This window comes from Misgurnus anguillicaudatus, chromosome 24 (genome assembly GCF_027580225.2).
Source record: "Misgurnus anguillicaudatus chromosome 24, ASM2758022v2, whole genome shotgun sequence".
Lineage (NCBI taxonomy): Eukaryota > Metazoa > Chordata > Actinopteri > Cypriniformes > Cobitidae > Misgurnus > Misgurnus anguillicaudatus.
This window is the reverse complement of record NC_073360.2, coordinates 27,603,591-27,671,620: the sequence shown is the minus strand read 5'-3', so window position 1 is coordinate 27,671,620 and position 68,030 is coordinate 27,603,591. Positions and strand designations below refer to the sequence as shown.

General features: G+C 38.1%; 1 protein-coding gene and 2 long non-coding RNA genes across 3 annotated transcripts; all 3 read right to left on the bottom strand.

The window, feature by feature from the left end:
• Positions 1-1,241: 1,241 nt before the first annotated feature.
• On the bottom strand, positions 1,242-3,749 carry LOC141361586 (uncharacterized). Its single transcript, XR_012367729.1, has 2 exons — positions 2,325-3,749; positions 1,242-1,989 (listed from the first exon to the last, which is right to left on the bottom strand). It is a non-coding gene; the product is annotated as an uncharacterized lncRNA (long non-coding RNA).
• Positions 3,750-24,126: 20,377 nt separating this feature from the next.
• LOC129438874 (NXPE family member 3-like) lies at positions 24,127-50,219 on the bottom strand. Its single transcript, XM_073863121.1, has 8 exons — positions 50,175-50,219; positions 49,714-49,781; positions 39,189-39,620; positions 38,668-39,083; positions 38,465-38,541; positions 25,289-25,492; positions 24,779-25,116; positions 24,127-24,680 (listed from the first exon to the last, which is right to left on the bottom strand). The coding sequence occupies exons 1-8, from the start codon at positions 50,200-50,202 to the stop codon at positions 24,486-24,488; spliced, it is 1,758 nt and encodes a 585-aa protein (XP_073719222.1). The 5' UTR covers positions 50,203-50,219; the 3' UTR covers positions 24,127-24,485.
• Positions 44,633-48,455, bottom strand: LOC129438252 (uncharacterized). The gene is made up of 5 exons (XR_008642488.2): positions 48,417-48,455; positions 47,972-48,055; positions 45,974-46,048; positions 45,558-45,707; positions 44,633-45,038 (listed from the first exon to the last, which is right to left on the bottom strand). It is a non-coding gene; the product is annotated as an uncharacterized lncRNA (long non-coding RNA).
• Positions 50,220-68,030: the final 17,811 nt, after the last annotated feature.

Below are 68,030 nucleotides of genomic sequence, written 5' to 3'. Positions count from 1 at the left end.
ATTAAAACTCTTTCACAAAATATAAGGTAATGGGTGATCCGATGTGTGTACTTTTAACAAATCTTTTACAAGCACTTTCTCTGTTAACAATTTTCCTGCCAAATGTATTGTATTTTGTGATTTGGCTAAAGATTTATGTTCTCATTTTAACCAATATACTCGTTTTATAGAGGTTGGGTGGGTAGAACAAGGAACCACCATTTTGGTTGTGCCCAAAAATGTTAATACTCCTGCAAATTGGTAAGTGTTGCCTATAAATATAATGATGCAATAATTAGGTATGTAGTTATTACAAAAAGAGGTCAACAATACTGATGTACAAATATATGCATAGTGCCAAAATGTCACATTATTTACAATTAGTTTTTTTAATCAAACATTTATTTTTGTGAATGAACTGCAGTTTGCAATAACAATCAGAGACATGACAGTAAAATCAAATAAAACAGGATTCAGAAATGTTGGTTCACTCCAGAAAAGTCACAATGACTGTAGTGCAACTGAACGATAGTGCAAATCAACATTTAGAAATTAGACATTTTCAAATGTATTTCTTAAATGTATAAACACTTAAAATACATAAGTAAAATGGTATATAATAAACATTAATTTGTGTGAACAAGAACTGGCAGAGCTGTAGAGCAAATAAGTCACAATGATAGAAGTCTAAGTGAACTGTAGTGCAAATAAACATATCTATGAAATGTACATGTTCAACTGTATTTCTTGAATGTATAAACATTAAAAAATAGCTAAATATAATGGTATAATAAACATCTATAGGTGTGACCCAAAACTGGCAGAGCGCTACTTCTGTGCTCTTCTTTCTCTCTTCTGTGCTTCGCTTTCAATTTTTTCCTTTTAGCATCTTTTGATAAGAGGTACATCTCCAGAGGTTCGTCTCGGACTGTTTTCTTTTGTTTAGATTGGACCTTGTCACGGCTGGTACTGGATGATCCTGAAGACGTGCTTGCTGGGGCCTCCTCACTTTTGCTCACATCATTTTAGCAGAAATATTGCTGTGAACACTGTAAAGATAAATTTAGTTTTCATCAGAAACAATCTTTCACACTGAGGGCCATGCCACGATATCCATGAGGTCAATATTTGATTACAAATGTAATTTAGATTTGTCACAAGCCAGGGGCTGGCTGCTACTTGTTAAGCCACGCCCCTTCTCAACTTCCACCTCGAGGAGGTCCCCAAAACCAACCCAATGACCAGACAACAACAAAGACAGATAAGTATAAAAATATTCTTTATTTATTTAAATATTTAAAATGTACTGGGACTTGGGGAAAGGGAAATTAAAATTAATGTCAGGCTCTGCCCTCCAGGGGGCCACGGCCGAATGAGTGACAGAGGGTGGGGGGTCACGTCGAGGAACAGGCTCCCGCCTCTGGTTCCTTCTACCCGTGGCGCACTCCTCTTCCTTCCTGGAGGCAGAACAAATTACAATCAATGTTGGTATTGGCTTTTTCCTGTCCGTATACCTGTATGTTGCTCACGGCGCTTCACCGCTTATCTCACACAGCTCCTTGTTTGTCGACTCACTCTCCTGTTCTCTCTCTCTCTCCACAGACCGCAGCTGGGACACAAGGACACAGTGGATCGATCTCAAAGGGTTCTCTCACCTCTTCGCCGACTGCAGCTTTTTGGTAAGTATGGGTTTCCTTCACAACTCGTTTCCTTAGCGCTCACACTCGTTCTCTCTCTTCCTCCACAGACGACAGCTGGGACACAAAGGCACAGTGAATCGATTTCCAATGGTTCCTCACCTCGTCGCTGACTACAGCTTCTGGTACGTATGGCTTTCCTTCACAGCTCGCTTCCTTAGTGCTCACGCTTGTTCTCTCTCTTGCGAGAACGTCACGCCGTCGCACCGGGTCGAGCGCTGCCCTTTCCTCGATACCCGTTGGGCGATCGAAACTGGACCGGGGCGCCCCTTCGTAGAGACCTCGGGGCGGCGGATCTCCTTCGCCTCTAGCTCTGCGACGATGAAAATTACACAGGTAAGGTAGCAATATTATTTGTAATACTCACACACCGCCAATTGCACAGTTCTTCACCGCCACTCCCAAACACAAGTCCGCCAAGCGTTCGGCTGTGAAAACACTCCAGGATGCCACTCCGTTATTCAAGACTGAAACACACTCACAGCATAATCATGTACAGGTTTGCTCTAGAACCGCTTTCCTCTTCGTCGTCCGGGGACGAGTGAATGGAGGCGGGGGTACGTCTGACAAGACACAGCAATCTCACTGCAATACACGGTATTACACAGCACCACTTCAAAGTGAAAATTTCTATATCCAAAGACTCACCCACCACGCTCAGTGCACACAACAGACGCCCGTCTTCCTTCACTTCGCTCTGGGCGAGAATACGGTGATGGTAACACGGCCTAGTGCTTGTTTTCGTCACTGTAGCTGTTTCATACAAGGACCCTTCGGCTCACCCACCACACTGACTCAGGGGTAGGGCCACCCGCTCTCTCTTGGAGACACTCAAAAAGATATACAGGTCAAATACATGCAATTTATTTCCATAAATGGGTTTTGTTACTCACGACTGCTGCACTATCTTCGTCTCACGTTCCTCTATGTTAATTTCACACTGCAATTACTCCAGATACATAGACAGGGCGGTTTCCAGTCGCCAACACCACTTTTCCACAGGTGTATACTCACACTGGTACGTTTCTTCTTACTTTGTTTCTCTCCTCCGAATGTCAATATCCGTTTGCTCTTCAACCTATAAGGTCTTCGGTATCTCCATCAACATAATCCACGACACGAGACGAGAGAGAGAGCAAGTACAGCGATCAATAAGCGTATTAGGCGAGCCCAACTCAGCGCTTCAATACACACCGGCAACACCAACAACAATGAACGATTTCCGGGGTGCTCCTTTTAAAAGATCCACGGCTTGCCTTCCTTTCGCCTCCTGTGGCTCTGTCCTCTTTCCGCTCGCTTCAGCGATCCCCGGATCAACAGAGCCTTCGGGCTCTTCAAAAGGTGCGTGTCTTTGTTTTGCCTTTGGCAAAGGAGCTCCCCCGTGTCAATCGCCTCTCGTGTACATCGTTTCTCTTACTTCTTCTTCTTCTTCTTCTATTGACTTTTTATGGCGGATGGCAAACCAACTTATGGTGCATTTACCGCCACCAACTGGACTGGAGTGTGAAGCACTGGTAAGCATATGACATTCGCATTAAAGTATAAAGAAAAAAAAGAGGTTAAATTCTATCAAATACTCCTATGTCTTTAATATATTTTATTATAGAACCATATATAATACTTTGTTTTTCTTGTTCTTTCAATATATTTATCAAATTGAATGCTTCAACCCCCATATTTTTAACTTCATTAATGAGTTTTAACCTTTCATTCTCATATCTCTTACACTCTATTAATACATGTTCTATTGTTTCTGGCTGACTACAATAATTACATTGACCTGATTCATGTTTTCCTATTTTAAACAAAGAATGATTCAATCTAGTATGACCCATTCGGATGCGTGAAATTGCTGTATCTTCTTTTCTGTTCCTGACAACATATCTTCCATTTCCTACTTGCTGTTGAATGTTATACATAAACCTACCCTTGCTGTCACAATTCCATGCCTCTTGCCATTTGTTTTTTATAAATTCTTTAATTTTCCCTTTAACTTCATTTTTGCTCAAAGTAATTTGGAAATCTATTTCTGAATGTTTTAGAGCTTCCTTAGCTAGCTTATCAACCACTTCATTCCCCTCCACTCCCACATGAGCAGGAACCCACAAAAATGTTATCAAGCTTACATTACTAACTCTTAACAAACTAGCAAGTATCTCCTTGCCTTGATGATTTTAGTCCACTAGTAAGACTCATTAATGCTGCGTAAGAATCAGAACAAATTGTTACTAAGCTTGGTTTTACATCCTCTACCCACTGAAGGGCTACCACCATAGCAATTAATTCTGTTGCGTACACAGATACATGATCTGATATTTTTTTTAATACTAGTTTTAAATTGCGGGATATATACTGCAGCAGCAGTTCTACCAGAGATAGGGTCTTTCGAACCATCAGTGTATATATGTAGCCATGAAGAATAATTCTGCTCTACATATTGTTGTGCAATTATGTTCTTAGTGATATCTTCCTCCTTTTTCATTTTTGTATGAATTTGAAAATCTACAATAGGCATAGGAAAAAACCAAGGTGGAATTCTAGATACGACCACAGTTGGAGTAACATTACAGTCAGCAATACCCGCTACTTCTGCTTCCCCATTAGCAATCCATCCAAAACTTTTAATGTTTTTATTTCCATGCTCCCAACACTCTACATTTACCCCCTTTACTGGATGAGACTCTTTATGTCCTCTTAAATTAACCCAATAGTTCATTCTCAATTTATACCTACGAAGGTGTAAAGGAGCTTCCCCTACCTCTACCTGTAAAGCTGCAATGGGAGATGTTTTAAACGCCCCACAACATGTCCTTAAAGCTTGATTTTGTATTGTTTCAATCTTTTTCATAGTAGTTTCAGATGCAAATCCAAATACAATACTTCCGTAATCTAAACTAGGTCTTATCAAAGTACAATAAATTATTTTCAAAGACAATCTACAAGCTCCCCATTCTATTCCAGATAAACATCTTAAAATATTTACTCCTGTTTTACATTTATTAATCACCTTTTTAGCATGAATTGCAAATGTCAATCTAGAATCCATCCATACACCAAGATATTTAACCACCGGGACTTGTTCCAGCTCCTGATTGTACAACTTTAACTTAACTTCAGGTACTTTCTTCCCTTTAGTAAAACATATAACCTGAGTTTTAGCCACAGATAATCTAAAACTCCAATAATTTGCCCACATCTCCACTTTATCTACAGATTTTTGTAACTTTTGGGACACACATGCAATATTATGCCCTCTTTTCCATATTGCCCCATCATCTGCAAATAATGCCCTTCCAATGTCATTCTCAATGTTACTAAAAATATCATTAATCATTATATTAAAAAATACTGGGCTACATACACTCCCTTGCGGAGTTCCATTATCAATCTTGTAAGTCTCTAAATACTCTATTCCTATCCTAACTTGTATAGTTCTTTCTAGAAGGAAATCCATAATCCAATTGTACATCTTTCCTCCAATTCCCATGCATTTAAGTTTAATTAAAAGTCCTTCTTTCCAAAGCATATCATATGCTTTCTCAATATCAAATAAAACCCCTATCAACACTTCTTTATTTGCCTGAGCTTTCCTTACATCTGCTTCTAAACTCAAAACAGCGTCCATAGTATTCCTTCCTGCCCTAAATCCACTCTGATATGGTGATAACAGACCTTTTATTTCCAATATATAATTTAGCCTACGTATGATCATTTTTTCCATCAACTTGCATAAATTAGAGGTTAAAGCAATTGGCCTATAATTAATAGGATTAGACTTATCCTTTCCAGGTTTGCCAACAGGTACAACTATTCCATGCTTCCAGGAGGAAGGAATCTTTCCTGCATTCCATACCTTATTAAAAAGATTAAGAATAATCTTTAAAGACCTATCTGATAGATGTTGAATCATAACATAACATATATCATCTTTTCCAGGTGATGAATGTTTAACTCCCCCTAGTGCCTTCTTTAGTTCATACATAGAAAAATCTACATCCAATGCTTCATCAGAAGGACATCTTTTCATCATTAAATCAGGATATTTATTTATTTTTTGAATTCTACTCTTTTTGATATGCTCTGATACATTATTATCACTATGGACTTTAACAAAATCTTCAGCCAACATTTCAGCTTTTTCATTATCTGTCACAGCTATATTTCCTTCCTTATTTTTTAAAACAGGTAACTTTTGACTTCTATATATTCCTCCCATTTTCCTAATTGATCCCCATACTTCACTTACATCAATATCCTCTCCTATAGTTGTACACCAATCTCTCCAATACTTCTTTTTAGCTCCACGTACTATTCTCCTTACTTCAGCTTGTGCTTTCTTATATTTAATAAAATCTTCAAATAATTTAGACTTTTTAATTTTCCTAAAAGCTTTATTCCTATTATGAATAGCATTACTACACTGATCTGTCCACCAAGGGACAGCCTTCCTTTTCTTGCCTGTTCCCCTTTTTTCCTATAATATTATCAGTTACATCAAACAATACTCTACATATTTCTCCATTACATTCATCTATGTCTTCCATCTTATCTATTTCTAATGTTGATAATTCTACTTCACTTAGATATTTATATGCTTCCCAATTTGCTTTACTGAATCTCCATCTAGGAACAAAACTCACATTATGCTCTATTACACTCATCCCTACCTTACATACAATAATATAATGATCACTACCCATACTATTATCTTCCCAAACATCCCATACACATTTACTAGCTATTCCTTCTGAAACCATCTACCACGTACCAAATCTATTATTGTGTTCCTGCCATCATTAAGACATACTAACCCATTACTATCTATTATTTCTTCAACAACCTCCCCATTATGATTATCTTTACTATTTCCCCATAAAGTGCTGTGTGCATTAAAATCTCCACACCAATTTATTTTATGATTCCCAGACCCTACAACCTTTTCTAAATCTTTACTTAATCTATTACAAGGATTATAATAATTTATTATTCTAATGTTATGTTTCTCTGCAAATACTTCTATAACTACCAATTCAAATTCTATGGTTTCATTAAAGGAGAATTTCACCCATAGAAACATTAATCTTTATTGAAAGTGTGTCATATTTGTAGTGGAAATGTAACATACATTTCGAATTTGGTGCCTATTTGACCGAGAAAAGGGGTGTTTGTAGTCTCACTCCCTCAACAAAGATATAGCACTTCCTTCTTTCAATGATGCAAAATGATGATTTTTACATCATTGAAAGAAGGAAGTGCAACACTGAAATCTGTATTTCTCCTGCATCTGTGCCAACTGAGGAAATTATGCATGACCATTCAAAAACATGACTGGGGTTCTAACTATACAAAGATTAATGCAAATGGGTGAAGTGTCCCTTTAATAACTCTAAATTCCAATTCATTTTTTATAAAAGCTGCCACTCCACATCCATGCCTTCCTATCTTTCCTTACAATATTATACCCTTGCAGAATAAAATTTAATTGAAGTTTTAACCATGTTTCTTGTAGACAGATTATATTTGGTTTCTCATCCAATTGGTCTATAAACTTTTTAAATTCTGGTCCATTAGTAATAATACTTCTGGCATTCCATTGAAGAATCGTTAAAACCATAACAATTGTTATGTACTTCCACATGCTGTTTGAGAACTTATTTGAGTCTTAAGCATATAATTTATTATTTCCAATGTAACTCCTGCTACTTCCAAGTATCTCTCTGCTGCCCTTATTATGATTTTAATTCTCTCCGTTCTGCTTTCTGTTTGAGCAGAACAATTTATCACTTCAGCCATAAATGAGACAAATTCCAATTTCCCAAACACCAACCTATCCTCATTTGCCTTACTTTGCGCGAGAGAATTTTCAGTCCGTTCTTGTGCTTTTACCTCTCTCGGTGACTGCTCCTTTTGCTTTGTTCTTTGTGCTGCTTCAGCGTATGTTAACCCCTCAGATATTTGCACATTCTGAATTTTCACAGACTGTTTGTGAACAACACATCCCCCAAATCCAGCACTATGCTCACCTCCGCAATTGCAGCATTTTGCCTTAACACCTTCGCCACATTTACCATATTCATGGTCTCCCCCACATCTCGCACAACGTTGATTTCCTCTACAAACTGCACTAACATGTCCATACTTCTGGCACTTGAAGCATCTAAGCGGAGGGGGCACGTATGGTCTTACTGGATAACTTACATATCCTATTTTTACCCTTTCTGGCATTTTTTCCTCATCAAACTGAAGCATTACTGATAAACTATCCATCCTTTCTTTATTTTTCACGAATTGAAGCCGTTTGGCTCCAACTACCTTTCCCCCTTTGATGCAACTTTTAATTTTATCAGCATTAACATCAGTAGGAATTCCAGTAATCACTCCTCTAACCCAAGTTTTGGTCTTCATCAATGTGCAAGACACCAAGTGTCCAAGCATCGAGGTTATACTTAGAGCCTTCTTTTGTTGGTTTCCATCCTTACACATAATAATCAAATTACCTCATCTCTTAATGTTTTTGCACCATGAATCACTCCTAACGCTTTATTAAGAGATTTTGTCAGTTTAATTGGGTTAATTGTCATACCTGATTCTGCAAATTTCATCATCACTTTATATTCTTCTATGTTTTCCTTACGTTATCCTCCTTTCCACTATCCGTCATTGATCCTCGACTATTTGTTTTCTTCCTTTTCCGATTCACAATTTTCCACCATTCATTCCCTACACTCCCGCCACAAGATTCATCTTCCATTTCCGGATCACTACCTGAGCTACCATCATTTCCTGCCATCAGTGCTCCAGTCACAGTCCAGTGTTGCCACCTCTCGACCATTTCTCTTACTTGTGTTCCTGTAGAGCTATTTATGTTTCTCATCAACCCCCAGCCTCCAATCACAGTTTGCTTCATTGATGCTTCACACCTGTGGCTCGTAAAGCCCTGATAACGTTGCCTTGGAAGCCAGGAAGTAAACTGGTGCATTAAAAAAAATGTCCGGGCGGAACCTCTCCTCTCCATTTTTGGTTCCGCCCGAAGTCACCCTGTGACAGATTCATGGTATTTTATCTGGCTGAACAAATACAGCAGATGTTACCTAAACACAGAACACAAATTAACCTCCTAAAACCCCACCTTTGGTTTGGCTTGCATTTTAGATTTCTCCAAGCTATTTGGGGTTAGGAAAAAGCAATGAATATAATAACCAAATATTTTTCTTTGAACATGAAGCAGTGTAATTGTCCACTTTTGTGTACAACAGGTTCCAGTTACACACAATGAAATACTATAGTGCAAACAACAAAACATGTGATATCACTCCGACACCTTCATTAACCTCCACAGCCTCGATGCATCTTCTTTGTGTGTTTACCTGTTCCACGTGCTCCGCAAGACCATTTTGTGCATGAGCGCCACCAAGTCGTGTTTTATTGGAACTTCAGCACCGCCAGTCACGTGAACAAAAGCGCCAATCTCATTGGTCGGCCAACTTTTAACGCGCCGCGTCAAACCAAAAAAACGCGTCCGAGGCGTTTTTCTGAAAATGACGCTTTTGCGCGTCGCGATTTTCGCGCGGGTGTGCCGTGTGCGCACTCACATTGGCGCTCGTTCTTGAGTCACGAGACGTTAAACGTCGACGATAAACGCGCACGAAAAACGTCCCGGTGTGTAAAGACCTTGACAGTGTGAACCAGGTTTAATACACCTCTTCCTGCATCAGCTGCCTGTGAGAGGCTTGATAGAGCTTGAATTTTGAAAATTAGCTTCTGCCTAAGTTAATTTCAAGGTTTTACAACTTTGAGTAGCATGTTGCATACTGAAATTAGGTAGTCTTAGTTTGATAAGTAAGGAATAATTGATGACGCGCAGCTGAATTATAAGAAAATAATGCACACCCTAGGTGGCACAACGCAAAGCGGAGTTGTAACAGCAATCAGATAATTAAAAGGACCGGAGTCATTTATTCCGCTTATACGACGGTTACCACAAACATTGCTCTTAGGTATACGGTTATTAAAAAATAATAAACACCCATGGAACATTTCTCAGCCAATCAGAATCAAGCATTCAACAAACCTGTGGTATGTATAAATACAATTAAATACAAACAGTTGTAAAGCAGGATAAAACCTTTTATGTGTTTCATTCACTTCATGTTTTTAAAGATTAAATGCTTAAACATGAATCTCTAGTTTTCATTCTTCCTGATACTTTTACTTTTTTTAATACTCAATACAATTTTAATGTTGTACTTTTTACTTTTACTCAAGTATGATTCTGGCCAGATACTTTTACTTTTAATTGAGTAAAATTTAGACTCAGGACTTGTACTTTCACTTGAGCAACATTTTTGAGTACTTTTTACACCTCTGCCAACGATATATAGTTTGTAGTGATAGATTAAAATTTACATCAACAATATTAATGCAAACTTAGGTGTCCCGTATTCGGGATGGCGACGCTTAACAGTTTAAACCTTTTTTTCTGACAGTGTAGCCATGCATGCTACAGTAAGATTTAACTGGAAAGTAGGCTAAATAAATGTGATTTATATAACGAGAAGTACAGTTTGTTCTCTTTCATAAAAATTGTAAAGTAAACTTTGACTAGTATATGTAAACTTTGACTATGCATATATAAAATTCAAGATACACGATAATAAATGAAATTAATAACGTTTATACCTTTGTGGCTGTTTGAGAGTTTTGGGCACCATTACTACAGTTGTGTAAATTGTTTTTTTTTTACCAAACAATGCTCGTGTTTTACTAAATCTGCATGAAAGAAGATATTTTGATAATTATGGTAAGCACACACACAGGGGCGTCGCACCCGTGGGGGATACACCCACACTTTTCCCAGTGAGAAGGTTCAACACCCACACTTTTGATGCAGTTCTGCAAGAACGCCTTATTAAAGTCTCTCCTCCGTTTCTCTGGCCGCTCTCTGTCTGCTGTGCTGCATTCTCTCCCCCTCCCCTCTCAAACATGACGCCGGCTTTGAGTGTTACCGGCTGATGATTGGCTGTTCTGCTTTAAGTCCCGCCTCTCTTGGTGGGTTAGATTGATCGGTCAGCTCGCGCTGAGGAGGCGGGAACTTATGTTTATTTACATCTCCCTTTTTCAGGTAGGCTACTTTGAATGAGTGTTTAAAAAACTTTATTAAACACTTTAATCAACTTTATGCTTTTGAGGTTTTTGAATAAGCTTGATATGTGTTTGGGACTAATGCTAATAGGGCTTGGGCGCCGCGTTGCATTCTGGGACGTGGCGGCCATGTTGGTGGCCTCGTGAATGTAAATGTACAGCAAGTTGAACGAGGAGAAGCGGCAGAGTTGGGAGAATTAAAAGAAAGAAAAAAGATGTTAAAATCCGGAAAAGGATGTGGAATTTACTGGAATATGTTAAACAGGGAAGAAGGGACCGGTATGTGGACAAAATTGGAACTATTAACGGTTCTGATTCATATGAATAAAGAGCCTTTTTAAGCGTGGTTGTTGTGAGAGCACGATTTCACGACAATCTGTAAACAAAGTCACGTACGACCTAGCTTCACAACTTGCTTAGTTAATGCAGCAGTTTTTGCTGTCAGCAGAGGGATAGCAACAGAAAGATGAATGTTGAAATTTTCCCATGTTTTGGGCGAGTAAACCGGGACATTTCCCTTATGTTCAATGTTGACATAAGCTATATAAATTAATATTCAGATGTTATACTTCACTGTCGTATATATAAATGTAATTTATATGTCATGTATACTAGGGGTGGAACAATACATGTATTTGTTTCGAACCGAATCGGTACGGGTGTCACGGTTCGGTGCATGAATTTAAACGGAGAATACACGGTATGAAAATAAAAAAACTTGCGTGCAAAATAATTAATGTAATGCGGAACTACTGTTAGATACGCGGGTTCTTTATGGACAGCTAATCTGTTGCCCCACTTTAGCTCTGAAGCTCTGATTGGCGCCGATGCAGCCGAGCTCCGCCTATGTATGCGCTCTATCAGGGCCCGTCTACATTCTCTGGCACTCTGCATTTTTTTGTCACGTCGACCCCGGTCCAGTCAGTGAATGAGCAGCCCACAGCGAGTATGGCAAGTGGTGGTGTTCCACAAGAGTTAGACGTTCCGCCAGCCTCTTTAAGATCGCAAGTTTGGCAAAGCTTCAGTTTTCCAGTCAGTTACAATAGTACAGGCGAGAGAGTGGTGGAAAAGACGGCGTTGTTCAGCAGTTGTTAGGTATGTGAGTGGAAATAGATCTAATCAGGGCTCTCAAGTCTCACGCATTCACCTTGACAAATACGCATTTCAGTTCAAACGCCACACTTTGTATTTCTCACGCTGAGAAGTAGGAGATAAATTGTCCTGCTATATACAACAGGCATACGCAGGGCAGTTCTGTCGAGTTCAGCTGCTTTCAGTTTTTTAAGCGTGCTCAACTTTATGCAGCGCCATCAGCGTCAGAGTACAGCGAGAAATCTTGCGGAGGAGGCTGATTTCAAATCGCTCTCGCGTTACTCTGACGTCATCCACTTGTCGTTTCTTGCAGCCCCTCGTGAAGTCGTACACACCTATTAATTCATCCTACAAGCCTATTTTTTGTTCTTTAGTACATTAATATGAAATAAGGCCAAAATGTAATTTTAAAATGTATTTAGGTAACACTTGTAATACATTTGAACCCATATTTGTATGAAAGATGAGTACAAGATTACTTAAAGAGGTATACATCTGAAAATAACACTGATAAGGACACCTATGTTTTTAAGATTAGCTTAAGTACTAAAAGAAATGCCTTCATTTTTGTTTTGCTTTTCCCTCCATTGTACCGAAAGTGAATCGAACCGTGGCGCCTGAACCGAGGTACGAACCGAACCGGGACTGCTGTGTACCATTCCACCCCTAATGTATAAACATTACCGAGGGGTTGAGGTTAATGTTTGGTTTCCGATATTGAATAAAACATAATGAAGTTTTGTCCTTATCTGTCATTTTTTATGTAAATTACTTTAAATGTGTTACTTTATTATTAATACAGCAACGGTTTACCATGGTTGAAAAAATAACGACAAATTAATCAAATTAAGACACACGATTGAGAGAAAGTATGTTTATAAACAGAGCTCAGCATGGAGCGCAGCAGTAAAGGAGGCTATCAACATGGCCGCCACGACAAGTAATGACGTCACGACGCCCAAGCCCTATTGGGTTATTGTTCAGCAGCTGGCTAAATTCGGTCATGTAGTAGACTATGTGGCATGCAATGTATAACCTGTGATGAAGAAGGCAGGGAATTGACGAGAATGAGGGACAAATTGCAATCGATTTGATATTTTGAGCATTGTTTGTTGATTAGCTGAATACTTTGTTAATACTACCTGTTGTGTATGATTGTACTTGTTGAGGAGAAAGAAAATGAGAAATGATGACATAGTTCTTCAACAGGTATGCAAACAATGAAAGAAAAGTGTAGCCTATATTATTTTAATGTAAAAACGGTAAATTGTTACATCATTTTAGACCACCAGAGAAAAAGTTTTCAGGGCACAAGTAGCAAAATTTAGCAGTCACAGTCCTGTCAGACCCATGTCACTATCAAGCTTACCATTATCAATAATATACAGAAAAGAAAGAAGCAGGAGAAGATTGACACCTTTTTCAAGAGAAATCCTGTAAGTGAAGTTGAAAGCTGGACGTTGATAAATGTTGACATTAAACAACAGTAGCCTATTACCATTATATATTTTTGCATTAATTTAATATATTACTTTTCAAGTTTCAATAAGGTTTGCTAGTACCACAGCCTTATTCCTTTATCACCTTGTTTAGGAGATGAGGTTGCTGGAGGCATCAGTTTAAAGAGAGAGAGAGGCACAGAAAGTTTCACAGGTGAGCAATGAAAAATGAATGTTACAGTTTGTAAAAGAGGTCTATGAAGAAAGAGAGGGTGTGTTTGTGTCATGGGCGGTGCTTAATTCCATCCCAGGTGCACATACGCGTGTTTCTGGTGTGTTTATATCAAATTTAAAATGTTATCCAGCCCCCACACTTTTAAAAAGCTTGCTACGCCCCTGCACACACAGTTGATCGACAATCATTGACTTTCATAGTTGGTTTCTGTAGCTTAAACATGTTTTATTTGTAGTAAAACCGTGGTCATAGTAACAAAATCTTGTCTTTACATTCAAGTACTTTAGACTTTAATATGGAGTTGTTCCCCCCTTTGCAGCTATTATATACAGTACTATATATGTTTCCTCAATAAAGCTGAGAATCCACAGAGAAGCGCTCCAGCCTCTTTGTTTCTCCTGGTAAAGTGTTCATCAACCACAGATCAAACCGACATAAACGGTAGGTATAGACTCATTTATTTGTAACATTGAGAAGGTTTTTCTTTATAAAGGGGCAGATGGATACATTCCAAAAACCCTGACAATTCTGAGTTTTGCCGCTTTTAACTGATTCACCATTACTTTGTTGAAAAGGTTTACAATCATTGCGAGTATGGCCATTGTTTAGTCAATAAAGGTTTTAACAGACATGAAAAGAGGTGAAAAGTGTCTACAAGTACAACTCATAGGGACATATTTTTATACATACAGGTCTGACTGGTTTGAAAGACAAGCATCAGAACATTAAACAATGTATTTCAAAGATGCTTTAAATGTAAAGCAACTATGCACATGCGAGTCCATGTTCCTAATCTGCAGTAGAAATGTACTGTAAGAGAATTACTCATGTCAAATGTGTTTTGTTATTGTCATACATTCACACAAGAATTAAAATGTTTTACTTTTTGGCAAAAAAGAAATAAACTTTTGTTGTGAATTTACTGGATTTTAAGTATTTATGCTTAGTTTACATAGCTTCCATTGTAAATACACTTATTGTGTAATAATGTATGATTATGTAAATTTAGATAAAATGTTTTGTAAATAATTATTCTGAAAATAAAAAAAAAAGAGTTCTGCCACACCTTGATGTCACGGCCGGGGGGCGGACCCAACTATGCTAAGGGTCACACCACTCTCAACTCTTCCACCTCGAGGAGTTTCCCAAGACCACCCCAATGACCAGACAGACGAGTAAACTACAGTTAAAATAAACTTTATTAAATATTTAAAAGGAAAGGGGGAAGGGGCAATTTAAAACTAATGGGTCTTTTCTTTGCCTCCAGGGCCACTTGGAATGAGAACTGGGGACAGGGGCTCCTTTGGGGCTCTGACCCAACAATCCGTGGCGCGCTCCGCTTCTCCTGGAGGCAGAATCAAATAAAAGTCAGACAGAGCTAAAGTACTTGTAAAACGCTGTTCGTTCACACGGGACCTTCGGCAGAACAGGTAAGTGATGGTTGTAACACAGGTCAAGTTCACACCACAGGTTACGTTACTCACGGTGCTGAAGGATCTACGTTCACACAGAACTCCACTTGCACAGGTAAGTACTTGCTACCACCACAGAACGGTTTCGCTCCACAGGTTATGTTACTCACAGCACTGGGGATCTTCGTTCACACAGAGCTTCACTTGCATAGGTAGGTAATTGCTATAAGCACAAAACAGTATCACTTCACAGGTTATGTTACTCACAGCACTGGGGATCTTCGTTCACACAGAGCTTCACTTGCACAGGTAGGTAACTGCTATAAGCACAGAACGGTTTCACTTCACAGGTTATGTTACTCACAGCACTGGGGATCTTCGTTCACACAGAGCTTCACTTGCATAGGTAGGTAATTGCTATAAGCACAAAACAGTATCACTTCACAGGTTATGTTACTCACAGCACTGGGGATCTTCATGCACACAGAGCTTCACTTGCACAGGTAGATAATTGCTATAAGCACGGAACGGTTTCACTTCACAGGTTATGTTACTCACAATACTGGGGATCTTCGTTCACACAGAGCTTCACTTGCACAGGTAGGTAATTGCTATAAGCACAGGACAGTGGATTTTCGCTACAGTGTTGGTGCACCGTATTCCTTCGCCCATCCGCTCAAGCTGTCCGGGCGTCGTAGGGACTAGTGGGTCTGATGGCACGGAGCCGAACGCTTCCCAAACCCCCCCTCCTTCTTCCACGACCGGGGTCACGAGTTGGGGCGAACTTTCGTTGAGGCTCCGCTCACCACGAGCTTCTGTTGGAGAGGTTAGTACACACACCGCCACGACCCACAGTCCGCACGGTACACTCTTGGTAATACTCACTGGGTTTCACCACTGTCCGTCCTATGAACGAACGAAGCTCTCGTTGACACACCCCGGGCACAGGGCTCAATTTTCTCGCTCTCCTTAGGACCCAGGCCACAACGGATGTTGACTCACCCACAGCACTCTTATACAACTTCACGTGGTTTTTAGATCGCCCTTGCCACCTGGCTACGACGACCTCGAGAGGATAGTTGGGCGATCGCTGGACCGCCAATGAGAGTGAGATGTGTGTTATTCACAGGCCCGGCGTGTTGATTATCACTCCTCTGGCTCACCTGCGCTTCCTTTTTCCCACAGGGCCACTGTTCTACTGGTGAACGGTGCTTCCTACCAAGTGCTTCGTCCGTGCTTCCGGTCAACCCGCGGCTCGCCCACGCTTTCCTCTCCAGTGGGGCAAGGGACCTCAAAAACACAAAGGAACACACCAAACAACTCTTCGTACAAGTATTGCACAGATAAGTACCACAGCTGTTACTCACACTTAGTTGTCAACAACTGCTATTAACTGCACTCTTGATGGCTCTGTGTCCGCTCTTTCTCTAATGAAACTCCTCAATATTCCTTCATCAGCTGACTGCCCCTTTCTCTCTTCCTCAGGAGACCGATCCAGCCAGCGTGGTCCGTCTGCAAAGCAGCAACACAGCGTATACAAAGTACACCACAAGCACACAGTTTGATGTCTTCAAAGGTCTTTTTATACACTGACTCTTCTCCTCGTCAGCCTATCAGCAACCACTGTGTAAATTACTCCCACCTGAACGTGATCAGGCTTAATTTTGGTTTCGGGGAAACCCCGGAAATTCCGGTGTTCTAAGTGAAGCGTCCGGGCGGAACCATCGACGGGCGGAACCCGTCTTCCACACTTTTGGTTCCGCCCTCACAAAACGTCACCTGTGACATCGATGTATCAGAATTATAAGCAGTCAGTGATTTGTGTTTTGTTAGTCTGTTTAGTTATATTTTTAACCTGCTATTATCAAGCTAAGAATTTGAGCCTTTTAATTGAATTTCTTTTTGGTTACAGTAAATATTACAGAGTCGCCTATGTCATGTCAGGGCTCAACGTAAAGGACTGCCCGATGACCCGGGGCAAGCGTAAGAGATGTTCGGGCCATTATACATTGGGACAATTATACATTTTTGTATAATTATCATTTTTTCTGACATTATTGTATTGGGGCCAGTGAAAATATTGACAGGGCAAGTGAAAAATGATTTGCGTTGAGCCCTGCATGTTGAGGTGTGTCAACTGACACCTTGACTTACATGCATTCCATTTACCTATACTGGTAATCCTCAGCTTGCAAAATTATTCAGTGTAGAAAAGTCAAACAAAAAAGTTTTGCTTGTATTGGCACTCCCTCCTGTCAATCGTTATGTGATGACAATAAAAAAGCTTAGCTTAGAGGTACCTAACCCTGCTTGGAGAAGCTACACTGTAAGGATGGTGGTATAGCACTCCTTTGCAAAACATGTTTTAAATTAGTTTTACAAAGAATACAAAGATAACAAGCCATGTAATACTATAGTAAGCCATGTATATATATAGGTGACTACAGTGAGGGGAGGAGTGAAAAAAGTTCAGACAAGCCAGACGTTTCCTGAATCTCGCTGTGTTGTGGACTGCAAACGTCAGCAATGGAAAAGATCACGTTCTCGTATTTTATCGCGGATTAAATAGATGCAACTGAAATACCAACAATGCATTTACATTAAGATGTTCATAAGGAGAATCAACAAAGGTGAACTGCTCATTACTGGAAAAGGCTAATTAGTAAATGTTGGGATGTAACTTAAAGGAACAGTATGTAAGAAATTTATATCAATGAATCATAAAATGGCCCTGATATGTCACTAAACATTAAGAAATCATTTTCATTTCAAATACTTATAACACTGACAACAGTGGCCTGGCTAGGATATTGTCATTTAAAAAAGGAAGTTGCAGCCCTCAACTGATGTTTATGTTGTCATTTTGTGTATTGGCCACCAGTTGTGTGATTGCAGTACCAGTTTTAGGGTGTTTTCACATATGTTGGTGCGCACCAAAATACATTGTATCATTTTTCAGTAAGTGTGGTCCGTGTTCACATATTATTTTTTTACTGTACTCGAAATGCCGCACCTTACACCACGTGACAACGGTCAGCGCTGTCATTGGTCTCTGACAGCTCTTACCGTCTCATGACCACCCCCACGTTTCCACGACAACCAGCCTGACAGGGAGAGCGCAGCTATCAAGATGTGGAGATAAACGATGCACGTCTTTGCAAGTTTCTTTGCTTTTAACGCGAAATTGCGTAGCTGTTCTATTAAAGCCTTTCTCGCGGAGCCATTTGCTAAAAGCCTGTAATGTCACTATTTGTGTGTGGAGGACAGCTATGCATTTATAAAATCATCAGCTCAAATGTAGAGGAGACAGCGAATCTCTGCAATGGACCGACCAGGATTGGCTTGTTTGTTGTTAACCCACAATATAAGACCCGGCTCACGTCACAACGGAAGCCCAGTGGCTCAAATATGTGGAGAACTTCCTGTATTTGGTTCGGCCCGAGGTCCAGCAGTGTTCACACCACAGGTGGGTCCCTCCAGAGTTCGGCGACAGCCGCTCCGAGACCACCTGTTTCAAGCGGTCTTGGAGCGGCCATTTAGTGCGCACCTGAGTGCGGCTGTTGTGTTCACACTGACCCAAACTAACCGTACTCGGAGCGACACGTCATTTGGGCCGACCTAAACAGTGTGTCACCAATTTACCTTGATAAATTATTATTATTATTATTGTTTGTTCTTTGCTCTGGAGCGTGCTGTGTTGATCAAGTCAATAGTGGATTTGAAATTTTAAAAGCTGGATCAAACAACTATGAGTAAGTAAACTGTTAAAATATTTGTCTTTAAAACACATAGGGCCCTATTTTAACGATCTGAAACGCAAGTCCGAAGCGCAAAGCGCAAGTGAGTTTGTGGGCGGATCTTGGGCGCTGTTGCTATTTTGCAAGACTTATTTCTAATACGAAATGATACATGCGTCACTGACAAAGTCAATTGCGCTGGGTGCAAGATAGGGCCCATAAAGTTAAGGTTCCTGATTAGCAAGTTTTTAGCATTTCCTCACAATTAGAGAACATCCTTTGTGTTAAACACAGTGTTTTCTGGAAAAACTGCATTTATAAGCAATTGACATCTCAACTGGTTTTATCATTGCTTTCGTTTTTCATGGTTAGTCAGGATTTGACACAATGTTCAGATGCAAACTTTGCAATTTGCCTTTTCGGTTTTTATGCACATAAAAAGACAACAACATTTTCCGTTTGCATGTGGAATGCAGCAGTGCAATTGTACATTTTAGAAATTTTCCTTATTACGGTCACAAAATCACAGACAGTCACAAACACAGGATACACATAGGCATCCACAGGCTAACCTTCACTGTGAGGCTCCTGAATGTGTATTTGTGGCTAATACTTTTTCAAAGCTGTGCGTCCACATGCGTATTCATATCAGAGATGGCAAAATTTGCTGTGCAGTCAAAGGCTGCTTGAAATATTTTAGAGTAAGAACATCATTCACCACTCATTTGTCACGGAAGCATAAGCAGCCTAGTCCAGTAGAGCTGACTTGTCTTCACAGACAGTGTGAGATTTAAGATTTAAGTCTTGAGAATAAACTAACTTCTACAGATCAGTGTCTAAGTGAGGTACCATCAACATTGATTGAAAGTCCTAGGGGCTTTTTACACCTGGTCACTTCATGCGTTTTCTCTGATCGGATAGCTATCTGATCGTAAAAAGACAAGGTGTACATGCCCTCTGAAACGATTTCGAGACGGATTTAAATCCGATCGTTCAAACCACTTCAGGAGGTGGTCTGGGACGCATTTCAGAGAAGTGTAAATGCATCTGGTTGATGAAACCACATACGTCGCGCTTTACTCCTCCCAAACGTAAACACGTCACTCGCAAGTAAGCTGGAAGAGCGCCAAACAAACAAAGATGACACGCCTATTGCTTTATGGAGTGATGACAGCGGGTAAAAAAGCTTCCTAGAATCAATATAAGAGTCTAATGACAAACTGTAATGATATTAAACAAAGAAATAAAACTTTAAGAGAGTTTTGTGAATGCTTTTCCCGTCATGGACCTGCATTAAATCACCGCGCTGTCACTCTCCTGCTGCGCTGTACTGCGAGCTTCAGCTCATGCCGAGCAAGGAGAAACGCGCGTCCCCTGCCCAACATACAGTACAACATACAGTAAGTGCTGCATATTGTTGCATAAACGTCATCTTAAGTTTTTTAAGGCGGAGTAATAAATAGTGTATTTGCATTTTGGGCGGGAGTAAACGATCGGATTCATATCTGTTTTGCCAAGACGCATTTATGTGGCCAAATGTAAATGGAACAGTTTTAACAAATCAGATAGCTATCCGATCAGAGAAAACACATGAAGTGACCAGGTGTAAAAAGGCCCATAGAAATGCCATAAATGAAGAGTCTTTTTACATAACTTGGCTTGTTAAGATGCAGGTCAAACTGTTGTTGCCTGCCAATTCAATTCAGTGTATGTTGATGGAATTCAGGACATGCCTAACTTGACTAAAGAAAAAGTTGTTTGTTATCAACGAACATACCCTCATGTGACGTAGACACTTCTGGATGAACTAGTGTCTCAAGATTTGTTAACTTTGTACAATAAAGGTCAGTAAGGGCTGACAAAACCAGGAAGAACTTCTTCAAACAAAAGTTTTTACTTTGTTGAGCCAAAACAGATTTATCTACACTGTAAAAAAATCCGTAGAAATTACAATGGTATTGCAGCTGGGTTGCCGGTAACTTACCGTAGATTTAAATTTATGTTATTTACTGGCAAGAGTTTGTTCAAAGTTGAATACATTTTAAATATTAACAAGTCTTTATCTTTACAGATTAAAACTGTACAAATAACAGCTTCATGCAAAGCATTCTGGGAACCACAAATCATCATCAACCTTTTTCTATTTTTTGCTTCAGATTTTGTTTCCCAGAATGTTTTGCTTGATGCTGTTTTTCTAGTTTTATTCTGTAAAGACAAAGACTTGTAAATTTTTAATGTTCATTTAACTTTGAACAAAATGTTGCCATTAATAACATACATTTAAATCTACGGTAAGTTACCGGCAACTTAGCTGCAAATTTCTACGGAATTTTTTTACAGTGTAGGCACTGACACAGCTGGTAAAGAAACGCTTTTGTCAATATGACCAGGAGAAAAGAGGAGGTTGGTAACCGAGGATACATTGGAAAGAGGTGAGCCCCGTGGTGGTTTGTGGCAGGGAATTCTGGGCATACTCGGCCCAGGGGAGATAGCGGCTCCATCTGTCTTGGTACTGGTGGCAGTAGGTACGGAGGTCTCTTGGATCTTTCGCTCAGTCTGACCGTTGGTTTGTGGGTGGTATCTAGAAGATACGCAGATAGTGACCCCCAGGAGTTTGAAGAATGCTCGCCATACTTTTGAGAAGATATCTTATGGACTCCCGGAGTTGCGGAACACGTGGTTGAAGAGGGCCTTTGCAGTCTCAAAGGCAGTAGAGAGTTTGGGCAGTGGAATAAGTTTGCACCCTTAGAAGATCTGTAAATCAAACGACTGAAATGACTGAAAAGTCATTTCAGAATTATTCAGCGATCGTGGCACCATGATCAAAATAAACCAGTACTTGTGAGGACTCTGCCATAGTCTTGTTTGGTAATTATATCTAGTTGTGTATGGCAGGGTCCTGACAGTACAATGTTTTGTGTGGGAGAACGTGGTTTTGGTATTGTCATATTAGACCACGTTTTTCCCGTGTCTTGTGACTTTTTCCCCGCTCCCTTGTATTCTCTTGTCATTGTGTGTTGTCATTTTTCCCTGCTCCCTTGCTTTCTCTAGTCTTATAAATATATATATATATATTTGTTTATACATGTATATAACTATATTTATGGTTTGTCTTGTTAGTGCTGTGGTTGTCTTGTGTTTGTGTTTGTTTTGCAGGTTCACGTGTGATTCCCTCAGGTGTTCCTGCTCTGTGTGATTGCCTCCTCATGTCTTCCTCACCTGTTGCTTGTTATCCCGTCATCTTGTCTGTGTATTTAATCCCTGTGTGTTTAGTGTGTCGGGGCAAGTTCGTTTGTCAAAGTTTGTCTATATACTTGTCTGTCACGGCGTATGTTCTCGCCATTTCTAGCTACGCTAGTTTCTAGTCGTGTTTTGTGTCTGATTCTAGTTTGTGGATTTATTGTTCCCACCCCAGTCTGAGCTCACTGCTACCCGAGAGTTTTCCTGTGGACTCTGATTACTCGACGGCTCTCTGGACTGTTTCTCTGCTGCCTGTTACGGACTGTCTTCTACCTCTGTTGGATTTATAGACTGGTCTATCACTTTACGGCGGAGACTCATCGCGGCATTGTCGCTGTCCACTGGAGAGGCCCTTAATCACTGGAGTTGTCCAGCTTCTCTCGTCAGCATCACTAACGCTCTCTCTCTCCCTCTGCAGGATTTTCCCCTGTCCCTTTGGCTCTCGTGACGCGGCACTCACGGGAGCGGTCTACGCATCCTGTCCCATATCGGGGTTCCCTAGATTCTCTCCCACCGTTCGCTGTCTGGCCGGAGCCCGAATGTGTGTGGTTTCCCTCTCTGGTGTTTGTGTGTTTTCCCTGTCTCAGCCGTCTGCCCTGGTGTGGCTTTATGCCCAGACGTGCCATTGTCTGTTTGCTGTCATTATTGTTTAAATAAAACATTTTCTGTTAACTGCATTGGGATCTCTTCTGTTTTTGAGCCTGACAGAACTTGTCTACAAGTACAGGTCTGACTGTTTTATGTTTGAATTACAAGCATCAAAACATTTAACATCAATGCATTTCGAAGATGCTTTAAATGTAAAGCAACTGGGCACATGTGAGTCCATGATTCTAATCTGAAGAAGAAATGTACTATAAGAGAATTACTCATGTCAAATGTGTTTTGTTATTGTCATACATTCACACAAGAATGAAAATTGTTTAATTTCTGGAAAAAAGTAAAACTTTTGTTACAAATGTACTGGATTTATTTAAATAATTGTGCTCATTAGTTTACATGGCTTCCTTTTTAAATTTCACTTATTGGGTGGTTTCCCAGACAGGGATTATCTTAAACCAGGATTAGGCCTTAGTTTAATTAGGAAAATAACTAGTTTTAACAAACATGCCTTACTAAAAACAGTACTTGTGTGCATTTTGAGGCAAAACAAAGGGCACTGATGTATTTTAAGATATGTCTGTGCAAGTTACAGAATAAACAGAATAAAACAATAGACGGTTTCATCGGACGCACGTGATACACGTCTGGATCCGAACCTTACTTCCGGTTTTGTTTTTTTAATGGTCTGACTAGTTGCTAAACTGATCTCTTGAACAAATGCCTCGTCAAAATAACAAAAGTTTTGGTTTCCTATATAATCTATGTGTTGTTGTTTTGCTTGTTAGTACTTTAAACGTAGTTTATTTATATTTCTTGTTATTTATTATTAGCGGAGTTTACCGGAAGTTACTGCGGACCGCGACAGCCGCTTGTTTATGTTGTTACTGCTGAAACCGTCTATACAATAACAGCCTCATGCAAAGCATTCTGGGGACCAGAAATAAACATCAACCTTTTTCTGTTTTTTGCTTCAGATTTTGTTTCCGCGAATGCTTTGCTTGATGCTGTTTTTTTAGTTTTACTCTGTAAAGACAAACACTTGTAAAGGTTTAACGTTTATTTAACGTTGAAGAAAATGTTGCCAGTAAATAAAATACATTTAAATTTATCCACCTCTCGCACCGCACGCAGCCTCTCCAATGTCTTGCGAGACTTTCGAACATAAAAAATGTTTACATAAAAAGCATATTAAAGATAGAAAAAATTCAGAGTACACCCGTGTCACTGATGGGTCTCTATAGAGATTAAATTATAATATAAGCTGTCCCGAAGTTTCAAGTTTTAAAGCGTTTATTGTCATATTGTATGCACTCCGAAAATGAAATTTTCTCTTTGCTGACCACACTAGAATGGCAAGTCAGAAAATTATATAAAGAAAAATAATAAGAGAATAAACAAGTAATAAAGTATATGATAAACAAGTAATACATTATAAAAGACAAATACACTGTAAAAAAATGCAGCATGAAACTAAAACAACTTGTTTTGCAAGTAAATTCAACCTTCTATTTTGAGATTTGACTCAATAAAAGTTGACTTTAACTTATAAAAACAAGTTGAAATTGTTTAACTTAATTTGTTAAGTTAAAGTAACATAAAAATATATGTTGATTTGACAAAAATGCAGCATTTTTTTACTGTGTAGTAAGGGTTGTTATGTGATGTACATATTGAGTTATATAAATTAACCTGTAAAGTAACAGCAATGAGCAAGTGTGCAACTAATGAAAAGAAACGCTTTTTTAGTTCCTTTGTGTCAGATTTTGTTCTACAGTACATAATTTATTTGCCAACCCTCAGCAGTTTCTGCCATGATTTCTTATATTGTAAAAAAACCCTATAGTATATTACCATGTTTTACAAATTGAATCTAAATGAAAAAAATATGTTGCTTTTACCTCCTGACAAAATCATTCAGGGCAAATAAAAGAAAGAAATATGTCTATTTCATTTTTTATGATGACAGGAGCTGGATGAATGTTCTCTTTGTTGTAGTGACAGGCTGTCATTTGCCAAACATCCAAAATATAAACACTGACATCCTGAAAAGCCCACCGTAGGATTCTGTCTAACTGCAAAGAAAACCAGTCACTGCCGAACACATCCTATTAGAAAGACAGAAATACACCTTAGGTACAATATACATAATCATGTATGCACGTTTCTCTGTAAATGTGTTGGTTTAATATTATTAACTTTTTACCTTATAGCCGGTGTTTACGGTCTTGATTATAACGGTAGTGTCTGGTGCCCGTTGTAACAAATCTAGCACTGCTTTGCGGATCCTCAACACTCTGTGGGTGAAGAAATCCAGAGGAAATGTTGTGAAGTGTGGTCCCAGATTAAAGACAATAACTGTGTGAGATCCTCCAGTCAGTTCATCAATCTCATTACTGACGTAGTGCAGATTAGAAACTTCAGTTTTCCGAGAGCGCAGAGGAAGCCCATGAGACCTCCAGTGTAAGTCAATGTTGTTATCCACATCCACTGCTATAAGAGGCCCTGCATGATATTCAACATGCAGGTTCATCTGCTTCAAGGCTGCAGTGAGAAAAGCCAACAATGATGATCCCCAAATTTTGGTATGTATAGATGTCATTTGGTATCGACATATAAACTATGACTAAGTCTAATTATCTGATTAAGGTAAAATCTTACTGAACCAGTTAACATTCAATGCTTTTAATTCATATGGAGAAACTATCCATCTCACTTGGTACCCTTTTCAGCAAGAACTCAAACCACTGTCTCATGGTCGAGTCTCCCATCATGTAGATGTGTTTGTCTTTTAAACACTGTGTTGTTGTTTGGGTAGTAAAAGGACGGGTGCTACACACAAAAGACGTCCAAACATCATTCAGGTAAAACCCAGCTGGAACTGGTGTGTGCAAACCAGGACGACATTTCTGTGTTACATCTGCAAGAAAAAGTGAAATAGTGACTCCAAGTTAAAAGTGTAATTGTAATAGGTGCAGCGTTTTCATGATAATAAAATCTTAAAAATGCAGTATAAAGGAATAAAAAATGTCTATCCTGGGAGAGTCAAATTAATTACATCTAGAAATTGCTCTTTGTGAGTGTCATACAGTGGCATGCAAAAGCTTGGGGACCCCTGGTCAAAATGTATGTTAATGTGAACAGTTAAGCAAGTGGAAGATGAAATGATCTCCAAAAGGCAAGTTACAGAAATGCCAAGGAGGTGGCCTCTCGCAATACAAATTCAATGGAAATGGTTGGATTGGTCCCCCCCCCTCGGTGGGCGTTTTTCAAATTTGCAAAACAGCGCTCTGTCTCTATAGTTAGCACCTAGTAGCACCTTGCATAACAGTGCTCTGTCTCTATAGTTAGCACCTAGTAGCACCTGATGACCGTGCCGGTCCTAGATGCTGAGGGGCCCTAAGCAAACCTTTGTGAGGGGCCCCCTGTCAGTGCATTCATAAAACACATTTAATGTTGCTGCTTACTTAGTTGTAACTAACTGCATATTGTATTATCTTACAGCTGTATATTATTCCCATATGGACATTACTTTGACACTCACCTCTGACTGATAAATGAATACTTGCTGATTATAACATGAAACATGCATTTGCTGTAAAGCTGTTTTGATTTAAAATATGTTGTAAGAAGTACTAAAAATAGCAATGCTGACATCGCGGGCACGCGCGTCGAATTTCTGGGTCGAAGAATCAATCTGTTTCAGCCCACGCAGTACTTTTAAATGTGTATCATGCAATATCCACTTTTCGCCGCACGGTTGTAGTATGTTTTAACTAAATACGACAATAAATAGGTCAAGTCCGACCACCGGAAGCGTTTGATATTTTTAACTTTCAACTCGGAGGTGTTTTTAATTCACAGCAGCTGTTTAAACATTTGTGTCAGTTTCAACCGGGCGGTGTGCTTCCACTAAGCTCTGGTCTCTAATGAAAGGTAGATGGACCCAAATAAATATCTTTAATCTTGGTCCTGAAACATTGTAGTCTGAGTCTATGGTGGAGAAGGTATTTAAATAATCCGCGGAAATTTGGTAGTCACGTATCTATTAATAGACTTACAGTGAACGCTCTGTCAGAACGTCCACTGCAGGAATCGTTCTAAAAATCATGGTTACCATGGGTCTGATGCACATTCCAACTAAAGTTTGATGCCCATTCCAACTAAAACAGTAAATGTTTATATTTTATTTTGAAAGCACTAACAAAATTCTACCTTCTGTTAAAATTTCATGCAAATATCCGATAAAATGAGAAAGTTACAAGTAAAAACTTGTGAATAAGCAGCATTTCGGTCACACACATTCCATAGACATCCATATATAACTTTTTCCCCTGATTTCTAATATTAAAAATATCATAACTTTCTCAATACTCAACAGATTTTTACAATCCTTGTTTCTTTGCAAATGGGAATGTCTGCTCTGTCTAGTCATGTGATAAATTTAGAGTTTTGGGGTTTTTGAAAATTTTGTCATCATACCTACTAAAAATAAACCAGATCTGTTAGTCTCGCAGATCTCGCTCCCGGAAAGAGGACCTTGTAACACTGCTGTAAGAAACTTGGCAAGCTTTTTAAAATGAGGGATTTACATAAAGATTAACATTCACCACAATGTAACGTCCATACCGCCGCGCCACCAGAGGGAGCCCTCTCCGGAGTACTGACATGGCGCCGCCCTCTGCTTCTTTGATCATTTCCTGTTTTGCCTTACTTAAGCTTCAAGCTGGCCTAGGCCTAGCGCGAGGTATTGCCAGTTTTCCCTGCATACCAAGCGTTTATTCTGAGTTTTATTCTGATTGCCTGTTTATGACCTTTTCTCTGTTTCTCTGTTTATTGCCTTTGGATTACCCCTTGTATATTATTTGCCTGGATTGGACTGCCTTTTGATATTGACCTGTCTGCTAGTGATGCAAAGTCCGATTCATTTCCGCGAACCGGCTCTTTTCGGACAGTTCGGTTCATTGAACCGGTTCAAAAAGCCAATTCACCGGTTCCTGACGTCATCAAGAAATGACATCACTATGCATTTACTCAGAGCCGGCCCAGCCATTAAACGACACTTGCAACTGCAAAGGGCCTCGTGGCCAGCAGAGGGCCCCCTAAAGTCACTCAGCTAGTGGTTGAAAAAAATCATTCATCAAAAGTAACATAAAATAAATATAAATATTAATTATTTATTATTATGGCAATGTTAAAAAGGCTGTTACTTGTTATTATAGTTATTATGAAAGTTCGCTAAAAAGATCTCTTTCTTGCCGAGATTGATTGACACACAGCATCCAGCGCAGCAGCCAATCAGTGCCCGCGATCTATGTGCAGGTGAGCATCCCGCCCACAGAACGCAAGTTGAGTTGAGCCGGATTGCTGATACAGACGTGAACTTTTGCTGTTGCTTTAAGGACAATTTCTTTAATGTTATGTGTGTTTGTGCGTAAATGCGAAGTAAGTGGATCTTATTTGACTTCGGTAATGACCAAACCTGTGTTCTGTTTGACTTCTCTTTCTTATATTTGCCATCATAACGTGAATTGGTTTATTAAGCTTAATAATTCATATTTAAACGGTTTAACGTGGTAAATTAATTCTGTTACGCTTATATTTCACGTATGCCATTGTCATTTCTACATATTTATGTCATTAGTGTAATTGTATTGTTAAACGTCTGAATTTAAAGAGTAACTAAACCCTAATCCAACTTTTTTTAGTTACTGATCTGTAAGAATGATGGTTTATTAGTGCTGTTCATTGATTTTAGTATATTTTTTGACATTTGGATATAAAGTGTTTTAAGACTACAATATATGGTGTAAAAACGTCTGAGTGCTGCCCTCTTCAGGTTGAACGGTGGCTACTGCAGTTGAATTTTCCTATTGGATGTTGGGTCCAAAAAATGACTTGTGACGTAAGCAGGTTCAAGCTCACCACGCCCTTGTTACGATCTCACCACACACTTGGTACGAGCTTAGTTCGTCCCCTCTATCTCCGTTGGGATCTGCCCACTTTTCTTGCATTTTTTAAATATTGCCAGTGGGTGGAGTCGCGCTCTGACCAGGGGTTTAGTTACGCTTTAAAGTGTTTTATGTGTAAGAGTAAACAAACTCATGCGCATGGCATTTGCGTGGTACATGCCCAGACAGCGCACCGTTGTTAAACCACCTGCTAGCCTTTGCAAAAGTGTATAATGTCACTGTTCAGTTTTTAATATTTAAACTATAGCAATGCATATGACATACAGTAGCCAGCTTTGTTAGATTAATGTTATGAATGCAATGTTAATTGTTAATCTTCAATTATTAATATTATTTGCAAGTTAATTGTTATTATCCACAAACTTATCAGATTTAGCTCATCTCAAACAAGCCTATTAACTTTTGTTATGCTATTTACGTAAGGATAATATATAGTGAGGCGGTTGTTATAGCGAATGTTAGGTACTATTAACCTTGTTTGTAGTGTTTTAGATATTTTTGTTAATTTTGTTTATTTGAAAAATTTAAACATTTAAGTGTTATATTTATTATTTTATTTAAATGTTATTCTATTTACTCTATTTCACTTAAATTATATATAGGCTGTTGTTTGTGCCTCTTAAACTCTGGTGTCAATTAAAAATGTTTCTTTGATGGTCAGTGAAAATCACTTTATCAGTCTTTTTATTCAGCAAGTTCATCAGTGTGTGTTTGTTGCACTCCACTGCCATTCAGTTCAGTCAGTGGTATCCTATTTCTCAAATTAAGAACTCAAGGGGGCAGTTTCCCTGACAGGAATTAAACTAGTCCTAGACTAAAATAAAAGTAGGCTAAGAGCTGTCCAAATTGAAAAAAGCTTGCACTGACATATCTTGAAATGCACCATTGCCCTTTGTTTTGCCCCAAAATGCACACAAGTAATGTTTTTAGTAAGGCATGTTTGTTGAAATTAGTTATGTTTTTTAATTAAACTAAGGCCGAGTCCTGTCTTAAGATAATCCCTGTCGGGGACCACCCCAAGGTCTTTTATTGTCATTCTGTTGGCTACATGTTGCCACATAAGAATGAAATACGTACTCAGGACCAGCAGCGTAAAAAAGATCATTAACATACAGTATACATAGAATTAAAACATTATTTAATAGACACTTTTAAAAAAATAACATAGTAGATATAATATGTGCAGTATAGTCATAAGGTAGTCATTGCTTTTCTTTAGGCCTTACTTAAAACGGTCAAAGGGGCCCCCGACCAAATTTTGCTTAGGGCCCCCAAAGGTCTAGGGCCGGCTCTGCATTTACTGTATCAATGAAACATTTAAATAAAGTCGTTTGTATCAACACATTAAAACATAAAAAAAGTTGTTTTTGTGAAGGCATAGCTGATATATTGGCTTTCATTCACAAGAAGTTAGTAATGTTTGTGGTCGCAGTTTCAATCGGGGATGATGAATAATAAATGCCAGATACAACTGACCAGTTTTGACAAGCCTACAACTTGAATAAGATTCCTAAAAGACACTGATGCACAATTGCGGATGTGTACGTATAAATAATCAGGGATGCAAACACGGCGCTTTTCGGCGCCTCCCGCTTTTTTCACGTCAGTTTGGGTGACTTGTGTGACTCGTGCAGATCCGAAGAGTTTTTTTTTTGGGGGGGGGTCTGATGACAATGCCAACAATAGGTGACAAGTAAATAAGAAAATAAGCGAATCACAACACTGCGCGGCAAAACATCATGCACGCGAACCACTAGTGTGTTCGACTTCAAGCGGCAAAGCAGGAAATGACAGGAGGGTGAAGTCAAAGTTACCGCGAGAGCGAGTTGAAATTAGACTTCTCAGTATGGTTTCTCGAATCGCTCTCGCGGTACTTTGACGTCATCCGCCTGTCGTTTTTGTGGCGCCGCATTCGTGCTGCGTATCTAACAAATTTCTCCCCGAAACCTGAGTTTGCCGCAGCGCCTGTTCGACTAGCAACTGAAGACATCACTGGAGGTAAGGATCTTTTTGGTTTATAATGTTATATAATCTACTAGTCATGTAATTGATTAAACATTTCAGCTAGGCATAGTTCAATTGGGTAGGTAGTGTTTGTGTGTGTGTGTAACGTTTTAGCTTCATCAAATTCACCTGTAAATTGCAGTGTTTCCCACCAATGGACTTTACTAGAAGCGTTCCAGTATATCTGGCATTAAATTTAGTCTTATTTGTTCTGCCGTGATTATAACAACACTCTTTGATAATGATTTTTTGCGTGCAAGCACATCGTGTCTCTTCCATGGGCGTAGATTTTGGGTGGGACGCTAGGGACATGTCCCTAGCAATATTCAGGAAAGACTGAATTGTCCCTAGCAATAATTTTGACCAAACAATTAATCTGTATTTATATATAACCACTGATGTCCGTATTATTCTTGTGTTTTCTATTTTTTACTTATTATATTTTTTCAGGAATCATTTAAATGAGATTAGAAATCTTTCGGAATCCCGTTCTGTAAAAATGACGCTCTGTGTGGTACACAAACGGTTAACAGCTTTCGTTCTCTGCAATGCCCGCCTCCGTAGCTCACATCGCTAATATGATTGGCTTTGCATTTCTTTAGTCCCGCCTCTCTACTCACATTGCTAATATGATTGGATTAGCATTTCTTGAGTCCCGCCGCTCTAACTCACATCACTTTATGTCTTTACTCGCTACGTGTGATAGGATGGTTTCACTTTGTACAACGCGCCAAAGTTCACTCAACAAGACGCGCGTGATTATTCGGGCTACAGGTAAGTGAGGAAGAAAGTATTATTATACCCACTGTAACTGTTTCATGCACAAGGACAGTGTTTTCACCAATACACGACAATCCCATGTTAACCTGAGGAGTTGCAAACTTTTGTCAACCTTTTATAAATGGGGTGGCAAGGTTATTTAGGGGGTCCTTAATCCATGAAAGAAAATAACCTCAACATGGTAAAAACATGAATTCATGTCATGATTGCTGAATACTTTACATTACTGCACTGTGGTCATTACTTGCACAGATGTAGACATAATGTAAGGTTACATTTAAACTTAAAACTATTTTTTAAAACTATTTCACACTGATTAACTGTCTGTTAATGAAAAGAAGATTTAATGTGAACTACAGAAACGTTAATAAACGTTGTTCAGGAAACAGCATGATATACATACCAACTTCAACACTGGGATTTTTTTGGCAAACTTAAATTAAGAATTAAATATTAATTGCATATTCTTCATTGTTATACAGTAAATATGAATTCATATATGTTGTGATTTTCTTTTTTTTTGACAAAGACTTTAACAGTTACTGTTTATTAGGCTCTAGGACATAACGAATTGTTTATTATAGTACATTAAATTTGGGGTGGCAAGTCAGATGTCACTGAGTAAAGTGCATACTGAGTTGTCTTTTGTTTATTTCAAGTAAACGGTGATAAACAGTTTTTGCAATGCGACCACTTTATTTATGTCCCCACCAATGCCAGAATCAAACCTACGCCCTTGGTCTCTTCAGATGAGTTTGGTGCGACGTGAAGCGAGCTCACGTGTTTTTGAACTTGAGCAGAGTTGTATGCATTTCATGGAGGACCCGACACCCGTACAGTTTCGAATCTATATATTAAATTGGCATTCAGGTCCGGGTCGGTCCCAGTTCAATTACTGGTCCCGAGTCCGATTAACATTGTGTGTAACGTGCAGTTTAAAGTGCACCACCGGGAGTCTGATTAACATTGTGTGTAACGTGCAGTTTAAAGTGCGCCACCGGTTTCTATGGCGATAACAACTGAAAGTCACGACCACGCGCTGCACTTTATTTCTCCTATTTTTTTTAAATATAAAAGATGGTTCATTAATAATAATATCTAAATTTTGCACTGAACGAGCAAAGCTCAAGCTGACTCCCCTTACGAAAATTATAACCATGGTTTTATTGTGGTAAACGTGTAGTAACCATGTTTTTTTTTGGTGTATTGATTACTATCAGCAAAACCATGGTTTTACTGCACTGGTTTAAGTATGGTTTTTGAAAACCATGGTTTTGTGGTTACTATGGTTTTACTACAGTAACCATGTTTTTTTGGTTTTAACTGTAGTAAAACCATGGTTAATTTTCGTAAGGGTCAAGGTATAACTGTGAGATATAAGTGAACTATTTGCACTCCGTTATGATACAGTTTTGCAAAAAATTCAAATCTGTATTCATTTGCAGAATGAGGGAAATTGAGGAAAGTGAGGCACTTCTTGTGCAACAGATGGATAGAGGCTGTAAAAGCAGTTGGAAGTGGTCTTGGCTGAAACTTGAAACTACAATCCAGGTCCATGCAGTCAAACACACATTCATACTGTCTGACTTTTTTAAGAAAATTGAGAAAAAAGGTTGTGCTAAGTGCACTCTCTGTATGAAGGAAATTAACTACAGTAGCAGAGGAGTGCATGCCTTGTTTGCACACTGTCAAACATCCATACACACAAACAGAGTGACCTCAATCTTATCAACTCAAAGTGTGGCACAACTCCTCCGTAAGGAAGATCCTTTACCAGCTACTCAGAACCAGGCCTCAGCAGCAGAAAAGATCAGGGAATTACTAAAGCAAGAAGAAGTGCTATATATTTTGAGTTTGTTTAATAAAAATTAAATTGAATTTTCCAAATTAGTGTCGGCGTATTTTGATTTTTAAAGTTTCATTTTACTAAATATGCCTATGGAGTGGGCCGGGGATTGCAGGGGCCGGTGGCAATGTAAGTATCTGAATATTTGCCGTGGAGCGAGAGCTTCGATTATCTCTCTCTTTTTTGACCATACATGTGTTTGCATCCCTGAAATAATAAATAGACTTGTGTGTTAAACTCATTGGTCTTCCTTAAACAACTACAATATGATTTGCATGCACAATAAATCGTACCAAAACTAAAGCTTTTTAAAAAAACAAGCATATCAAGAAACTAATGAAAAAAGAAACTTCGCGCATCAGGCTCATTCCAATCCTCGGTGATTCACACGCAGTGTCAGCAACTCATCCGTCAGAATCGTCGGCAATCCTCGCCTCGGCAATCATCGACAAACTTTGTTTGGTTCTTTTTGAGTCCGACGTGCCATTTCGGCTGTGCGTCATGCGTCATCAACCCGGAACCTATGCCCAAAACTAAAGTTCGATTCAGTTCGATTTGTGAACCGGATCGTCCGGTTACTTCATGAGAACCGGCTCAAAAGAACGACTCGTTCAAGAACCTAACATCACTACTGCCTGCCTGTCTCTGTTTACCCACTTGCCTAACGTCTTGGATTTGTTTGCTAGATTGGTTTGTTTTAATAAACATCCGCAAAATGGATCCCGCTGTTTCTGCGTCCTCCTTACACACAAGCAATGTCTGCAAACTGGACTAAAGCAGAGATCAGGTAGCTCGTTACTCTCCACACTGAAGTGAGAATCATTCAGAAGCTTAAAAAAATAATAGCACATTATGTGCTTATATGAGCGTATAATAAACAAAAATGCCCGTGCATTATCGCAACAAGATATAGGGGTGGTTTCCTGGACAGGGATTATTTTAAGACAGGACTAGACCTTAGTTTAATTAAAAAACTAGTTTGAACAAACATACCTTACAAAAAACATTACTTGTGTGCATTTTTAGGCTAAACAAAGGGCACTGATGTATTTTAAGATATGTCAGTGCAAGTGGTTTTCAGTTTGGACAGCTCTTACATTAATTTTCTAATCCCTGTCTGGGAAACCACCCCATATTGTTCAGGTCTTCAAAACAGGGGAAGAGATGAGAAGGGTCTGCAAACTTGACTAAAGGGAGCTCATCAAATATCCACTTTGAAGCTGAGATTGTTCACCAGCATACTACAACAGCGCGTCACACGAGCCAATGCGAGGAGTGTTAGAGTTTCCATTGTGAGATACACACACACACACACACACACACACACACACACACACACACACACACAAACACACACTATATATATTTATATATATATATATATATATATATATATAAAACCATAGTAATCATGGTGAAGGTACAGTTTGGCCATCGTAAAAATGAACACAGGGTTAGTGTTTGGTTGGCTAGCAAGAGGTTTACTAGGTTGTGCAGTAAACAACTCAAAAGAAGAACTGCCTATCGTTGTCTGCACTCTTATTTGTGTTTTTGTAATCATTATAGTAGAAACACAACAAGGGACACACGTGATAAACTTATCAATGTTTGTTTACAGCCGCCGCCGCCATTACTTGGGTTCCGATGCAGCAAGATGGCCTCAGTCTGCTTTTGGGCTACCGAGAACTGTTGAATGCTCTCTGCCACATTGTCAAAAAGGCTGGTCTGGAAAACTGGAGCATTCAGGAAACTAATCTTGTCGACCTCCATCACTTCCGCGAGACACAGCCAGATGACGTTCCTGGACCACCAGGGTGGACATCGCACAACCAACAGCTTTTGTGGTGACTTGGTCACACAGAGATCAGAAAAGACTGCCGGGTTGTGAGCTCCCTCGTGCAGGTCTCTCAGAGCCTTAACTGATGAAACTGCAGCAACGCCATAGCGTGCAGGGGAGAAACTGCCTCCCCACAAGCCTGGTAAGCAGACCAGGGTCATGGGTTATGAGCCTGGCGTAGAGCTGACGGGAGGCTGCAGGCTCATGAGGGAAGGGTCGGCTGGTCCCTCAGTATACCAGCGCAACCCTTTAGCGGTTTGAGAGAGGTGAGGGGAGATGGCTGATGCGGTCGCTTCCAGGAGTAAAACAGGGTTTTCCACAACTGAGTCAGGTCATCATGCTCCTTGGGAAAGAAAGGCACAGGGTGTGAGGAGAGCACCCCCGAAGTACCAATCGTCATGGCGGGACGGTTCGGGTATGGGAAGTTGAGTCCACACCAAGCTGACTGCCGTCGAAGCGAGTATAGCCGCCATCTCGAGGTCTAACATGGGCTCCGCAACCCTACCCGAGGAAGGAGCAGATCCAAATCAGAAAATAGACGGCCCTACTCCGATGCTGCGGCAGACACAGAATCCTCGTAAGGACCGATAGAGAATGAGAGTGCCATAGAACACGCGCCACCTGTCTCCAACGGCACCTCTGTCTGTGGATCAGGGTGCTGAGAGCCACAGGTCGCACCAGAAGACCACTTCAGCATGGTTGTACAGAGATGGATATTTTGAGCTAGAACTTTACAAACGTACTCTGGGGACACCAAAGATGTATTTTAAATTTTTAAAAGTCTTACGAAATGTCCCCTTTCACTTGAATGTAAAAATAGTTAAAAAAAACATTCTAGACTGATTCCCACAACTGGGAAAAGGTGGACTCGCAATTCCTTTATGGTCAGACAATGAGTTTAGCTCAATCCCGAATAAACACATGAATTCTATTGTGACAGAATCAGTTAGACAGAATTTAACATAGACATTTGGTATTGATCCAGATAGGATGTGGACTCTTGAAGAGTGTAAGAAAGTTTTGGGGGCCTGTGTTAGAAAGAACAACATAAAAGGAGTTAACTACTGTTACAGAGAGTACTGTTTGGCTTTAGCTGCAGAGCAAACTGAGTGTATTGCAAAACTAGAGAAGAAAATTCAAGATTTGTATTCTCGTGCCATCTCCTAATGAGAAGATAGGCCATAACATAAACAACATAGGGTGGCCATTCGTGCCAGTTTCGCTGGACACGTCCCGAACATGTTTTCGGGTTTGTTCTCTGGAAGTTGCGTTGGTCGACCCCATACGTCATCAAGGTTTAATATTTCGGGTTTAATTTCAGAAAAGCAACCGTTACATTTCAAGGAAAGAATGAAACTACAATGAGTGTATGTCTTAAAAGAAATAAATCTTAATTTTCTAATGTATTTTAACTGAAATGTGAGAACCTCGATGACGTATGCGGTCAAGCAACGCAACTTCCGGAGAACGAACCCGAAAACATGTTTGGGACGTGTCCGGCGGAACTGGCACGAATGGCCACCCTAAAACAACAGTCAGATGTCAGTCCTGACTTATAATCTATTAGACAGGAACACAATGTTTGTAACTAAGCAGGTAATTCAGTTGAGGTGTGTGTAGCAAGGAAAAAGGCTCAGAGTGAAAATGTTGAAACTGCATTTTCTTCAATGTCAGTAGTCCAGCTACAAGAAGATCTAGCCCCAGAAACTATTGCTGGGAGTTTGCCATTAGGCCATGCTAATTTTTAAAGTCAGACTTGGTTACTGCAGCCCTCGGGCTCTATGCTGTAATTTGAAGATTGCTCCTGTAATTTGAAGAAGTCTCCTGGTCTTTCTTTAATAAAAGGTTTCCAACACACCCCATTTGGCAAGTATCACAGCTTTCAAATGGTTTTTGTAGCCAGCCAAGAGTCTTACAGTCCTTGTTTGAGGGATTTTTGCCCATTCTTCTTGTGAGATAGTCTTGCACGCACTGCTCTTTTAAGGTCTATCCACAGATTTTCTATAATGTTTAGGTCAGAAGACTTTCTTTTCAACTTTAGCTTTTTTAGACATGATGCTATGCTTCCTTCCAGAATTTGTTAGAATTTAATTTAATCTATTCTTCTCTCTACCCATGAAATGTTCTGTGTGACATTGGCTGCAATACAACCCCAAACTATGATCGATCTACCCCCATGCCTAGCAGTTGGACAGGTGTTCATTTCATGTAATTCTATGCCCTTTGTTCTCCAAACATACCTTATATTTATGCATTTGGCAGACGCTTTTATCCAAAGCTACTTTCAGTGCTTTAAGCTAAACATTTTATCAGTATTTGTGTTCCTGGGGTTTGAACCCATGGTTTTCTACGCTGCAAACACAATGGTCTACCACTGAGTTATACAGGAACCCATATTCTTACTCATTGTGACCAAAGAGTTCTATTTTAACCTCATCGGTCCACATGGCTTTTATCCACAATGCATCATGCATTCAGATGCTGATTTTTGTGATAAGGATGCAGGAGAGGTTTTATTGCAACATTCGGAAAGTCTAGGCAATGCAAACAGGGGTTCGACTTGCTTTTCTAGCAATCCTACGAGCAGTTCTCTTTGATATTTTTCTTTTGTTTTGACTGCCACTGTTCCTGTTAACTGCCATTTCTTAATTAGCCTACAATCCGAATTGAGGAAATCAGTACCTGAAAACACTTTACAATCTTCTTTCCTGACTTCCCCTTCTTTTTCAGTGTCAGTGCCAGGCAACTGCTTAGAGGCACACATGGTTGCTGATTGTTGGGACACTTAAAATATTGTTTCATGTTTAACTTCATGCCTTTTGGAGATCACTTCATCTTCCACTCGCTTAATTGTTCACATTAACAGAAATTTCTCAAACTTCCACATGCCACTATATTTAGGCAATAATATTTATCAAATAAAGCTTTATATAGTAATCACAAATGCATAGATATCCATTGGTCCATGCTTTATGTGGACTTTCTGACTCCAATAAATTTTTGGAATATCTTTATTTACATAAATTTGCCAAACACCTTATTCTACACTGTAAAAAAATCTGTAGAAATTGCGGCTGGGTTGCCGGTGATTTGCCGTATATTTGAATTTGTGTTATTTGCTGGCGACATTTTGTTCGAGGTTGAATGAACATTTAACATTTACAAGTTTTTGTCTTTACAGAGTAAAACTAAAATAACAGCATCAAACAAAACATTCTGGGAAACAAAATCTGAAGCAAAAAACAGAAAAAGGTTGATGATGATTTCTGCTTCCCAGAGTGCTTTGCATAAGGCTGTTATTGTATAGTTTTATTCTGTAAAGATAAAGACTTGTTAATTAAAATTTATTTAACTTTGAACAAACTCTTGACAGTAAATAACATAAATTTAAATCTACGGTAAATTACCGGCAACCCAGCTGCAGTTATAAAAAGGTATAAAAGGCTAACATACCAATTCTCACTGTTCCATTGAAAGGAAAAATCTTGATTGATGTTCTTTGTCCATTGATGCCTTTGTTGGTTTGCCTCCTTTTAAAAATAACATTACTGATTTTTCCAGTAGTCTTTAAACTATAAACTAGTTAATGATTTAAAAAACGCTATATAGGATGCACTTTCAATGCAAAAATGAAACTGAAGTTAAATTATTCTTACATAAACATTGCTTCTTTCGCAGTCAGACATTTGTTATACCCGCCCATAGAGTGATATACGCGAGCACTGCATGGCAAGGATTTGGGTCTCTGACAGCGCCATTCTTCTCCACTGTGAGAATCTTTGTAATCACAGCAACAATCTCCAGTCCCCATCCTCTCCAGTCCATTCTTGTCCCACTTCACATTACACTTCACTGTTTCTGTCAGCCTGGTCCCATTTGGTCCTGGTCCTTCAAAATATCCATTAAAGAAAACTCTGTCAGAGTCAGTGTCTCTGTGATGCTTGAGGACCTGCACGGCTTCACTGGAGTGGATCAGACGCACAGCCACCTGTGCCTCTCCAACCCACGGCAGGAGAAAACGCACAGAGTAGGAACCGTTGAGCAAATCCACCACCTCCCCAAACACACTGGCCTGTGACAGAAAAACATTTCTCATTCTCAAATTAATGTCCAGGAAAATCAGCTAAAGATAAGAACTCAGTAAACATCACTGATACAGCAGACATGTAAGAGATACCTTTTTGGGACTTTTGGATGAGAAAAGCTTTGCTTGAAAGAAATCCCCTCCATAACGTTTAGATTCATTATTAAAGTCCCTGGCATGGATAGTAACAAAAAGCTCCTCCCCTATTTGGTAGCTGTCTTTCAGGTTCTGAATGATGAAAGTGGAGTGATCTGGACTTGTACTCATAGACACATTTGTGATTGATCTGTCTGGTCCAGCCCAGTAAAGAGTTTGCTGTAAACTGGAGTAACTTTCTAAACTGATTCCAAATTCAGAGTAAAATGAACTTGAACTTGACTCTGAGTCTTCTGAACTGATTTCTAGCTGAACATCTGCAGGAGAGGTGGAGAAGTTTCTGGAATTGTAAAGTTTTGCAAAGTGTTGTGACAAAAAGCTGGTTGGAGGACGTTTCTCTTCTTTACTTCCCACGTAAGCCCATAGAACCTAAAGGTTAATAATTAAAAGTCAGAATGTTTAACCTGTTCTGTTTAAACATGAAAGCTCTCAGGGCTTTAATTCATCACACGTTTAATAATAAATAATAATTAACAGTGGGAAATTAAAACTACCAATTTGCACCCTGCATGTTTATTTAACACTTAAGAGATCCTTTAAAAACATTTTTTTTCTCAGTCTTTTAAAACTGCTTCTGACTAAAACATATATATTAAATATTAATTCAATTTTTAGAAAACTTTAACCCTTTATATGACAGTTGTTTACATTTTTTTAAGAACAAGTTTGATATTTTACACTTAAAGCCCTGTTTTCAGATTGTTTATGATGAAATAGAACGTTTTTGACTGAAATTTGGACATATGCAGCTGCCCCGAGAATTTTCGGGTGTTTCTTGTATCACCTCCCACCTCTATAATGGCTCTATAGGTGCACTGGAACAATCTTTTCTAAAATGCATTAAACTTTCATTTACAAAGACGTGAAACTCACCGAGTGGCCAGGAGTGTTTACTGATACCTGTATGCTCACACAAAAATCGCCGCAACAGATGCCCTCCAACAGGTTTTATCGTATTTTTTTCCAACTCATTGAATTGAATCCATTTCTTTAAGGCAAGTGGTTGCAATAATTTTTTTTAAGCTACATTTAAACAAAAAAGATTAGTAAAGTAAAATAAAATATAAAACTTTTGTTTAAATGTAGCTTAAATAAATTGACCACTTACCTTAAAAAATTTTATTAAATTCAATGAATCATTTTTTCAGTGTACAGTATTACTCCGCGCCGGGAACTTTGTTTCTATTCTTGCAATTGGCAAAGGCGGATTATCGCCACCAACTGGTCTGGAGTGTCTATTATTCAAGCTTTCAGCGGAAGAATGTACGGGTGTGAGGCGTTTGGAAAAATAGGTCCACGAGTTTACAATGAATGCTAAAACACCTGTTGGAAAGCATCTTTTGCAGCATTGAGCATACCAGTGAACACCCCTGACAACTCGATGAGTTTCACGTCTTTGTAAACAAAAGTTTAATACATTTTAGGAAGGATTGTTCCTGTGCACCTATATAGCCATTCACTAGTTCGCCTGCGCATTCAGTCTATTGAATGATGGTAAAATAAAATTTGGCTTGCTGTCCTCAGAGGGAGCTTGAGCCCCAAGTTCACAAACCCCCCATTGTAACACTGAGCAGAAAGAGAAATAGCCATAGGCAACATAACGGAGGAGAATTGGGGAGGAGGAGGGATGCCGGATGAATCGTCAGTGTAAGGCGTGGAGATTAACTCGCTTAAATAGGCTCTAAGGATGATAGACAGGACTGAATGTTTTAGGCTCCTCCCGAACCTACGTTTAGAACTTCATTTATAGAGGTGGGAGGTGATACAACAAATACCCTAAAATTCTCGGGGCAGCCGCATATGTCGAAATTTCAGTCAAAACCGTTCAATTTCACCATGAACATTCTGAAAACAGGCTTTAAGTGTAAAATACCGAACTTGTCTTTTAACAGAAAAGAACAACAAAAAAACTAAAAAGTATTAAACTACGATTTGATTATTATTATTAAAGGCGGAGTGCACAATGTTTACAAAAAACACTTTGCAAGAGCAGTAAGGGGCGTGTCTACTAACCGACATCCTTGCGAGGGTTGCGTATGTGTAGTGCGGGTCTATCAAAAGAAGGTCCAGATTCTATTGGGGTAGGGGCATGTTTGTTTTGGTGATTTCAAATATCAACATTGGCTTTCAAACATTGTGCACTCCGCCTTTAAAGTCCAAAATAACACCTTACCAAAAACTGCTCAAAAAATATCATACATCAATATTTTTCCACTTCAAATGAGACAATCTTTTAAAACTACTTCTGCCTGAAACATTCATATGAAATATTTATTACATTTTTGAAAAATGTAACGCTTATCGAACCACAGTGTTCGGCTGATGTTGTAAAACCTTTTGTTGGACATTGTAGCCCAGAAAATGCCCCATCCTAATTTCTCACTACAGAGGCTAAGGGCTGATTAATTTTTTATCTGTAAACACCGGCCAGAATGAGAAGCCCCACATGAGCCTGCAGTTTCTCTGTCTCAAGATCTCTCCAGTCTGTGATTGAGCATCTCCAATGCAAATTCGTCATGGCCCTAATATGCTGCAGGATTTCATGCATCAACATCAATGAAAAGCTTGAAGTCAGGTCCCTGTGGCGCGTCGGAGACCAGAAGATTTTTTTTCATTTTTAACATCCATCTTGCCATCACATCATCCAACCCGTCTCCGCTTTCACCCTCTGAAGATTCTGAATCAGACTCCTCCTCCGTGCCTTCTTCAGAATCCTTGGAGGAAGATGAGGAGCCATCCTCGCTGTCGGAGTGAATGATTATTTCTAGAACCTTATGGGGCGGTTTCCTGGACAGGGATTAGACTAGTCCTAGACTTAAATACTTTTAAGAGCTCTTCAAACTGAAAACAACTTGCATTTACATATTTTAAAACACATCAGTGCCCTTTGTTTTACCTCAAAATGCACACAGGTAATGTTTTTAGTAAGGCATGTTTGTTGAAACTATATTTCCTAATTAAACTAAGGCCTAGTCCTGGATTAACGTAATCCTGGTCCGGGAAACCACCCCTATGTGTGCTATAATGCCTTGGCATTTACAAAATGACTACTCCTTCCATACTGCTCATACCTATAGCCATAGCCAGAGGCGTCATGCCCATTCAAACTGATGGGATATTTGCCTCCTCGGTTTTTTGAGCCAAATGGATTTTTCATGCAACCTCAAAATCAAAGAAGCGTCCATTAATCTGTTACTTGTCTTCTAATCTGTTTAATATGCAAAATATTAATTCTGTGCTGCATCCTCACTTTTCAGAGATTTTTGCCATTTTGATAGTGTTTTGATTGTGTTACATTACTTTATTCTGGCGGCAGGTCCTGCAGTCAGCGCAGTCGCAGACTTCATCAGCATCTGAGCGCGCTCACGGGCTCTTTGCTGTTGCTACTGCATTTTGCTATCTGAGGAATTAAAATGTGTAAGAAATGCTCCCAACATTTCCAAACCCCAGTACGTTAATGTGCAGTTGACATGTGGAAAATGTATGGTTTAAAATGTGACCATCTCAACGTTACATTTGTAGAGATTTTTAGATTCATGTTGATACAATGCCAAAGTTTGCCAGAGTTCACGGAGGCGCGAAATTACACATGCTCACATATGAGGTAAAATTGATTCCTCTAATAATTTTATCTAAACATATTTTTTTAATCATTTCGAACATCAGCACTTCTATTTTTGCGTATTTTCTGAAAAACGACAAACCCAAACTAAAACGTCTGCAGCTCTTAAACGCTATGGTCTATATTCATAATTCTGGACTTGTTTGAAACTAGACACTTGATATATTGTTGCCCAATAGTCATAACAACTCAGAGTAGTAAAGAAACAGAGTAAAACAAGTATAAAATATACATTAAATGACTTCCGTTTTTTTTAAATAACATTCACTTAGCAAAAAGGGTATGAAAATGTCATGTAAGACACATGGGGACACCATATAGGTAAACTGAATGTCTGACCATGTTGTGATTCAAATTTGAGAATGATACTCCAAAAAAAATTTTGTTTCTGTGAGCTTTTATTTCAAAAAAGCCCAGGCGTCCTTTCAGAAAAAGTGCACCTGGAAACTCCAAATAGACACATGATAACAAAATGACATGATAATCAAAAGAGAATGAGTCAGGACTACATACTAAATGATGTATATCAATTCAGAATTTTCTGCCCACCAAAGCACATAGCAAACTATTTCAGAAAAAAACATTTGCACATTTTAACAAAAATTACTTGTTATTTTGAATGTGTTCGCTCATGAAGGGACTCCAGATTCCAGTCCTCATCTGTGTCAGCTGAAGGCTTATTTTACATCACAAGAAACACACACACACACACACGCGCACACACACACACACACACACGCACACACACGCGCACGCACGCACACACACACACACACACACACACACACACACACACACACACACACACACACACACACACACACACAAATGACATGAATTATATTTATAATACAAATGTCTTATGTTTGCCAAATAGCTTATGTTTATAATGCTCAGCATTGCTGGTAATACTCATATTTTTCCCCACATATCTGATTTTCTTGTTTTTAGTTTGTATATTCTATGATTCAGTTAGCCATACATATGCATTTACATAACATGTCATAGACAAATGAACCCATGTAAAACTTGTGTCTTCGTCATCTCCACTGTTATTTTTATAATCCAAAACAGCTAACATGAAACAAAAGCTATAACTATATAATGTACATAAGACAAACTTACTGACAAACTTCTGTCGGAGTGCAGTGTACCGGCTTCTCTCCGTGACCGCAACGCATCTCTGTCTTTTTGCACCTCGATCGATGGTGCAATCAATCACCTTCTCCAAAAACACTCCGAACACAAAGATCATCTGCAGTCGACGATCCACAATGGAGATGTTTATAATCTAACCTCTGGAGGAAACGGATCCCTTCTCAGCGACTTGGTGAGCTAATGTTATTAGCAACAGCGCGCTATGTTATTGTTTCCTTTGGCCACGTCTGCGTCATCTGGAACTGCACAGATTTGCGTTGAAGTACCTTTTACTGACGTAAAGCAAATCCTTGTAATCGTTTCATGATTGGTTACTACACCTGCCCATCAAAACTTTGCTGGCTATGCATTGGCTGGCTTCGCTTTGGCGTAATCTACACTGTAAAAAGAATCCTGTGAAAAATACAGTAACTTGCTGGCAGCAATTAGCTAGTAAGTTGCTGTATTTCATTTCACAGTATTCTTACTGTAAATGTAATTGCAGTAAAATTAAAATTACTGTAAACTCTTTTAAAGTAATAATCACAGTACTGTATTTCATAACTACTACTGTAATAGGGATTACTGCATTTATTTTGTGTACTGTAAAATGAAGACACTGTTTGTCACAAAAATGCCATTTATTTTATCACTTTAAATTACAAAAATTCATAAATTAAAAATAGCATAGCATACATTTTTTGTGTTACATTTTTTCTGTGAACATCTCAAAACTTTTCTGAACATATACATTTTTTTAATTATGTTAACATTTTTCTGTGAATGTTTCATTTAATTTCAACACTTTTCTGAACATACAAAAACACTTTTTTTCTGAACACACAAAACAATCAATATTTATTAAAAAGTTTCTGGTAAATTACAAATGCATAAAAGTTAAATGATTTACATTTACAGCAGGATTTCAAACCTGAATATTGTTTTTCTCCAAGACCTTTTTTTTTTCAGAAATAGTATTCTTTTAAATCTGGACATGAACTAGTTGACTTCCTGGGCTGGACTCTACCCTGTAATGAAAGAAATTGACTATTAATGTAAAAGCAAGACAGACAGGTTGATGACATATACATAAAAGTTTACTTCGCAGTGATTTACTTTTAAATAAACAATTTTTATTTTTTTATATGCTCTGTTGGTGGTTTGTGGAGTTTACAGTTAGTGATACAACAGTGAAATTTATGGTAAATATTTGTTAATTTGTGAATGGAAAAGTATTGTTTCACTCGACGCGCCAAACACATATTTTGAAATGACGAACCACACACATGATGGGCTACATACATGTTGTGACAAACGCCCTCGAAAAAAGAAGTCACCGGCTGCCACTGTATTAGACTAGCTGTGCTGCTTTTCTACCTTTTGCATGGCGAGTTAAATTAAACGTTTGATATTTAACAATAGCACAACAGTTCATTTAAAAAAAACACTTTAAGAAGTATTTTACTAATCGGGTAGTTGGTTAAAGAATGAGTACTCAAATATTTGTTCCCATTCTTAGTCAAAACTATATAAAAAACAGTGCTTACCTCTGGATAAATCCCAATGTAGTGGCTGCCTCATACATAGTATGACGCAAAAAGGCTAGAGCAGAAGTGAAATCACAACCGTCACTCAATTGGAGGAGAACTCTGCCCTCGATGGAAAGCATCCATTTTTTGCCCTCAGATTGGACTCTCCTAAAAAATATTAAATAAAAGTTGACATTGCACAGTATTCAATCTAATATGGTTTACTATTTTACATAAGCAAAATTAATTGAAAACACTAGCCCTACATAACTACCTCTTTCTTTCCTATTAGATCAATAACCACTAGAGAATTTTGGAATATACGTGCAAGATGACATAAAACTTTGTTCACACAGTGACTTGATACAAATACGCTTTATAGATGAAGTAACCCCTAAAATTGGCATCTATTATGTTGAGTGCTGGGATCATACCGAGCATGATGAGCCTTGGAGTGCTTAGCATGGAAATCTGGGCCTCAGCATCTGCTTACTGTAGGTGGAAGTTTCCTGTAACACAAAATAAACAAACAAAAAAATAACTTTTAGAAATCACAAGTACAATATTCATAAGAGTAAAAGTGTGTCAATACTGTACAAAAATAACTTGCATCAACCAAGAGAAAAACAGCTTCTTCCTGTTGCATGGTTTCTGTGCACTTTAACATGTTTGATATATTAATTTATACAACAGTTCTTTCTGGTTCTCGAATCTGATTGGCTAAGAGCTATGCGATATTCTACTGATAACGGCACAGTAACCGCTTCACCTTTCGTATCATTCCGCCACCTAGTGAATGGAGATCCTTTAAACAGCCTCATCTCTGAATGGAAAAACTGCACGCAAACACGGACAAACACAGACGCGCCGTCTCATTAGTTCACTAGCTCGTTAGGGTTGCTGCGGTGACAGAATTTTCCCACCGGTTAATCAGCACGTGACAAATCCGATGATACCGATATCACCGTGTGGGAGGGGCTTATAAATGCTCATGCAGACGTGCGCATTTTACTTTCACTTTTGAATCCCGCAACTGTTTAAATGCAGCGCTTGCATACGCCCGGCCCAATAAATATTATGACAAAAACGAGTAAGACCATTCAGTTGTAAGTGTTTGCTCTCTCTAACGAAACTAAATGATTTAATTACAAGAAAAATATCAAAACGTTGGTGAAAGAGGGTGTCGCGGTGGGCAAGTGATCTAAAGGGTGAGAGGCTGAAGCACCAGTAATCACCGTTTCACAGACTATCGCGACAAGCCTATAGCTCGTAAATCAGTCTGTGAATCCCAATCGGAAGCGACTATTCCGTCAAAGATCAGCGACTTCCATGTAATGGGACCCTCAGTGTATGTAGATAAAAAGTCTCGTTCTAAGTTAATAAACACATAACGGTTCATTATGAAAGGTCTTTATACACCCCTGATCATATAGTTTTGTATATTATTTTGCATTTCTGTCAAGAGATCCTTCTAAAAATTACACACTGCACCTTTAATGGAAGTTATGTCTTGTCACATCGTGTGGACTTGGAAAGAGGAATGTAAACTATTTTTTTCTGAAGCAATATCTCTTATCAGAACGCGAAAACACAGTGGAACTGCAGGTAAGCACCGCAGCTTTTAAATGTGGACATTGATCATTTATTTTATCGTGACGTGACTATTAAAACATGTTATGAGATATTGCCACTGATATATTTAAAAGCAGCATGCAAAAACATCTCTCTGACACTGATAAATAACCGTTTTATATAGTACTGACAAGAACAAGGTGTAATAATAATCGAGTGCTCGTATCGCGTTAAGAATAAATGGGAAAGCATAGTAACATTGTAAAAATATAGTTTTATTAACTTTCACCTCGCGCCAAAACAATAACAAACACAAAAGACACTAAATATGAATAAGAAAACGATTAATAGTTTCATTATGACACCAAATACTGCTGATTTGATCTCATTTTGACGATCATAAACAAACAAGGCCAACATGAGAGCCAGTAAATATCTGTCAGAAATGAAGCCCAGAGAGGGCGGTGGTCAGCGGGGCGAGTGAACACTGATGTCCGCTCATGCTTTGGTTCTCATTCGTACCGAATCTCACTAAGCAAACGTTCAAACAGGCGCTATCTTTACCAATCGACTGCAGATTTAAATATAATACATATACATTCTCGACTGAACTAGTCCTAAAACTACACTTTGTGACCAAGAAACGGTAAAACAAACGTGAAATTATGAAAAATTTGTGTTATGCTTTCTTTCGAATCGGCCCGCTCCGTTTCCTCAGGCAGCAACGTAAGCGAGCAAGACAAAAAACCGTGAGATTTAAACGAATATCGCGCCAATAAATACAAAAATACACACTTTTAAATTAATTTTGGTTCACAATGCTAACGCTATAATTAAATTAAAGACTGGATAAGTCTTACCTCATATCTCCTCAGCTGCGTTTTCTTTCAGCTCGAGAGACTGGTTTCAGCCTGCGGAGGTCGCACTCGCATACGTCATCAACCCTGGTTTATTTAAGTTACCTAAGCATTAGATTCGCAAGTCATAAGCATATTAAACAATTTACTATTAACTAAGAATAACAGTCAACTTTATAATTGTTAATATTCTGAAACAAGCATTGAGACACGGCCAATTACTATTATTATTAAATTATTATCCTTCTCTAAACTAATGACGTTATAAAATGTTGCCAAACTAGAAAATATATCGAAATCATGCAGAATTATATATTTGTGGTAATAAAATTACAAAATGCACACACAAGACGGTGAAGTGTGCTGCTCATTCTCTCTCAGTGCACTCTTAAAGTTGAACAAACAGACTTTACAAGAGTAAACTTTGGAATTAAATTAGCAAATTTACCTTTCTGAAGTAAAAATTCAGATGAAAGTGTGGAATCTCTGGCTTTCCTTGGCTGAAGAAAAAAATCCTTTAGAAATTGCTGTATTGTGATTCACAGGAAAAATATTTTTACTGTAGAATTTACTCGCCGTTGAAAAAAGACCATGATGCTTTGCAGATCTACAGCAACATGCTGTATACAAGTTCTACAGTAAGCATTTGCTCATTTTACAGTAATAATGCTGTGAAAACTACAGAAATTTGTTACAGTGTAGTCAAAAGCCTATGGTGCGCTGAATGACATCTGGCTTATCCAATATGCGCTTCCAGGACATTTTAAGTTGTCAAACCTTATCTGATTGGACAAAACAGAAAAATAGGGCGGATATTTATCGGAACAGTCTAACGAAGCAGGAGAAGATGCATTTTCAATGATAAGAATCAATATTTGATAGAAAAAAAAGCATGATTGATCATACTAACCATAAGCACGCATATAAGCAAAGGAGGATCTTAAGTGATTTTTCCCCATTTTTCGTTGTTTTGGATTAAAATGTGGGATGCATTTGGAAAAGTGGACCCTTACGTTGCAATGTACGCTGAAGTGTTTTTGGATTTGTCCGAAATTATCAGAACCATATAGCAAGAAATGTGAGTACCGTAACAAAAGATTTTTTGTTTTTGTTTTGGCCTCTTATTGTTTTTATTACTGAATTAGTTTATAAAGCAGAATTTGGCCTTCAAATAGAGAAGACTTTGGATATGTTGAATATGCCACCATGCCCCACTCACCGACTCCACTCCGACAATCACCCCCACCCCCTTACCCTCAGACACACTTTTTTACACACACACACCATTTTTCAACATCAAAGGTTTATCTTTTCAGGACCAATACATCCCGCAGAAAACTTTTAAATATTGATGCATGCACTGAATGGTTAAAAGTAGCGCCACCTGGTTGACAAGTATAAAAATCAAAACTTCAAGGCCAGTAGGACAAAATGATATCTTGACATGAAGGTATTCATTAGTTTATGTTAAAATAAATGGGGAGGGGGGGTCAAAAATGGTAGATATAACGGCCCTAGGATCACATGTTTTGTTTTTGCGTAGCTTAGTCATTTTAAACTAATTTAAAAAACTGAAACCAAAATTAAAAAAATTATGAAAAATTATTAACCTCTGCCAAGATGGTTTAAAATAAAAATCAGAATGGCACAAAATGTCAATAGGGTTTAAAACAAATAAGCAATGAACTGATTACACTGATTGAGATGCAACATCTGACATTTAGACAACTCATTTCTAGACTCACCAGAAATCCTGTAAGTCCAAGGCACAGGCCAGTAAACAACATCTTTAAACATGGTCTCTCCCTTTGAACTGGGAAATGAAAAATTGTAACTAACAAAAATTGTATTTGTTACAATATTTCAAAATAATTACAAACTGGTTTAAAATAAAGAAAACATTCAATAAATGTGCAACTTTAAGAATAGAATAGGACAGGGCCATAACATTTTGATTATGGGTTTAAAATCACATAGTTACAAAAATTAATTGTAAAATTGAGAGGATTACATAGGTTATACAATGCTTACAGGATGCCAAAGCAAGTTGTTTCAGGAATTAAAACAGAAGTTGAGGATTTAAGAAAATACTTTAAAATATTTTTTTACACGTAGCCATACCACAATAAAAATAAATCTGCCACACAGCATTATCATTTGCATCTGGTTAGCAGCAGCATCAATTTAAGTATTTTGAATAACTTACCGTATAATCCGCGTGTTTCAACGATCATTTTGTTACCTGAAGCCATGTGTGAAGTTACTTCAATGACATTTATTCATTAGTGATTATCAATGACATTGAAATCTACGTCATCATGACAAACAGGTTATTCAAAATGCAAGCGAAACGTGTGACAGCAGGTCAGGTATAAAAGGTATAAAAATAAACCACAAAACAAACAAAAAATGATTTATCTGTCTGGCCCAGCCCAGTAGAGAGTCTGCTGTAATTTGGAGTAATTATCTAAACTAATTCCAAATATCTGACCATAATCATAATTGTGACCCCGTCTCTGAAAATCCGGCAAAAGTTTCAAAATCTAATTCTGAGAGCATCAAAGCTTGATTTAAATCATTAATTTCAACATAATTGTAATATTTGACATGACATTATTACTCAATATTAAAGAAATCAAGCTAATATTTTTTCAAAACCTTTTTTAGATTATGATAATGTCATGTAGTAAATCTAAAAAAAAATGACCAACGATGAATGAAATGGGAAATTTATAATTTTATAAAACTATCATGCAAATCATGTTTTTATTGTGATTTTACCTTTTAGTTTATAGTTCCTTAAAAAATCTTTAAAGTCTTACATTTGATTTGAAAACCTCAAGATACACTGAATGTTTTTTGAGAAGGTGGCCAAGGAAGCAGTATACTTGAATATTGGAAATACATAAGATATTTATAAATATTTCAACTTTGAACTGTGGATGTGTCCGAAACCACATACTTTCATACTATATAGTAGACAAAAAGCAGTAGGTGAACTAATACAGTAGTATGTCCGAATCCTCAGTTTACATAAAAGGCTAGGCGAGAATTACCGTGATTTTTTTACTATTTCTCATGAGATTCTGAGATACGTATACTTAGCTTGCATCCGAAACTGCCTACTTACCTACTATATAGTATGAGAAAACAATGCGTCAACAAAGTAGTATGTCCTAGAATACTTAGTTGCCTATTCATAAAATGAGTAGGTGAGAAATTCCTGGATGCCCTACTGCGTTTGTCCAGATTCTGAAGCAAGCATCAATGAATACTTCTATACCAGCTTTCCCAGGATGCTACAGAAAAGCAAAGCAATTGACCGGACCCCAGCAACTCGAGTGATTTAAAATGTAAGCAGCTTTTACAAACGCTGTTCCTTCTGTTCAAGTCACATTAGTTGAACAACTGAACAGTAAACTGTAAATTGTTAAAGTTGTGAAGACGGTCTAATACAGTATATTTGTGATTTTGCTTTAAAACACATATTTATAGCTAACTTGCGAGCTCCATTAAGCTCATATAAAAATGCAACTAAGTGATCACATAAACTTACAGAACCTAGTGTTGCTGTTTATCAAGTACATTTAGTATGACATTAACAGCATGGTACATAAAAAATATTTGAATATATTGTAAGGGAAAAAATTTCCGTCTGTTGACCCAATGACAGAAACCAATCGCCATGGTTAAGGATTCTCACGCGTTCGGTCTTTTCCGGTGCTCATCGATAACATTTTAACATTAGGTAATTCAGGTAGTTTATCTGACTCCAAAAGATAAAATCTTCTTGTTTGTAATTATGAATCAAATAAATAGAATTGTGGAGTTTGGATTAACGTTTAATCATTCTATTTAACTCATGTTTATATTGATTTTATTCATTCATTTAATTACCAATGTCATATCAGCCCACAACGGCTATTGTGCGGGTGAACACAAACTCAACCACACCAGAGGTTTGGCAAAACTGGCCACTGTAATCTATATACAACTTAGTGCAAAGCACATGTTCAGAGGTTCAAGCTAGTGCCATCTAGCTTGATATAGGGAATCATATACTGTAGCGTAGCCTATAGCAACTTAATTAAAGTAGGGACGATGACCAGAAATTCTGGCTTATCACCTTATAGCCCACATATAGTAATCACGACGATTACATACAATTTAGTTAGGGTTAAATAATTAGTCTATCCATGTAACCAGAGGAAATGGCTGAAGCAATTTACATTAACACATCAGGACAATGCAAGGGTATTTTGGAAGTGGTTTGGTAAGTTAAAAATGCGTAGAGGAAATTCTTAAGACAAAGTTTAGCTGTGATTTCCCATGCATGTTTGTCCAAATACAGATCTTTTCATACAGTATGGGACATATTTTAATACATTCTGTTACAGGTCTGACAGGTTTCATCAGACCATTCAACATCAATAGAGACAGAGCGCAGTTATGCAAATTTGAAAACCACGCCCACCGGGGGGGAACGCAATCCAACCGTCTCCATTGACTTTGTATTGCGAGAAGCCGCCTCCTTGTCATTTCTGGCTTATAACAAAAAACTGCATAATGCCTAAAAGCTGCTGTGTGACAATATGTACAGCTAACAAGCCAAAGAACCCAGAAATACGTTTTTATAAGCTGTCGAGCCATAAAACCCAGTCTTTAAGGAGAATAAAGTGGATCGCTGACTACGTTTCCCCCTAGTGGACGCAGTTCTACTAATAGAAGTATTATGAAAAGTTGCCTGTATCCATTTTTGTGTCTTTAAACGCTCGTTTTTTGGGGTCGACAGCTTGTAAAAACTTATTTACAGATTAAACTTAAAAACAGAATAATAAACAAAGAAATGTATACAGGTTTGCAACATGAGTGTCACGGTTAGTCGATGGCTGCGTCCGAAAACTCTAAATTGCTGCCTTCTGAGGCAGCTTTCCAAGGCAGGAAGGCATCAAGGCATGTCCGAATGCAATGTTAGGTCTACTTCCTGTCTCATGTGAGGCCTATTCGTGGGCGTACAATAAGAATGTGATTGGTTGAGCCTGGTCGAGTTCGAAAAAATAAAATGGCGGCCAAGGAAGCGACTGGAGCACAAATTTAGTGTAATTACAGGTAGATGTTCACTTTTTACACATGTTAATTGCATTTCTAGCGAGAAATTAGTATTGTAGTTTTCAAATATGTGATTACAAGGTGCGCTCTGTTTATATTTCAAGCATGCTGCCTTTGAAGTGTGTCCTAAAGTCTTTCTCTGAGCTGCCTTCATGCCTCCGAAGTCATTTCCTCATGAGGCAGTGAGGCAACGAGTCACTGCCTTGAGTTTTCGGACGCAGCCCGTGTCATGTTTTGTGTCTGTTCTAATTATTATCACCTGGACATTCATTAATTAATCACCTGATTCCAGAGATGGGGACTCAAGTTTGAGACTCGGACTCGAGTGCGACTTAAGTCGCACACACAGTGACTTCAGACTCGACTTGAAACTCGACCCTCAAAGACTTCAGACTCGACTCGGACTCGAGCCGCGCGACTCGTGAACAATGTTTATTTTTAGGAAACATCTGATGAGCTCGCTGTCATAGCTCCCTCCGTTACCTACAACCTGCCCACGACGTAACACGTGACATATCTGCTCCGCTCCCACGCCCGCGAACACACATGTCGACTGCACCTGCATCTGAAGCTTTGGGTAGTGCTGTGACGGATCCGCGGTTCGGCTCGCATGCGATTTGCGGATTAATATGCAATTTAAATAGGGTAAGTTTATCATTGTTTCTAAGGCTTGCAATTGTTTAAATGGTTAAACAGTTTAACCGCAAAAAGGCGCTCAAGTGAGCAGATTTCTGTACGCACATGCGGTTAAGTGTGTCCGGTCCAGCTCCAGTCAGGTCCAGAGTTGCGCTACTTTGTGTCATACTGTAGTGTAGTCCATTAACATACATTTGCTGAATAGAGCAATGAAAAACAACGTAACGTTTTTATGTGAAGCGACTGCTGCATTTTCTTCCTGAAGCGCTCCGCCAGCGCACGCGTTTAGTGCCCTCAGTAGTGTACATACAGAGAGAAGTGTTTCAAAAGTTAAGCCAACATAAAATCTTTCTTTTCTGGACAAGGCACATACATACACGCAAAATGATCTCACAGTATTCTTTTTCTGATAAAACATTTTTGTTTATGTCTTAAGAAACCAGTCAGAAACCAGTCTGGGCTTATTTGTTCTAAATAAAGAGACAGTAACCTCTATTAACCAACTTAAATCTGTGTCATTTATGTTAATCAAACAACCCAAGACAAACAGAAAATCACTTCTATTGCTCAATAATAATAATAATAATAATAATAATATTTAATTTGTACAATAAAGACAGTGTTATTATCCATTTAATTTAATTTCTGTACATAATGCTAATTTTAGACCTTACTTAATGTGCAACTATGTTCTTTTTTATAAATGTTTATAATTTCTTTATTTGTTGTTATTAGAGTTTTATTTGTTACAACGAGACTTGAGCCTTGACTTGGACTCGAGCCCAGAGACTTCAGACTTGACTTGGACTCAAGCTCAAAGACTTCAGACTTGACTTGGACTCGTGTATTTATACCTGTGTTTGTGCCATACTCACTGCCGGATCACTGTCGCTACTTTCATGTTTGTTCCTGTTTCTTGTATCGGATGTTCCTGTGTTACTTACCTGCCCGTTGTTTTATTCTCGTGTTTTGTTTCTCGTTCTGTTAATAAATGTTTAATATTCATTGTGAACTCTGCTCTCGTGTCCTGACAGTAAATGATGACAGAATTTTATTTTTGAGTAAACTATCCCTTCAAGTCAAAGGTACCTAACCCTGCATTGAGAAGCTACACTATAAAAATGGTGATTAAATAATGTTGCCAAAATCAATCTCATGTTTTTAGGATAAACTACTTTACTGTAATTCACTGTATTTGCATAACATTCCAATCAGTTTTTACAAAAAATACAAGGATAACAAGCCATGTACTGTAAGACTAAAGTATATTTTCTCTAGGCTATTATTTATTTTTGGGCTACATAATATATAAGTCATATCTGAAAACGAAATGATTACATGTAAGTGTATTAACGATAAAATGTAAAAAGAATTCAGAGTATACCCGTGTCACTGATGGGTCTATTGAATTATAATATACCTGTAAGCTGTTTTCGAATTAGTGACTTTTAAGTTTGTTTGTGCTAGATTTTGTTCAACAGTTCGTAATTTATCTGCCACCCATTGCAGTTTCTGCGACTATTTCTCGTGTTTTTGAAAAACTTGTTTTAACATATATAATTAGGGGAGAGTGGGGACGGTTGCAACATTTCTTTAAGTTTCTCAGAGACTGTTTGCATTAGAAAGATTTTTTATAAAATAAACCCACATCTGCCAGCTACTTAACCATACTGTTAAAGCATGTGTACATATGATAATATATGTACAATTTATATTTGAAAAGACAAAGTCAAATGTTGCAACTTAACATAATCTTTGCACTTTAGTTTGTGCACAGCAGGGGCTCACACAGGTTTTGCTACGGTTTCCGGGTTGAACGACATGTTTCCTGGAAACGGTGTGCAACATTGTACAACAGGTTTTAGATGCGTTTTCTCTTGTTTGGTGGGTGTGTCAGAAATGTCGGCCCAATCAGCGGCAAGATGTATATAACACGCAGTACTAAAGAGACAGCTAGCTCAATGGGTTCAAGTTGGAATGTTGTCTTTCATTCTGGACGGCAAGGTCAGTGACTGTAACATTTTACAGTATTAAACACACATTTATAACGATTTCATCAGGCTTCAGAAACATTTAAAAAGAACACAAATAATGGCCTCTCAGCTACTGTAGTTGCAACTCTTGCGTTATCACAACAGGGAGTTCAACACACACTGTAAAAAGTAATACCTAGATCTAACTTATAAAAAGTGAGGCAAGTGACTGCATGGGAAGTTTTAGGTTGAGTCAACTTGCAACCTTTTTTAAGTATATTGAACACACTAACATTACTTAATATGAATGCAATAAAATTGAGTTGAGTTAACTAATTGTACTAGTATTACTCAGTTAGATAAACCTACTTTTCTTGGTACAGGTAACATATTTATGGTTAGTTGTTGTTTTTTATGCCGTGAGATGAGGGCTACACTCTTAAAACGAATGTGTTAAATTAACACATCTTGTGTCTAGTTAAGGACAACACACCTAGTGTGTTGTCCTTAAATTAACACATCTCTGTGTTATTTTTAGAACAACACACTTTGTGTTGTTTTAACACATCTTGTGTTGTTCCTTTTATTTATATGAACTCTAAATCAGCACGAAATGACACATAATGTGTTAAAATTAACACATCATGTGTTAAATAGTTTAACACAAAGCAATGTGTTAAAATTAACACACCCTGGATGTGTTAATTTTAACACATTGCTTTGTGTTAAACTATTTAACACATTATGTGTTGTTTTTAACACATTAAGTGTCATTTAAGTTCATAAAAAATAAAAGGGACAACACAAGATGTGTTAAAACAACACAAAGTGTGTTGTTCCAAAAATAACACAGAGATGTGTTAAATTATGGACAACACACTAGATGTGTCACAAGATGTGTTAATTTAACACATTCGTTTTAAGAGTGTATGCACAAGCACCAGTCTTCTGAACAATGGTAACTACAAAACTCAAAGAAAAAACAGAAACTCTTCCAAATATTAAAGATAAATGAACATTAAACACTAACAAGTCTTTATTTTTAGTTAAAAACAAAACAAAAAAAGTTTCAAAGCATGTTGGGAACTGCAAGTCCACTGCCTAGTTAGTTGTGTTTACTAAAATAATTCATGTAGTTTTAACACAAAATTATTAAGTTAATTTCTTTCTTACAAATTTAAATCGATTATAGATAATAAAATTAAGTTGAATTTACTCAATAATGTGTTCATATAGAATTAATCAATTTATTAAAATTTTTATTTTATTTTAAGTCATATTTTGATTAAAAAAACAAGAATTAAATTTTTTTAATACAGTTTACTCAATTTATTTTTGTTAAATCTACTAAGGCACAGAAACACTTTTTACAGTGCATCACCGTTTCTGTTTAATAAACGTTGTGCAACGTTTTGTCCGGGCTGAACGCAGCCCAGGTTAAAGTAACACATTACAAATGTAACTCAAGAAACATTTTAATCAACAATATTTAAGTTAACTATTTCCACATTTTAACAAAATGTTTTTTGTTTAAAATCGAGAGACTGAGAACTGAACTGTGTGTGTATTTGCTGCTGATCTGAGAAGAGGTAGGGAAACCCCTATATGTCACACACTTTCTCTCTCATTGCATACTGAAAATACAAAACAAGTGGGCTACATTATGTCCTAATCTGATTTTTAAAAATCTATTTAGTTAAATAAATAAAAAACTGATTTACCATTACTTTGTTGGACAGGTTTACAATCATTGCGAGTATGGCCATTGGTTAGTCAATAAAGGTTTTAACAGACATATAAAGAGGTGAAAAGTGTCTACAAGTACAACTCATTGTAGGGACATATTTTTATACATACAGCTCTGACTGGTTTGAAGTACAAGCATCAGAACATTCGACATCAATGCATTTCAAAGATGCTTGAACCTTTTAAGCGTCACCCCACCCTATTGAGTTAAATCTACACTCTTGGAGGTTTCAAACAATATACAGTTTGTCATGATTAGATAAGAATTCATATGCAAACATTGAAGTAAATGTAGGCGTCCTGCTGGTGGGACGGTGACATTTAGCAGAAAATAAATGTTTTGAGGCACACTCTCTTCATAAATGAATCAATTACTCTCCCTACATAATTTATTTTATAAAACACTGTTGAAATGTCTATTCTGGAGACCTTTCCAACGATATATAGTTTGTAATGATAGATTAAAATTTACATCAACAATATTAATGCAAACTTAGGTGTCCCGTATTCGGGACGGCAACGCTTAACAGTTTAAATAAAGCAACTATGCACATGCGAGTCCATGTTCCTGATCTGCAGAAGAAATGTACTGTAAGAGAATTACTCATGTCAAATGTGTTTTGTTATTGTCATACATTCACACAAGAATGAAAATGTTTTAGTTTTGGGCAAAAAAACAACTTTTGTTATAAATTTACTGGATTTTAAGCATTTTTGCTTACTAGTTTACATGGCTTCCATTGTAAATAACACTTAGGGGTGGTTTCCCGGACAGGGATTAGCTTAAATCAGGACTAGACCTTAGTTTAATTAGGAAATATAATCAGTTTTAACAAACATGCCTTATTAAAAACATTACTTGAGTGCATTTTAAGGAAAAACAAATGGCACTGATGTATTTTAAAATATGTCAGTGCAAGTTATTTTCAGTTTGGACAGCTCTTCCATGTATTTTAGTCTAAGACTAGTCTAATCCCTATCCGGGAAACCGCCCCTTAATGTGTAATAACGTATGATTTAGGTCAAATGTTTTTGTAAATAATTATTCTGAAAATAAAAAAGTTCTGCCACACCTTGATGTATTAAAATTATAAGCAGTCAGTGATTCATGTTTTGTTAGTCTGTTTCGTTATATTTTTAACCTGTTATTATCAAGCTAAGCATTTTAGCTCTTCACACATTCGTTTTTTTTTTATTAATAAGCTGAATTCCTTTTCGGTTACAGTAAATATTAAAGAGTACGTAATGTTGATGCACACATACAGTTGAAAGAAAAAGTATGTGAACCCTTTGGGCTTACTTGGATTTCTTCATAAATTGGTCATAAAATGTGTTCTGATCTTCATCTAAGTCACAACAATAGAGAAACACAGTCTGCTTAAACTAATACCGCACAAACATTATAAGTTTTCATGTTTTTATTGAACACAACATGCAGGGTGGAAAACGTATGTGAACCTTTGGGTTTAATAACTGGTTGACCCTCCTTTGGCAGCAATAACCTCAACCAAACGTTTTCTATAGTTGCAGATCAGACCTGCACAACGGTCAGGAGAAATTTTGGACCATTCCTCTTTACAAAAGTGTTTCAGTTCAGCAATATTCTTGGGATGTCTGGTGTGAATCGCTCTTCTGAGGTCATGCCACAGCATCTCAATCGGGTTGAGGTCAGGGCTCTGACTGGGCCACTCCAGAAGTCGTATTTTCTTCTGTTGAAGCCATTCTGTTGTTGATTTACTTCTATGCTTTGGGTCGTTGTCCTGTTGCATCGTCCATCCTCTGTTAAGCTTCAGTTGGCGGACAGTTTTCCTGCAAAATGTCTTGATAAACTTTGGAATTCATTTTTCCATCGATGAAAGTAATCCGTCCAGGGCCTGAGGCAGCAAAGTAGCCCCAAACCATGATGGCCCCTCCACCATATTTCACAGTTGGTATGAGGTTTTGATGTTGGTGTGCTGTGCCTTTTGTTCTCCACACATAGCGTTGTGTGTTCTTTCCAAACAATTTTGGTTTCATCTGTCCACAGAATGTTTTGCCAGTAGTGCTGTGGAACATCCAGGTGCTCTTTTGCAAACTTCAAAGGTGCTGCAATGTTTTTTTGGACAGCAGTGGCTTCCTCCGTTGTGTCTTCCCATGAAGTCCATTCTTGTTTAATGTTTTCCTTATTGTAGATTTGTCAACAAAAATGTTAGCATGTGCCAGAGATTTCTGTAAGTCTTTAGCTGACACTCTAGGATTCTTCTTCACCTCATTGAGCATTCTGCACTGTGCTCTTGCAGTCATCTTTACAGGACGACCACGCCTAGGGAGTGTAGCAACAGTGCTGAACTTTCTCCATTTGTAGACAATCTGTCTTACCGTGGACACATGGACATCAAGGCTTTTAGATATACTTTTGTAGCCCCTTCCAGCTTTATGTAAGTCAACAATTCTAGATCGTAGGTCTTTTGAGAGCTCTTTTGTGCGAGGCAGCCTCACAGTACATCATTACAGACACCTTGACTTACATGCATTCCATTTGCCTATACGTACTGGTAATTCACAGCTTGCGAAATTGTTCTACATTGTAGAAAAGTAAAACAAAAAAGTGCTTGTTTGTATTGGCAACTGTAAAGATAGTGGTATAGCATTCCTTTGCAAAACGTCAGTTTAACAAATAAAGATAACAAGCCATGTAAGACTATAGTATACTTGTCTATACTATTATTTATCTATATGCTAAATATTAAGGCCATAACTGAAAATAAAATGTTTACATGAAAAGTATATTAAAGATAAAATCTAAAAAAGGATTCAGAGTACACCAGTGTCACTGATGGGTCTCTATAGACGGCTTCATCGGACGCACGTGATACACGTCTGGATCCGAACCTTACTTCCGGTTTCGGTTTTTTTAATGGTCTGGCTAGTTGCTAAACTGATCTCTTGAACAAATGCCTCGTCGAAAATAACAAATGTTTTGGTTTCCTAGGTAATCTATGTGTTGTTTTTTGTGTTTTTTTCTTTACTTTGTTGTTATTTATTCTTAGCGGAGTTTACCGGAAGTTACGTGTGGATCGCGACAGCCGCTTGTTTATGTTGTTATGTTGTTACTGCTTAAACCGTTACCGTTACCGCTGAGACCAATTTATAATATAAGCTGTCTCGAAGTTTCAAAGCGTTATATTGTATGCACAAGACACAAGACATGTTCCCTTAAAAATTAAATTCTCTCTTTGCTGTCCACATGGCATAATTCAGAGAATTATATAAAGAAAAGTATTAAGATATTAAACAAGTAATAAAGTATAGGATAAACAAGTAATAAATCATAAAAGACAAACACACTGTAAAAAAATGAATGCAACATTAAGGTAAAAGAACGCTTAGGTTACTCACGTAACCCCGGTTCCTTGAAATAACGGGAACGAAGCATTGCGTCAGTTGCTGATGCTATGGGGGGGAAACTCCTGTTTACTCCGCGATTAAAGCCTATTAGTTAACGTCTGTACAAAGTACAGACCAATGACGTTTGAACCCGCGCGCGGGATGCACACGTCCTTATATAAGCGCGGGTCAAGCGTCAAGAGCTCATTATGATTCGACTGAAGCGCGCAGCCGAATAACACTCGCTGCGTAGACGTTTGTAGCACGGCAAGAGACACAATGCTTCGTTCCCGTTATTTCAGGGAATCAGGGTTACATGAGTAACCTAAGCGTTCCCTTTCAATACGGTTCACTTCGCATTGCGTCAGTTGCTGACGCTATGGGGGAACGTAATCCCATCACGCCGTGCATACACAACGTACTGAAGTGCCTTACCGGAGAGACACTGCGTGTGGCCCTATATCCGGCATATTCACAGCTTAAAAGCAAAAGTGTAAGCACCATATAAAATGTTAACGCGCATACGGTGGGGTTTAAAACGCAGTGCTAAAATCATCCCCTTAATGGACCGTATGTACAGTACAAGGTGATTGATATGAGACAAACGGGCGTTCCACGCGCCGAAGGCTGATTGCCGTCATAAAGCGTGTTCAACCCACAGCAGATGCTGGCGAATTCGTAATGATAGCACTTCATGCAGCTGTGTGTAACTTAAAGCATAAGCTTCCCGACCGTCAGGTTGGGGCGGGACCTTTGCTTAGTCAAACTGAAGTGGTCTTATGAACAGAATGCCACGATATTCAGCTTTCTGGGGCTCGTTAGAGGGGTACGTGAGCCTGTCTTAAATGAGATGCTGAGCGTCACAAACGAAACTTATTATGGCGGGTAGCAAGCTCACTTGAGGTTGATATTACCCTTAATATCTCCGAGTATTGGAGCGGAGCGGAGGTGTGAGCGTCTTTGGATCCGCTGATATATGGCCGAAAAACGTCATAAACCAATTGGCTGTAAGCCTTTGAGTGGCCGTCCGGAGAGGGCGCGATCAAACGCTTGGGGCCATGAAAGAGTCTGAGGCTGCCGTCTCTCTAGGAAGAGAAAATAACAGCCGTAAGACCGTGCTCGTTTGCACCGTCAGTATCGTAGCGGAGAAACTGAGGTGGGCTGCGAGCGAATTTGGCAGAAAGGTGTTAGAGACACTGTACAGCTGTGGGGTGTCAATACACAGTATATGGCCAAACCGGGGTTTTTCCGGCAAGCGTCGATACATTTATGGAGGCGGGCCGTATGTGCGTATTACTGACTGCTTGTCGGTAAGGCGAAAAAGTGTTTAGAGACACCGTACAGTCCAGCCGAGGCGCGACTTAACCCTTCTTCTCCCAGACAGTTCGTTCTCTGTCGACGCAGCTGGCTCACAGAACAGAGTAGTATGTCTAGGTAGTTTAATGTCAGACTGGACCCATCACAGAGAGGAAGTCTGCCGTGAGGCCCGCAGTTTTGCCGTTTATTAAAAGGGCAGAAAAACCGGGTAATGTTATATAAGAATGTACCAATATTCAGCGCACGGATATTGGACGGGACTGAATAAAGGGAGGTATTAAGGCCTCAGTATATTATAAACAAATTCGTTCTGCCTCTGATTCCGTCTAAACCAGAGAGAAATGACCGGCAGACGAATTTTGAGCTCTCCCGAAGTGAGACAAACTCAGGCCGGTTAAGCTCTATAATAAGTGTTTTAGTGCTCCAATAGAGGCATGTCCGCCTTATCGAGCAGACAAATGAGATTGCGCCGCTCCAAGAGGGGAGGGGCATGAAACTCTGTATAGACGAATAGTGATCTCTACCGGAGTGAGACACCAGACAGCTGCATTTATAGGCAGCGAGCCGTAAGACCGCGTGCTTACTCTAAGAAGCCGTTAAGAGACCTCACCACTGCTGGGAAAGGAGCGAGGGACTCCGCGAGCATAGAGCACGAGTGGCTGTGCTATGACAGGGAACAGGGGCAGACCCGCCAGTGTTGGCTTGTCGTATGCATCTATCTTAGTTCTACGGTTCCCCCACTTGTTCATCTCAACAAGAGAGGACCGGCAGAGGGGAGCAGCAACCCAGATAGAACAGCCATGCGTCGTATAAACGGTATCATCCAATGCACTCAGGGGATTCATATGAATGTGCCAGAGATCTAGCCACTGAATGTGAGAGGAGCGAAGGGACTCTGTGAGTGGAAAGCATGAACGGTTGCATTGTGACAGAACACAGGGTGGGTTAGCCCGTGTGCTTGTCTATGCATCCATCTAGTCTCATGGCTCGCCGTGTGTTCATCCCGGCGAGAGAGGAACAGCAGGGGGAGCACGAAGCATGGGTATGGCAACCGATGCATATAAGCGCGGTCCCGGCGTGGGAGGTGCCAGACCGGTGACGCGCTCGGGGGAAATTCATAGCAGATAGGCTCACTCAAGCTATTACAACAGCGCCTGCTCTTTAAAGCTCTCAAGGCTTCAATTCATCACACGTTTAAGAGTAAATAATAATAAACATTGGAAAATTAAAAATAACAATTCGCACCTTGCATGTTTATTTATAAATGAATTAGGAATGAACATTACAGAATACACTGATTAAGATGCAAAGTCGGACAGTTAAAAGACAACTCATTTCTAGACTCACCAGAAATCCTGTAATTCCAAGACACAGTCCAGTAAACAACATCTTTAAACAAGGTCTCTCCCTGTGAACTGTCAAATAAAAATTTGTCATTGACATGAATAGATTTGTTACAATATTTCAAAAGAATTACAAACACGTTAAAATAAAGAAAACATTCAATGATAATAAATGTGCAACTTTCAAGAATAAGACAAGGCCATAGCATTTTGATTATGAGTTTAAAATCGTTTTGTTACGAAAATTAATGGTAAATTAAGAGATTAAATAGGCTATACGATAATCGACATATATTATGTACCACAGACAGGCCAAAGCGAGAAGTGCAGGGAGAAAATATTTAAAACACTTTACGCATAGCCTATACCACAATAAAATATGTTACTTGGCGCACAACATTATCATTTGCTCCTTCTGTTGCAGTTATACGACTTGGTTCAAAAAAACTGCAAATGATTTAGGTTAACAGACTGTTTTATTTATTTAATTAGGCTACTAAAATGTTATTGATGTTATTTAAGTATTTTGAATAACCGAGTGTATTGATCTATTAAAATGATATTAATGTTAAAAAGTATTTTGAATGTATAGTCCACTTGATTCAAGGTTCATTTTTTACCTGAAGCCATGTAAAGTTTCTTTAATGACATTCATTCATCAGTGGTTGTCAGTGACATTGTAATCTACGTAATCATATATATTTGTTTCTTTAAACAGGTTATTCAACCTGCAAGCGAAACATTTTTGACAGAGTCCCACGGCGTGATCCAACATTTTTTTATTGTCTTACAACAAACCACAAAACATAATGAATGAGGCCCAACCCAGTAAAAGCGCTTCCGTCCCAAATAGAAACTGTTGATATTATGATTCCTGTATTGATTTTTCAGCAAATTTGACCATAACGATAATTTTGACCCCAAGTTTTTAAATAAAATTCTAAGAACATTAAAGTTTGATTTCAACCATTAATTTTACTATTTTAATCTTTAACATGAGATTATCAGTCAATATTAAAGAAATCAAGCTAATATCTTCACAAAAAGTTTTTAAGATTACGATGATTTCTTGTAATTCTAAAAAGAAGTGTATCATTTCCCATTTCAGCCTTGTTTTTTTTTTTGTACTTTGGTACTTAGCTTTGTGGAAAAACGGTATTGTGCAAACCATATTTTGACTGTCATTTCACCTTTTAATTTGCAATTCCTTTAATTGTCTTAAAAGTCTTAAACTTGATTTAACACCCAGATACCCTAAATGCTTTTTGAGAGGTTGCCAAGGAAGCAGTATACTTGAATATTGGAAATACATAAAATGTAAAAAGTGTAACTGTGTATTAACGTTCCCCAAACATTGTTTTTGGTTCCCATAACGTTTTTTCCAAGGTTTTAGTTAGCCAGGAAAGTTTTCTTTACGGAAAAATAACTTTTTAGGTTGGTTTAAATGGATAGTTCACTTTAAAATGAAAATTCTGTCATAATTTACTCATCCTCATGTTGTTCTAAACCTGTATGAATTTCTTTTTTCTGATGAACACAAAAGAAGATATTTTGAGAAATGATGGTAAACACACAGCAGTAAGGGACAATTGACTTCCATAGTAGGAGAAAAATATTTTGTGTTGTATAAATGAATTGTGTATTCAGTATTGTGATAAATGAATAAAAACATATTTTAAACATTGGAAAATTAAAAATAACAATTCGCACCTTGCATGTTTATTTATAAATGAATTAGGAATGAACATTACAGAATACACTGATTAAGATGCAAAGTCGGACAGTTAAAAGACAACTCATTTCTAGACTCACCAGAAATCCTGTAATTCCAAGACACAGTCCAGTAAACAACATCTTTAAACAAGGTCTCTCCCTGTGAACTGTCAAATAAAAATTTGTCATTGACATGAATAGATTTGTTACAATATTTCAAAAGAATTACAAACACGTTAAAATAAAGAAAACATTCAATGATAATAAATGTGCAACTTTCAAGAATAAGACAAGGCCATAGCATTTTGATTATGAGTTTAAAATCGTTTTGTTACGAAAATTAATGGTAAATTAAGAGATTAAATAGGCTATACGATAATCGACATATATTATGTACCACAGACAGGCCAAAGCGAGAAGTGCAGGGAGAAAATATTTAAAACACTTTACGCATAGCCTATACCACAATAAAATATGTTACTTGGCGCACAACATTATCATTTGCTCCTTCTGTTGCAGTTATACGACTTGGTTCATCATGATCTTATCTAAAAAAAACTGCAAATGATTTAGGTTAACAGACTGTTTTATTTATTTAATTAGGCTACTAAAATGTTATTGATGTTATTTAAGTATTTTGAATAACCGAGTGTATTGATCTATTAAAATGATATTAATGTTAAAAAGTATTTTGAATGTATAGTCCACTTGATTCAAGGTTCATTTTTTACCTGAAGCCATGTAAAGTTTCTTTAATGACATTCATTCATCAGTGGTTGTCAGTGACATTGTAATCTACGTAATCATATATATTTGTTTCTTTAAACAGGTTATTCAACCTGCAAGCGAAACATTTTTGACAGAGTCCCACGGCGTGATCCAACATTTTTTTATTGTCTTACAACAAACCACAAAACATAATGAATGAGGCCCAACCCAGTAAAAGCGCTTCCGTCCCAAATAGAAACTGTTGATATTATGATTCCTGTATTGATTTTTCAGCAAATTTGACCATAACGATAATTTTGACCCCAAGTTTTTAAATAAAATTCTAAGAACATTAAAGTTTGATTTTAACCATTAATTTTACTATGATTTTAATCTTTAACATGAGATTATCAGTCAATATTAAAGAAATCAAGCTAATATCTTCACAAAACGCTTTTAAGATTACGATGATTTCTTGTAATTCTAAAAAAATACCAAGGCTGGAATGGGAAGTGTATCATTTCCCATTTCAGCCTTGTTTTTTTTTTGTACTTTGCTTTGTGGAAAAAACGGTATTGTGCAAACCATATTTTGACTGTCATTTCACCTTTTAATTTGCAATTCCTTTAATTGTCTTAAAAGTCTTAAACTTGATTTAACATCCAGATACCCTAAATGCTTTTTTGAGAAGTTGCCAAAGAAGCAGTATACTTGAATATTGGAAATACATAAAATGTAAAAAGTGTAACTGTGTATTCACGTTCCCCTAACATTGTTTTTGGTTCCCATAACGTTTTTCCAAGGTTTTAGTCAGCCAGGAAAGTTTTCTTTACGAAAAAAAATGTTACTTTTTAGGTTGGTTTAAATGGATAGTTCACTTTAAAATGAAAATTCTGTCATAATTTACTCATCCTCATGTTATTCTAAACCTGTATGAATTTCTTTTTTCTGATGAACACAAAAGAAGATATTTTAAGAAATGATGGTAAACATACAACAGTAAGGGACAATTGACTTCCATAGTAGGAGAAAAACATTTTGGAAGTATTGTGATAAATGACTAAAAAAATATTTTGATAAATGATGGTAAGCAAACAGTTGACGGTACCCATTAAATTCCATCATATTTTTTATTCCTACTATGGAAGTATATGATCACTTACAGCTGTGTGTTTACCATCATTTCTCAAAATATCTTCTTTTGTGTTCATCAGAAAAAAGAAATTCATACAGGTTTAGAACAACATGAGGATGAGTAAATGATGACAGAATTTTCGTTTTAAAGTTAGTGACATTTTTTTATATTGTGTCATCTGCATAAATTTAACAGCTGCCACACTTCGACATTGGCGCCACACAATGGGTAAACCCGGTAGTACAGTACCTAAACCTGAGAAAGACATTAGTTCAGTTTTAAACTACAGTCTGGATTCCGGAGACCCCCAGGGACATCCAGGAGGTTCGGTTGTCACATTTCTTGCTACATACATATTTGCTTTGTATCTTTCAAGTGTGTTTTCTGTAGTTGCTCTCTCTTTCTCTCGCTATACTCTCTTAAAAATAAAGATGCTTCAGCTTCACGGTGCCATGGAAGAACATTTTTGTCTACATTTTTTTTAAAGCAGCTTTTAACATCTGGAGAAACTTTCTTTTTCCCAAAAAGTTCTTTAAAGTGAAAAAGGTTCTTCAGATGATAAAAAACTGTATTAAGAAATGGTTCTTTGTGGAAACAAAGGAACCATTTCATGTGTGTGAAGTTGGCATCATAAAGTTTGAAAACCCCTAGATTATGTTTAGATATGAGGCTGGCAAACAAAGATAATCCAGCCAGGGACGATATTCATTTCTAACTATTGAAGAGCTCCTTTATGGTATTGTTGAATATAAGTGTTTTTACGATGCATCGCGATGGTGATGTTAACCAGTGGTGGCCGGTGACTCTTCTTCCGAGGGGAAAAGAAAAGCTGTTCACCGATCATCGCCGCCGAGCAAAGAGATGGTGGGAAGAACTGAAAACAACCTTCAACAAAGTTCCATACACTGTTGTGTCCAGAAAAGGAAATTCTGTAGAGTATTTGGGAACATAATACAAAATGCAATTTGGTTAAGACAGAAAATACTAAAGAGGCAATTGCTGATAAAATGCTAACC

Excerpts from the sequence above, each read along its gene's own strand:
- LOC129438874 (XM_073863121.1), bottom strand. The coding sequence starts at position 50,202 with ATGATCGTTGAAACACGCGGATTATACG. Across the intron at positions 39,084-39,188 it reads CATCCAAAAGTCCCAAAAAG|GCCAGTGTGTTTGGGGAGGT; the intron begins GTATCTCTTACA and ends TTTCTGTCACAG. Across the intron at positions 25,117-25,288 it reads CTTGCTGAAAAGGGTACCAA|CCTTGAAGCAGATGAACCTG; the intron begins GTGAGATGGATA and ends TTCTCACTGCAG.